A 60,948-nucleotide genomic window follows, 5' to 3' on the forward strand; every position below is an offset into this window, starting at 1 on the left:
GAGTTGCTGAAGACAGGCTGGGAGAATACCTCACCTCATCGGCCTGAAACGGCTGATTTGGCCAGAATGGGTTTTCTGCCTTCCCAGTACTGGGATTACAAGTGTGCACCACCAGTCCCATAATGTTTCCTTTGGGCACTGGGGACAGAACCAACGTCCTCACGTAAGCACACAGCAAACATTTTACCCACGGAGCCATCTCTTCAGCCTACCACTGCATTTTCATTTGCAGGTCTTTGGGGCCCAGGGCAGCAGCCTAGTCCAAAACAATAGCCTCTTTATTTGTTTAGGTTCTTTGTTAGTTGTCTCTTTAGCTGGTACTGAGGATGATATGGATCCCAGAGCCTTGTGCATGTTAAATGTTCAGCCTGTCATTGAGCTGTATTTATGAGCCCTGTTTTATTTATTTATTTATTTTTGGAAACAGAGGCTCCCTGTGTAGCCCAGGCTAGACTCTGTCAGTCCTCCTACCTCAGCCTCCCAAGTGCTTGGTTATGGTCATGCCCAGTTGTTATGTTTAGAGAATGAAATATACACCCGTATAGATGAATGTCAAGGGGAAAGAGGAGACAAGGTAGTACCGGCTCGGGGCACACAGATTGGAACCAGGAGGCTGTTGTTAACAGCTCCCACATGCCCACGGCTTCACCTTAGAATTGGGCTGCAGACTGGGCCTGGTGGTACACGACTGTAACCCCAGCAATCAGGAGGCAGAAGCAGGAGGATTGCAAGTTCCAAGTCAGCCTGCATATTGAGTTCCGGGACAGCCAGGGCTACATAGAAAGACCCTGCCTTTGTTGTTTTGTTTTGTTTTGTTTTCAGACAGGGTTTCTCTGTGTAGCCCTGGCTGTCCTGGAACTCACTCTGTAGACCAGGCTGGTCTCAAACTCAGAGACCCTTTTGCCTCTGCCTCCTGAGTGCTGGGATTAAAGGCGTGCGCCACTGCTCAGCTTGTTGTTTTAAAAAGAGAGGATGAGAAAGAAAAAAGGGGGCCAGCGAGATGATTCTGTGGGCAAAGGCGCTTGTCACCAAGCCTGAAGATGCTAGTTCAATCCCTAGGACTCACAGGGGACAGAAATGATTCCTTAAAGTTGTCCTCTGGCCTTTATCCATTGTGAGCACATGTACACACACACACACACACACACACACACACACACACACACACACACACACGTACACACTGTCCTCACAGAAAAATTAAAAATAAATTACTTCTCCCTCCTCTCATCAGGCTGTTTCAAAGGGTATAGGTTAGGTTCCACAGCAATCACAGTCAACTTCCTGTTGGGTTACGAAGACAAAGGGTTGGAGGAGGGAGAGACCGTTTCAGTTCCCAGCACTCACAACCTTCTGTAACTACAGTTCCAGGGGATCCGACGCCCTCTTCTGGCCTCTGAGTACGTCAGACATGCATGTGGCCCACAGACACACATGCTGGTGAAACACCCATCCATACTCATAAAATAATACAATTGAATAAAATACAACAGCAGAGGTTTGCTCGGGGATGTTACCTGTCCAGATTCTTTTTTTTTTTTTTAAATATGTGGAGCTGAGGATCGAACCCAGGGCCTTGCGCTTGCTAGGCAAGCACTCTACCACTGAGCTAAATCCCCAACCCCACCTATCCAGATTCTAATAGATTTGTCCCACCTGCCTCCTCCCTCACTTCTGCCCTTCTTCTCCTTCCCCATTCCTTGACTTTTTCCTTTACAGCATGTACAGTTAAATTCCTAAAAAGTTCATTATTGGTAAAAATGGGTCCCTTTTGATTCCACGTGTCAGCCTCATTTTTTCACTCCTTAGCTTCTGTTTGTTGCAGAATTCAAAAGCCCTGTCCGTATGCAAACTCACCTACAAATTCTGCAGGAACCTCATGTCTTCAGGGGCTTCCTGTCTCCCAGCAGGGGCTACTGACCTTGCTGAAATCACCTTCCAGGGATGAGGCCGGTTTGAAAGGCCAGAGGAAATGGATAATTTATGTAATTAACTCCCAGCTCCTGAGCCCCCGGGCAGCTGAAATGTGTAGTCCTGGATTTGGGTTTAATCTAATGAAGTAGAGGACTGAAATAAATACACAACAGGACGGACCTTGCAGTGAGGGCTTGCCTGTCTTACAAAGCTGGGAAAACATGGCTGCCGGAAAGACAACACAGGAACAGGGTGGCAGAGAAGGCTCAGAGAGTAAAGGGACTTGCTGCCAAGTCTGAAGACTTGAGTTCAATCCCCAGGACCCACATGGCAGAACAAGAGAAATTACTAATAATGCAAGGTGTCTGGCTTCAACACATTTATGAGCATGCACTCGCACACAGTAAATAATGAAATGCAATTTTAAAAACATTTTAATAATGAGAAGATGGTGTAGTATTTTCATCAAACCTATAGACATCCTCCATATACTTTTTTTATTTGAGATAGGGTGTCACAGTGTGACCCAGATTAGCCTGGCACTCACTACTGGTAGCCCAAGGTAGCTTCTTCAGAGTTACAGCAATCCTCCTGCCTCAGCCTCCCGAGTGCTGGGATTCCATTGGATGGCACCACCCTTCCGGAGCTGATATGGATGCCTCTACCTCCAACAAGCCCTCCCTGCCCTCTCTCTGTCTCTCAGGCTAGTCTTCCCCTCATGCCCATGTTTACTCCTAGTGTCACTGGCTGTGGCCAGGCTGGTCATGAACTTGGAATCCTCCCATAGTTAGGATTGCAGACCTGAACAAGAAGTGTGGGTGAGCTCCTACCCAGAAGGCTGGTGGAACAGACTGAGCCCTGAAGTGTCCTCTGTCCCTCCTACGGGCACACACCAGACTTGCTAGAAGAGCCGCCCCTCAGGGCATTTCCCAGGTGGTCCACAGAGCCCAGGCAGGCTTCCGTGGCTCAGCCCAGCCTCTCACTGCCCCGCTTTATCCTTCGGGAAGCCCTAGGCCTTTCTCCCACTGATGAAATCTGAAGGAATCCGGGTAGGAGGTTGGGTCACAGGGAAGAGAGCTAGCTGGAACCAGTTTGTGAGTTTCTTCTCTTACAAGGGGCAGGCAGTGGGCATAACACTTCCAGCCAATCCTAACCCCCACCCTTCAACCTCATTTTCCTGGCTGAGACTCACCCTCCACGTCCCCTGAGATTCTGTGTTCAGGAAACCTCTTTCCTCCCCCTTCTGAGTCTGTTGTTCTTACCCCTGGAAGAATGACATTGTCTAGACTAAAGAATGGACTTTGTGGCCAATAGGCCAATTTTTTAAAACATTGTTACATTTATTTGTGTGTGTGTGTGTGTGTGTGTGTGTGTGTGTGTGTGTGTGTGTCCACGCCCACGTGTCTGTTGCATCTGCCATGCACCTGTGGGGAGCACCCTATCTGTGACTGTCTAAGGAAACAGACTACAAAAGATCATTTTTCCTGGCTAGGGAGATGGTTTGCTGTTCGAGCATGATGACTGAGTTCAAATCCTCAATATTCATGTAAAAGCCTGGCACAACAGTGAATGCCTGTAACCTCAGCGCTAGCAGACACAGACTGGAGGACCTCAGGGTCTTACTAGCCTCAAGCCCAGCCAAAATGGATGCGCTCAGAGTCTGTGAAAGGGGAGAGCAATCGAGGATGACACCTGATGTCCACTTCCACACACCCACTTGAGGGCAGATGGACCTATTGGCACATAAATGGATTCCACACACACAAGGTCTTGTGTATCAGGGTGGTCTCAAACTTGCTGAAGTTGACCTTCCATTACTGTTCCTCCCCATGTCAACCTCCTGCCTCTGTCTCCTGAGTGCTGGGAATGAAAAATGCTCCAGCCCAGGCTCCCCAGAATTTAAAAAAGATTTATTTATTTGTTTGTTTGTTTGTTTGTTTTTTGAGACAGAGTTTTTCAGTGTAGCTTTGTGCCTTTCCTGGATCTTGCTCTGTAGACCAGGCTGGCCTCGAACTCACAGAGATCTGCCTGCCTCTGCCTCCCGAGTGCTGGGATTAAAGGTGTGCGCCACCACCGCCCGACTATTTTTATTTTATATGTATGTCTACATGTATGTATGCATGCTACATTCATGCAGTGCCTTCAGTAGCCAGAAAAGCGTGGAGCCCCTGGGAATGCAATTCCGGTCTTCTGCAAGAACAGCAAGTGCTCTTAATAGCTGAGCCACCTCTCAGTATAGCCTCCTGGAATTTTTTCCTTCCTTCCTCCTTTCTTCTTTTGTTTATTTTTCGAGACTAGGTTTCTCTGGGTAGCCTCGACTGTTTTGGAACTCACTGTGTAGACCAGGCTGGACTCAAACTCGAGTGATCTGCCTGCCTCTGCTTCCTGAATGCTGGACCTAAAGGCGTGAGCCATCCACCACCACCTGGACCTAAAGGCGTGAGCCATCCACCACCACCTGGTTTATCCTCCTGAAATACTTTTTAAATGAAGAGGAACATGATGGTCCAAGCCTGTAATCCCAGGATTTGGGAGGTTGAGGCAAGAACACTTCAAGGTCAGCCTGAGCTACGTGAACCCCTATCTCAAAACTAAAAATAAAAACAACGAAAAAGAAAACTAACCTTTCAATGCCTGCCTGCCCTTTCTAGAAGTCCTGCTGAGGTTAATCAACTACAACCCACAGCTAGATTCCCTTAGCAGGTCGGGGTGAGGTCCGGGTGGATGTATGTGGGTTGGTACAGTTTCCCAACGCCCCGCCCCTTTTGGACGCCTTTGCATGCTATCTGACCCCGCCCCTTTCCGGCCCCGCCCCAGTCCAGGCATTGTTATTCAGCCTTGGTTGGGTGACCAGCCCCTCTTTGATCTTGGTCCCACCCCTCGCTCACCACCTGGCGCCGAACGCTCTGTAACCAATCAGCGCTCGCGGGCTGGCCTCCGCCTTTTCAAGCCCCGCCCTCCGCCTTTAATCCTAATCGCTTCCGTCCAGCAGTCTCACAGCCACGCGGCGCGGCCTGGGAGGTGTTTTCTTTGCTTTTTGGCGCCACTTTCCACCTCCTCGGGCCTCTGCCTATTTGCATTTGGGAATCTAATTTCCTCTCCAGGACCCGCGATCCTCAGTCCACTCCTCCTAGGGCTCCAGTACCCAGGGTTCGAGAGCCAGGCGTCCTAGCCCTGGGGTCCCACATCCCGGTCTCCCGGAACGAGGCATCCCAGATCTACGCCACCTGCGTTGAGCTTCTTGAAGACCTCGGCCACTTGGGGGTCCTAAAGCCTTCCCGGAGTCAAAGATTCCCACGTCATAGTGTGAAGAGCTGCCTCCCCCACCCCAAACGAAGAAAACCTACTCAGGAAGGAGCTCTCAACTCCCAGTTTTTGGGGATCCTTCACCACTGGGAAAAGTAAAGGGGTCTCGGCGCACAGCCCAGGGAGTTTAGGACACTCCACCCTCCGAGAGCCTGTGGACACACAACTTCAAGGACCGCTGCAAAGTTCCAGCCTCGACTCTCCGTCCCAAGAACATTGCACCCAGTCTCTAGGCGCGCAAGGAACCCCCAATTGCGGCTCAGCATGGCAGTGGATCCCCCTAAGGCTGACCCCAAAGGGGTGGTGGCGGTGGATCCCACTGCGAACGGTGGCCCAGCGTTGGGCTCCAGAGAGGACCAAGGCGCGAAAGCAGGTGGCTGCTGCGGTTCCTGGGACCAGGTGCGCCGCTGTCTTCGCGCCAACCTGCTGGTGTTGCTCACGGTGGCGGCCGTGGTGGCCGGCGTGGTGATAGGGCTGGGGGTCTCGGCGGCGGGCGGTGCTGAAGCGCTGGGCCCCGCGCGCTTGACCGCCTTCGCCTTCCCGGGAGAGCTGCTGCTGCGTCTGCTGAAGATGATCATCCTGCCGCTGGTAGTGTGCAGCCTGATCGGAGGTGCAGCCAGCCTGGACCCTAGCGCGCTCGGCCGTGTAGGCGCCTGGGCGCTGCTCTTTTTCCTGGTTACCACACTGCTTGCTTCCGCGCTCGGCGTGGGCTTGGCTTTGGCGCTGAAGCCCGGCGCCGCCTTTACCGCTATCAACGGCTCGGTGGGAGACTCCTGTGACCACAATGTACCCACCAAGGAGGTGCTGGATTCCTTCCTGGATCTCGCGAGGTGTGTTCCCACCGGGGATTGGGGTGGGAAAGGCCCGGTACAAGCGACAATGATGGTTGGAGGGAGGAAGGACTCTGTTTTCTGAGGCTATGTTGCTCAGGATGGCCCTGAACTCATGGCAATCTTTCTGCTTCACCCTCTCAAGTGCAGGGATTACACATGTGTGCCACCGCTAGTGATGGGACTTTAGATCCCCCAGAGTAAGACACGCCTCCTAGAGTCTAGGAAAACCCAAGGCAATGTTAACAGGACCTCGAACTCTTTGGAAGGGTGAATTTTTACAGAAGTTCCCTAAATTTTGGGGCGGATCTAGATGTAGAGGGCTTATAGAGGAAGAAGGAGTACCTCTTCCTAGTCTTGTTTTGTTTTTGGAGACAGATTACATTTACGGGGTTTCATACAGCCACGCATGGTCTTGAACTTCTGATCTTCCTAACTTCATCTCCCAAGTGGCTGGGATAACAGAGCATCATTTTGCTTATTGAAAACAAGTCTGCTACGCCTCTCAGGAGTCCTAGCCGTCCTGCTTCAGCCTCTTTCCAAGGTTTGCAGGGGTGGGGTGTCCAAAGAGCTACAAGGTCTGATCTAAGGAAAAGAGCCAGAGCCAAGCGCCCCCTCAAAAATAAAAAAGTTTGCAGCTCCACAAAGAACAGCTGTGCAAACTGTTGGGAGGGAGTTTTTGGGTGGCGAAGGGCACAGAGAAGGGGCTCCTGGGTAAAGATTTGGACCCAAGGTCTAAGGCCTTTGTAGTCTGTCAGGAGCCGTTAGAGGTGCAGCGTGGATGTGAGGGGCTGGCTTCCTGATTCCCGGTGATAAGTGTCCTCGCATGCACGTCACCCAGACCCAGCTTCCCGCTCACTCTCTAACCCCAAGCAGCCAGTCAGCCTTCCGGTGGCTTCTCTCTGCCTTACCATCTCATTTCCTCCTGCGTGGTCCCCTTCAGTGCCTCCCCCAGCGTGGGGGAGTGGTACTTACCCTTCTCATACCCTCCCCACTTTGGAGGACTCCAGACTCTGGGTCCACGTGGCCTTGCCATGAGGCCCTCTGATTCAGTGTCTTCAGATTGGGGACTTCCTGGAAGGAAACGAGAAGGGGTGGAGGAAAAAGTGAGTCAGAAAACAGGGCATCTTCTGTTGCCGGGGCTGAGATGGAGGACTGGACTCTTCTTGTCCATACTGAGTACGCCTGCTGGCTGGTGGAGATTAGCTGGGTCTTGGGCCCTGCCCTGGGCTGTGAGCAGGCACACCCACCTTCAGGCTGTTTATGAACAGAGTCTTTCCCTCCCGCCCAAACTCAAACCAGCTGGAACTCACTCAGCTGGCCGGCTGGCCACCCACCCTCAGTCTCAGGCAGCACGCTTGATGGCCAGCTGGCACTCAGGTAAATACACAGACGCACACGTGGCCCTAAGCTAGCTGTGAGGTACACATACAGAGTTCTAGGCACTCGATCTACATTTTTATTATTCTTATGTGTATGAATGTCTTGCCTGCGTGTATGTCTGTGCACCACATGTGTGTCTGGTGCCCACAGATGCCAAGCGAAGTTATTGGATTCCCAGGGACTGTATTACAGGTGGTTGCCAGCTGCCACGTGTCTGCTGGAACCTTATTATCTACATTTCCCTCACCACCGGCACTCTTATGGAGCCACTTTCTTAGACCTTCAGGTGGCCTTGAACTCAGACACCCTCCTGACGGCCCAGCTTGGAGCCACTTTTAATGATGCCTCTAGCCATGTAGACGCTCGAAGCCCGTCTTCTAGAGGGCAGTACAAGTCAGACATGGGGTGGCCTACACCTCTAACTGAGACTCACCACTGGTGAGATGGAGGCAAGAGGATCAGGAGTTCTAGGCTGTCCTGGGCTGCAGGAGACTCTCACCTCCCCACCCCCAGCCCCAGAACAAGGACAAGCAAAAATCCTTGGGGAAGTTTCTTGCCTTTCTGTGCCTCGGTTTCCTCCCTCTCCCTCTCTCTCTCTCTGGATGTGTAAGACAGGGTCACCCTGTGTGTAGCCTTGTCTTTGAAGCAGTGCAGTCCCGGCACCTGCACCTGCACACCTGCGGTCCCCTTCGGTTAAAAAGGCGTTGGCCGTGTAAAGCAGTAACTGTGCCACCTGGCATATGGCAGACACCCACCACACACAAGTGACCTTGCAAGGACAGATGCATATTCATGACTGGAACAGCTGTCCCCTCTCACTGCCACGACTCCTCCCCGCTCCACACGCTCCTTCCCTCCTTCCGTGCTCTCCGACCCACCAACCTGCCCCTAGGGATCAATCACCCTGTCCTCACCCCTCCAGGAAGTAGCTGATGCAAGACACCCAGGGTATTAAATGGTTGTGGGGGTGGAGCTGAGGCCCGGTGTGACCCTGCCATTGCCTGCCTCTCAAAAGCCCAGCTTTTTGTTTATTTATTTTTTTATTTCTAACCCACAATCCCTTGGTTCTGAAACACCAGCTTCCTGGGGCCAGAAGAGGCCATTTGAGACTCCCACATCCTGGAAAGGTGCGCTGGCTTGGTGGTGTTGGACTAATTCCTCCAGCTATTCTGGGGACTGAAAGATCACGAGTCTGACACAAGCCCTGGACCCACGAAGCTTGAGGCCAGCCTGGGCAACTTAGCAAGACCCTGTCTCAAAAATAAAATGAGGGCTGAGGATGTAGTTCAGTGGTAGAGTGGGCAAGGTCCTTGGGTTCCGTCTCTAGTATGGCAAAATAAAAGGATGCTGGGAGTCCACCTCAAGGGCTTAAGGTACTTTCGCTGCCAAGCCTGATGACCTGGGTTTGATTTCTGAGACCCACACAACAGATGGAGAAAACTGACTTCTGCACACAAGAACAGCGGGGGCACACATGCCCAACCCCCCACCCCCAAATAAATGTTTATGGCCTGGCATGGTGGTGTACACCTTTAATCCCAGCACAATGACACTGGGAGTTGGATCTCTGTGAGTTCAAGGGCAGCCAGGGTTACATGATGAGATGCTATCTAAATCTCTGTGTGTGCGCACGCGTGCCTGCGTGCATGCATGCGTGCGTTATAAAGAGTGTGATTGTAATCCCAGTACTCAGGAGGTAGATGCAGGAGAAGCAGAAGGTTAAGGTCACCTGCAGCTGCATATTAGTTTGAGGCCAGCCTGAGCTACATGGAGACCCTTTCTTAAACAACCAAGAACAAGAAAGGAGAGATTCCCATCTCCCGTCTGCCCCCTGCCGCCCTCCCACGGCAGTACCTAACCACAATGTCTCTTTCTGCAGGAATGTTTTCCCCTCCAATCTGGTGTCCGCTGCATTCCGCTCTGTGAGTCTTCCCATGTGTGCTAAGGGACTGGGGGTGGGGTGGGCATGGGCAGAGAAAAGGAAAATGCTTGTAGCAACTTGCCAGTGGGGGCTTTTGGTTTGCCATGGAGACTCACCCATGCCTTTCCCGTTAAGAAATGAGACTGGGGGCCGGTGGGGTGGGGTGACGAGGGCGGCCAGATAGCAGGTAGAATGCTCCTGTGGGAGGTTGACAGCCTGATCCTCTGACCTCCAAACGTGTGGGGGGTGCACATGTTGGGTACACATATACACAATCACTTAAATTTTAAGAAGAAAGAAATGAGAATGTTGTGGAGGCTTGGTGGAGCCCGTAATACTAGCTCGGGAAGGCTGAGGTAAGAGAGTAGAGAGTTCAGGCTACACAAGGAGATTCCATCTTAATAAATGGATGGCCCTTACCTATAATCCCAGCACATGGGACATGGATGAGGAGGGATCGAGAGCTCGGGGTTATCCTTGGCTACATCGGGAGTTAGGAGTCAGCCTGGGCTACAAGAGGCCCTGTCTTTGAAAAGAGGAGGGAAGGGAGGAATGAGGGATGCTTGGCCGGTTTGTGGCTTTGTTCCCAGGATGGTGTGCAGCAGCTTTGGTGACGATTGACATTTTTTTCCCTACCCCATCTGCAGTATGCAACCTCGTATGCACCCAAAGACGCCAACACCTGTGCAGTACCGGTGAGCTGAAGGGAGGGGATCCTGCAGAGCCTGGCCACTGGCCCAGGGCCGCTTGTCCGTTTCGCCGCCTCCCTTCTTCTTTGCCTTTGGAATCTTCCAGAAGTTTAGTGTGATTTTAGATTTAAACTCCGAAATCCTTGCGACTGGCGGTGTGGTTCATTCGGCAGGGTGCCTACCTCGCATGTGTGAAGCCCTGGGTTTCCTTCCCCAGCACTGTGTAATGTGTAAGCCAAGCACGGTGGCACACACCCGTGAGCCCGGTAATAAATAGGAGTACAGAAATTTCAGGGTCATCCTTGGCTACATAGGGAACTCTAGGCCAGCCTGGGCTATGAGAGACTGTCTCAAAAGTGGGGTGGGGGGTGGGGGTAGTTTTTGGGCATTCTGTTCCCAGCACGGTAGTGGGGAGCCATGCTGACCGCTGACATGTCACTAATCCTTCCACCCCTGTCTACAGCCACCTGCCTGTACACAAAGAGAGATCAACGGAACCATGGTCCAGGTGAGCAGGGCAAGGGCTGAGGACGCTGAACCACAAGCCCACTGTGGCTGTTCAGGTCGCCTCCCACCTTTGCTGTTCGAGTCTCCCCCAAAAAATGTACAGTGTGAAATTTGATCTAAAGTCTGCAGTCCTTGGAGCGGGGGAGATATAGCTCAGCAGGTGGAGTGTTTGGTGTGAATGTGACCAACCCGGGTTCAGTCCCTAGCACCACGTAAACCAGGAGTGGTGGTGAGTGCTTGTGATCTCACATTAGGGATGTAGAGGCAGGAGGATCAAAAGTTCAAGGTTAGCCGGGCGGTGGTGGCGCACACCTTTAGTCCCAACACTTGGAGTCAGAGAGCCAGGCGGGTGTCTGTGAGTTCCAGGACAGCCTCCAAAACTACACAGAGAAAAACCTTTTGGTCTTAAAAAACAAAACAAAACAAAAAAAAAAACATCAAAGTTCAAGGTTATCTCTGGGTACATGCAGAGTTCAGAGGCCAGCCTGGGTTATAAGAGACCCTATGAAATTCCATAGTCCTTAATGTCTCCTGAGGCTCTGAGGATCAACCTCCAGCCCCTCCCAGTGGATTCAGTCCTTCCTCACCCTCCCACTACCTGATCCCATCATCTCCCCCACCTGTCCACAGTGCAGATCTAATCCTGTTCGCTGCCTAGAGTCCCCCTTCTCTCTAGAATGCGTACTTTCTCCACCCCCTCAGCCTCCTTGAAACTTCGTCTGCCTAGTTCATTTCCTGTTGGCCAGAGTGGGTAGGTTTCTTCTCGTTCTCTGAAAGCACAATTTATGCTCATTTCTAGGTCCTCTCTAGAACCTTCTATTGCTTTTGAAGATTGGGGGGGGGCAGGCGGCACATACTAGGGTGCTTAGGTGGAGGTCAGAGGACAACTTGTGGGGGTCGGTTCTCTCCTTCTGTCACGTAGGTCCTCCCTGGAATCAGGCTTGGTGGCAGCTGTCTTTACCCACTGAGCTATATCAGTGTTCCCTCTTTATTTTAAAGACGGATCGAGTAGTGTGTGTGGCTTTCAAGCACAGAGGCCAGCAGAAGGAGTTGATCCCTTGGGGCTGGGTTTAGAGATGTTTGCAGGACACCCGGCTTGTGGCATAAATGCTGGGATCCAAATTCCATTCCTGCCCCATCTCCTTCCGGCTGACACCTCCCCTCCGTCCCTGCCCGGTTTGGGCACTCTCTTAACTTGCTTTCTACTGCTGCGAGAAACATCGTGACCAAAGACAACCTGGGAAGGAAAGGGTTTGTGTTCCCTTGGCTCTGTGCATCTATGAAGGGACTCAGGGCCAGGAACCCGGAGGCAGGAACTGAAGCAGGGGTCAAGGAGGAATGCTGCTTACTGGCTTGCTCTCCATGGCTTGCTCAGCTGCTTTCTTAGAGAATCCAGAACCACCTGCCCAGGGGTGGCAGCACCTACCACAGTGGGCTGGGCCCTCCCCCATCAATTATTAATCAAGCAAATGCTGCACAGAGTTGCCTACAGGCCAGTCTGATAGACGAGGCTTTTTCTTTGTTGAGGTCGGTCCCTCTTCCCAGATGAGCCTGGCTTGTGTAAAGCTGATAAAAAAAATAACCAGGACTCATTAGTTCCAGTCTCGCTCTCTCTGGGTGACCCCTGATCTGGTTTCCTGGGCCTCGGCAGGGCCTAGGACAAGTGCAGTGTAGGTGGGTTAATGCTCTCTCTTCTCCACCCTGCTCTGTTCCTTTCCCAAAGCTGGGGTGTGAGGTAGAGGGCATGAACATCCTGGGCCTGGTGGTGTTCGCTATCGTCTTTGGTGTGGCCCTGAGGAAGCTGGGGCCTGACGGAGAGCTGCTCATTCGTTTCTTCAACTCCTTCAATGATGCCACCATGGTCCTGGTCTCCTGGATTATGTGGTAGGTGGTGGGGACAAGGGATGGGCGTGTTTGTTGTAGATAACGGGGAGCTTCCCAATGCGGCTCACTGGAGCCTGAGGGGGTCTTCATTAGAATCCAGTGTCCACCATCCCCTAGCAATGTGACCTTGGACAAGTGACTTACCTTCTCTGCGCCTGTTTCCCCACCTATAAAATGGTGACCATTCTGTATTCCACGGCTGCTAGGGTTGAAGCATTTGCCTTCTTGATCATACCAGAAGGTGATGGAAGACAGACAAACTGATGGACCACAGCTTCCAATGTAACAACATGGTTCCTTTTGAATTAAGGATCTGAAACAGTGCCTGGTGAATCATAGAAGCCAGGGTATGGCTCAGCTTGCCTCACGGGTGCCAAGAGCACCTGCGTTTCATCCCATGTGCCTGGCTCCTAACTAGTGAGCAGCTACAGATGTGAGTGCTGTCCTCTGGTTTTTGTTAAATGACTTCAGGAAATGAAAACAAAACCACACACAGATGCCTCTGGTTTCCCCCTTATCCATCTGGTCTCAAACTGACCCTGCCCGCCTGGCCTGGATCTAAAGATCAGAAACTGAGAAAAGACAGGATGACTGCTTTAAAAAAAAAAAAAAAAAAAAAAAAAAATCAACAACAACAAGCACACTCCAGAGGCAGAGACAGGAGGATCTCTGTGAGTTTGAGGCCAGCCAGGTCTACATAGTGAGTTCCAGGACAGCCAGGACTGTTACACAGAGAAACCCTGTCTCTAAAACACAAAACAAAACAAAAAGCAAAAAACCCCAGCTTTTCTGGGACAGGAGAGAGTGCTCAGTGGTTAAAAGCCCTGTCAGCTCTTCCAGAAGACCTGGATTGAGTACCCAGAATCCACAGGGTGGCCCGCAAGCATCTCTAACTCTGATTCCAGGGGAGACTGTGTTCTGTGTGGTGCACAGACAAGCAAAACCCCCATACGCATAAAATAAAAACAATAAATCTTTAAGAAAAGTAACTTTCCAGTGGCTGGAGAGACGGTTCAGGGATTAATAGCACTCAGTGCTCTTCCAGAGGACCCAGGTTTGATTCCCAGCACCCACGTTGTGGCTCATAACCATGTGTAACTCCAGCTCCAGGGGATAAGTCCCCCTCTACTGGCATTTTAGGCTACCAGGTATGCACATGGTGAATAGACATACATTCAGGCAAAACACTCATACATATAAAATCAAATGGAAAAATTTTAGCCAGGCATGGTGAAACATTCTTTTAATCTCAGTACTTGGAAGGCAGAGGCAAGCAGATGGATCTCGGTGGGTTCAAGGCCAGCCTGTTCTACATAGCTAGTACCAAGCCACTCAGGCAACACAGAGACACTGTCTTAAAAACAAAACAAGCCAGGCAGTGGTGGTGCACATCTTTAATCCCAGCACTCGGAGGCAGAAGCAGGTGGATCTCTTGTGTTCTAGGCCAGACTGGTTTACAAAGTGAGTTCCAGGACTGCCAGAGCTACATAGTGAAACTCTGTCTCCAAAAAAACAAAAACAAGCAAACCAGAAAAAAAGCCATACTCAGTGGGTTTGCCTTTTTGTTGTAGATTTTTGGAAAGAGTGTTTCACTGTGTAGCCCAGGCTTACCTCAAACTCAGTTCCCCTATTCTTGTACCCAAGTGATGATGGGACACAGGCATCCACCACCCCATTCAGTATAATTTGTGAGTGTGGTGCTGGGGATCTGAACCAGAGCCAAGTAACTTTCAAGTAAGTTCTCTTGGGTCGAGCCACGCCCCCAGCCCTTCACTTTGGGATGGCAGGGAGTTCTAGGCTCTACCACTGAGCCACAACCATACCCCTAGTATGTCTTGATCAGTAAGATCACTGTGCTGGAGTAGCCAAGTGAGTGAGAACAGCTGCCAAGACAGCCTGGTTTCCCACCCTGATGCTGCCCATTCCCAGCTATGCCTTCCACTCTCAACTTAGACTTAATTTCCTGTGCCTAGATTTTTGTCCGGGACACCGGGGCCCCGTGACTGCTGTTTCAGAGGTCACAAAAGAGTTAATGTGCGTACTGTTCTCAGGACAGTGCCTGGTCTGTCCCATGCTCAGAGTAAACAATGGCAAATATTTATTTAAGCATTTGCACTTATAAAGTTTCTGGGCAAGTCTGAGTGGCGAGGGCTCGGCCAACTGGCCCTCCCTAGTTACGCAGGTGGCTGGGAATTGGTGCCATACGTGTAAAGGAAATGCTGAGGAGACAATCAACCATGGCAGCTAGGCAGGAGGGTAGTGGGAAGCCTGGCTGTCAGCAAGTGCACCTTGGGGTCTTTGCTCCGGGAGACGGGGATGGGTGTTGGACCAGAAGTGGGACTGTGTACAATGCCTTGCAGCTAGTGTCTCACTTCATCCTGTAAGTTAGTAAGTATTGCCTTGCCTGTTGGGTGTGTTCTTTATTTTGTGAAGACTAAAAGCAGGGATTTGAGCTACCATTGAGCCACGCCCCCAGCCCCTCACTGGGGGATTCTAGGCAGGGACTCTATCATTGAGCCACACCCCCAGCCCCTCACTGGGGGATTCTAGGCAGGGTCTCTACCACTGAGCCACACCCCAGCCCCTCACTGGGGGATTCTAGGCAGGGACTCTATCATTGAGCCACACCCCCAGCCCCTCACTGGGGGATTCTAGGCAGGGTCTCTACCACTGAGCCACACCCCAGCCCCTCACTGGGGGATTCTAGGCAGGGGCTCTACCACTGAACCACACCCCAGCCCCTCACTGGGGGATTCTAGGCAGGGGCTCTACCACTGAACCACGCCCTAGCCCCTCACTGGGAGATTCGAGGCAGGGGCTCTACCACTGAGCCACACCCCCAGCCCCTCACTGGGGGATTCTAGGCAGGGGCTCTACCACTGAGCCACACTTGTCAGCCCTCTTTACTTTTTGAATCTTTTTTTTTTTTTTACTTTTATGATCTTAAACTTTTTTCATGTGTATTCAATGCCTGTGGAGGTCAGAAGAGAGCACCAGATTCCTTAGAGCTGGAGTTCCAGGCTGCTATGAGCCACCATGTGGGTTCTGGAAACCGAACCTGGATTCTGTGGGAGAGCACTCATAACTGCTGAGCCATCTCTCCATTCCTGGCCTTGGACTTTTGATCCTCACAACTTAACTAACGCCTGTGTGTCTGGAACGGCAGCAGCTTTGTAGTCCTTTTTATATCCATCTTCAGTGTTGGCTTCAGTGGCTGTGACTGACATGCTTGTGGTAGGAACTCTAGTGGGCTGTCAGTCAGCCACGATCAAAGGCTTAGGGCATGTTCCAAATGCCACAGACCTGGGAGTTAGCGTGTCCCCGTCACACCTTGTTCTTTTTTACTGAGAGTGTTCCTGACAGCAGCGGCTATAACAAGCAAACCCAGAAAGCAAATGACTCAGAGTGCCGGGTACTTCTTTCATTCATTGTCAAGTGTACATCTGAGGCTGCTGTTCTGGCGGGGATGGGGACTCGCAGGCTTTCATCTCGCAGCCAAGGCTGCCTTCAAAGGGAAGAAGCATGTCTACAGGTAGCTGAGTGTCCCATCGGTTAGTCTTGGGGTGGTACCCTGGGCAACCCCAGACTTCAGAGAGAGGCTGGGACGTGTGGTCAGCTGAAGTGCCGAGCACAGGGCCCGGCTGTGCCAGCCACATGGTCAGCAGCACTAACCTGTCTCTGTGATGATCAGGTACGCCCCTGTGGGCATCTTGTTCCTGGTGGCCAGCAAGATTGTGGAGATGAAAGACGTCAGCCAACTCTTCATCAGCCTTGGCAAATACATCCTGTGCTGCCTGCTGGGCCATGCCATCCACGGGCTCCTGGTTCTGCCCCTCATCTATTTCATCTTCACCCGCAAAAACCCCTATCGATTCCTGTGGGGTATCATGACGCCACTGGCCACAGCTTTTGGGACCTCTTCTAGGTGAGCCTGTTACCAGTTGTAACAAAGGGACCTGGGAGGTGGGCATGTTTGAAGACCTGTGAAATATTGTGTTTGGAGCCTTTTGTGGTGGTTTTGGTTTTTGTTTTTCGAGACAGGGTTTCTCTGTGTAGCTTTGCACCTTTCCTGGAACTCGCTTGGTAGCCCAGGCTGGCCTTGAACTCACAGAGATCCCCCTGCCTCTGCCTCCCGAGTGCTGGGATTAAAGGCGTGCGCCACCACTGCCTGGTGCCATTTGTGTTTCATGTATGAGTGTTCTATCTACATGTACACCTGCGTGCCTAAAGAGGGCATTGGGCATGACTACAGATGGTTGTGAGCCACCATGTGGGTGCTGGGAATTGAACTCAGGTCCTCTGGAAGAGCAGTCAGTGCTCTTAACCACTGAGCCATCTCTCCAGCCCCCCTAAATCAGTTTTTCTTCTTAACCTTTGTGTTTTGTGTGTATCAGCGTTTCACCTGCGTGTATGTCTGCAGTGGGTGTGGTGTGCAGAGGCAAGAGGAGAGTGTTTGATGCCCCTGGGGTTGTAGTTACAGCCATGAGCTGCTCTGTGGGTGCTGGCAACTGAACCCAGGTCTTCTGGAAGAGCAAGCACAGTTCTTAACCACTGTCCTATCTCTCCGGACCCTTTCATCAGCTGCTTGGGGTCCTGGGTTCCATTGCCCTTGAAAGAAACGAGAGAAACACTTCGTCTTTTTTGCTTTCTGTTGTATTTTTGTTCTTGTGTGTGTCGTATAGATGTGAACACTCAGTAAGTCAGAACATACCCTCTTTGTTTTTCCTCTGGGTGCTCGGGCTATCTGGCCTTCAAGTTTCCAGGACCCCTCCTCTCTCCGTAGGGCTTGACCACTGACCTACTTCCCGGCCCTCTTTATTTTGAGACAAGGTCTCATACGGCAACCCAGGCTGCTCTCAAACATGGAATCCTTGCTGGGTGTGGTGGTGCTTTGATCCCTGCACCTTGGAGTCAGTGGCTAGCCTGGTCTACAACAAGTTCCAGGCCAGCCCCAGCTGCAGAGTGAGAGACCGTGTCTCAGGAAGGGGGAAAACACACACAAACACACTCATGCATGCACGCATGCACACAGAAACTTGGTCCCTCCCTGGGATTGAGGTTATAGGTTGTGTCACTACATCCAGCTTTTTGTGGGTGTTTACAGACTTCCGGACACAGGAAGAAAGCGGAGACAGGTCTAGAGGGAGCATTTGAGACCTTAGTCCTCCTGCACATAGCATACTATACTCCAAGCACTGTTAAGGACCTCTCTCTGTTTCACAGGATCCTGGGTGCCTGCTTTGGGAAGGGAAGGACATCGGAGAGCTAGAAGATCCTCCGGATAGTGGGAGGAAAGGGAGTTTGGGCAGGTGGGCAGGGTCTCCGGCTGATGTGGGTTAGGGCTGAGTGGTAGATGACAACCTCAGCTTGGGAGTGGCCCCATTTGACTGTGGGCCAGGCCTTTGCGGTCCAGGAGTGCTCACCCTGGCTCACTCTGGTCCCCTCCATCAGCTCTGCCACGTTGCCCCTGATGATGAAGTACGTAGAGGAGAAGAACGGCGTGGCCAAGCACATCAGCCGGTTCATCCTGCCCATCGGCGCCACGGTCAACATGGACGGGGCGGCGCTGTTCCAGTGCGTGGCAGCGGTATTCATTGCGCAGCTAAATGGGGTGTCCCTGGACTTCGTGAAGATCATCACCGTCCTGTGAGTGCTGCAGAGCTGTGACCAGGAGCCCTGCCCCTACTTCCCTTCACGACCCACCATCTCACTGCTCTTCCCTCCCCAGGGTCACAGCTACCGCATCCAGTGTGGGGGCCGCAGGCATCCCTGCAGGAGGCGTCCTCACACTTGCCATCATCTTGGAAGCCATCAGCCTCCCTGTCAAGGACATCTCCTTGATCTTAGCTGTCGACTGGCTGGTGTGAGTGGGGCCTTGGGAGTCTGGGGGTGCTGAGGAGTCGCCTGGGAAAGGGCCTAAGGACTTCTGAGCACAGGAAGAAAGACAAGACAGGTCTGGAGGGAGCATGTGGAAAGAACCCTAAGCCTCCTTATGTTCTGGTGGTGGTGCACACCTTTAATCCCAGCACTTGGGAGGCAGAGGCAGGTGAATTTAAGAGTTTCGGGACAGCCAGGTCTACACAGAGAAACCCTGCCTTGAAAAACAAAACGAAAAGAATGATAATTTATGTATTTTTATTTGTGTGTGCATGATAGGGGATGGGGTATGCTTCATGATGTGGTTGGTTTTCTCTGTCCACGTTGGTGTGGATTCTAGAGATCAGGCTCAAGCCTCCAGTCTTGGACAACAAGCAGCTTTACCTGCTGGACCATCTTGCCATTTTTTGTTTGTTTGTTTGCTTTGGGGTATTTTTGTTTTGTTTGAGACTGGATCTCATTATGTAACCCTGGCTGCTCTGGCACTTGCTGTATAGTCCAAGTAAGCCTCGCACTCATGGTCCTTCTGACTCAGACTTCATGGTACTAGAAATACATGTGTGAGCCTCTGTGCTTGGCCAAATCTTTGGGGGTTTTGTAAGGACCCCAGAAAGGCAGTGAGCCGTGGTACTTTGGAACCATGAATCCTAGGAGAGGCAGCTTAATCTCAGTTCTGTCATAACCATGTGACCTGTGTCTTCCTATGTCTCAACTTCCCCATCTGTACAATGGGAAGAGTAAAGTATGTGCTACACAAGTAGAGGCCTGTTTGCATCCCTACCACCCATATAAAACCTGGGCCTGACAGAGACAGATGGGTCTGTAAGAGCTCATTGGCCAGCCCATCTCCCTGACTGATGTGATCGTGTTGGATTCAGTGAGAGATGCTGTCTCAAAAAGTAAGGATGTCGGGGGTGGGGATTTAGCTCAGTGGTAGAATGCTCGCCTAGCAAGCACAAGGCCCTGGGTTCGATCCTCAGCTCAAAAAAAAAAGTAAGGATGTCGTGTGTGGTGTGGGTGTGGGTGTGGTGGTGGTGGTGGTGGTGGTGGTGGTGGTGGTGGTGCACCTTTAAATCTCTGTGCATTTGAAGCCAGTCTGGCCTCTCTCCATGGTGAGTTCCAGGACAGTTCCGTAGAGAAGACCCTGTCCTACAGAACGTCTTTTCTAGCCTGGGCCCTGGCCTCCTCTCCTCTCCCTCTGACTTTGTCGTTGTTTGTGCCCTTTTAGGGACAGGTCCTGTACCATCCTCAATGTGGAAGGTGATGCATTTGGGGCCGGACTGCTTCAGAGTTACGTGGATCGTACCAAGATGCCGCCAAGCTCAGAGCCTGAACTGATCCAGGTGAAGCACGACATGCCTCTGAATCCACTGCCCCTCACCACAGAGGAGGGGAACCCCCTTCTCAAACAGTGCCGGGGACCCGCCGGGGATGCCGCCACATGTGAAAAGGAATCTGTTATGTGAATATCAGGAGGGACTTTCTGTGCCCTGGTGGCATCACACTGGATGTGGGGATCCTGCGGGCTGGAGATATGGACTGGTATGGACTCCAGAGGTGGGCTGTTGACACAGTCCGGGAAGCTAGGGGTCCCTATCTACTTCCTGGAAAGGAAATTGGGAGCCTCATTGCTGGGGTAATGTGCTTATATATGAATGTGTCCACAAATCTCCCCCCATCTTGGCTCCCACTCAAGGAGATGGCATTCTCTGTCACCCAGAACCACAACCTACCCATCTACCATGTAGAGTTCTCTATCCTTTGAAAGCAAAAGTATTGTGATGTGATGCTGTCTTAATGGCAGTAGCTCTGTGTGTGTGTGTGTGTGTGTGTGTGTACATGTGTGACTTTCCCAGTAGTCCCTCCATGATGACAAACACCCCCCCCCAAGTCACAGGGAAAGCCAAGGATAAATATTGTCACTCCAGAGCACATTTTTAACAATAAAATGGTGTCAATGCATGGGATGAAGCGTTCTGAACACGTGACTACACAAGGTGTGCAGGCACACATCTTTAATTTCAGCATTTTGAAGCAGTTTTGGGGTTTTTATCTGGGAAGAGGACACAGGGAGAAGAAGCAGGAGCTAAAGGCCAGCCTGGGCTACAACACTGTCTCAAATATTTTTAGCTAGGCATAGTGGCGCACACCTTGAATCCTAGTTCCCAAGGGCGGAGGCAGACGGCTCTGAGCTCAATGCCAGCCTGGTCTACATAGTGAATTTCGGGCCATCCAATGCTACATAGTGAGATCCTATCTTTAAAAAAAACAATATTTTGACTAAACAGGCCCTGGAGAGGTGACTCAGGTTAAGAGCACTGTCTGCTCTTCCAGAGGTCCCAAGTTCAATTCTAGCACCCACATGGCAGCTCACAACTGTAACTCCAGTTCCAGGGAATCCAATGCCCTTACAGACATATATGCAGGGAAAACACCAATGCACATTAAATAAATAAATAAATCTTGGGGGTTTATATTTTGACTAAGCATACTAAACATTTCAATGCCAAAGACAAGTTTAGGCTTTACTGAACTCAAATCATCAGGGATCACTGAGCTGGTAAGAAGGCTTAGGGGGTGCTAGAACCAGTTGCAAAGACAGAGTTCTATCCCTGGGACCCACCTGATGGAAAGACAGAACTGATTCCTGCCAGCTGTACACCACCCCAATGTGTATACACAAGCACACTGTAAAACACTTTAAAATATACATATTAAAGGGGCTGGAGAGATGGTTCAGGGCTTAAGAGCACTGGTTGCTCTTCAGAGGATAGGTTCCAAACTCAGCACCCATGTGGCCAGCCGCTCACAATTGTCTATAACTCCAATTCCAGGGGATGCCACACCCTCTTCTGACTTCTGTGGTCACCTACACATGTTTACACACTCACACAGACATATAAAGGGTAGAGAGACGGCTCAACAACTAAGAGCACTTGCAGAGGGCTGGGATTTGATGGCCAGCAGTCAACCATCCGTGGCTCCCTAGGGGATTGGGTGTCCTCTCCTGCCCTCCATGGGTACCAAGCACTTGTGGTGTGCATACATGCATGAAGGCAAAACACTTTACATTTTCACATTTATTACTTTACTACATATAAAATAGTGATATTTTGTTTGTATTGAAATGTGATTTTATTTGAATGTTAATAAAGTTGCCTTGGGGTCAGAGCAAGCCATAGCAGAAGCTGGGCAGTGGTGGCACATGCTTTTAACCCCAGCACTTGGGAGGCAGAGCAAGGCAGGATCTCTGTGTGTTCAAGGATACAGCCAGCATGAAGACACACGCCTTTAATCTCAATACCAACCATAGAAGACCTGGAGGTCTGTACAGACTGTCAGTGATGAGGAGGTCATGTGGCTGGGTTTACAACCAATGAGAAAGCAGAACAGAAAGTCTTTTATATAAAAAAGAAAAAACACACAGAAGTAGGTCTCTTACAGAGAGGAAAGACAGCAGCAGTGAAGGGTAAGGTTTTCCGCTCTCAGCTCTTGCTCTGACCTCTTGGCTTTTAACTCTGCAATTGGCTGTGTTTCTTATTTAACAAGACGGTTACGTCTACTTGGAGAGATGGTGAGGACTGGCTGCTGCTCTTTCAGAGGACCTGGGTTCCTTTTCTAGCACCATAAGGTCGTCCACAGCCATCTGTCAGACCATGTAAGCTTGGTCCCTGGATCCCAGTGAAGGTGGGAGAGAACTGACCTCACACAGTTGCCTTCTGATCTCCACACATCCACAGTAGTGGGTTTTTTTTGTTTTTTAATATTTTTTGGGACAAGGTCTCACTATGTACTCCTGACTGACCTTGACCTTGAGCTCACAGAGATCCATCTGCCTGTCTCCTGAACGATGGAATGAAAAGCAAGCACCACTACACTCAGCTCTACTTAAAGTTTTATTGTTAAAAGTCACCATTGATCCTGGCTTGGTGACATCTGTACTAGGGACTTTTGGATAAAATGAATAATGTATTACCTTTGGAAAAATTCATGAACCTGTGCTTGTAAAAATTAGTGCATTTTGTTCTCTCTATGCTGTACTTACAAATCCTGTACCAGGGCTGGGCGTGGTCAGTGGTCGGGCCTCTGCCTAGAATCCCCCAGTGAGGGGCTGGGGTGTGGCTCAGTGGCAGAGCCCCTGCCTAGAATCCCCCAGTGAGGGGCTGGGGTGTGGCTCAGTGGCAGAGCCCCTGCCTAGAATCCCCCAGTGAGGGGCTGGGGTGTGGCTCAGTGGCAGAGCCCCTGCCTAGAATCCCCCAGTGAGGGGCTGGGCGTGGTCAGTGGTCGGGCCTCTGCCTAGAATCCCCCAGTGAGGGGCTGGGGTGTGGCTCAGTGGTAGAGCCCCTGCCTAGAATCCCCCAGTGAGGGGCTGGGGCGTGGCTCAGTGGTAGAGCCCCTGCCTAGAATCCCCCAGTGAGGGACTGGGGCTGTGGCTCAGTGGTAGAGCCCCTGCCTAGAATCCCCCAGTGAGGGGCTGGGGTGTGGCTCAGTGGCAGAGCCCCTCTAATACAAGGTTGTTGGCTTCGTCCCCAGCAATGGGGGTGTGGGTCTTGTACAACTTCTAGAAAGCTCATATTCCACTGTGACTTCTGCCTACTCTCACTATCCAACTATTTCCCATACAATAAGTTGCTCTTTTTTCTTTTCTTTTCTTTTTTGTTTTTTAAGACGGGGGGTCTCTCTATGTAGCCCTAGCTGGTCTTGAACTAACAGAGACCTGCCCGCCTCTGCTTCCATGCGCAGCCTATGATTCATTTTTATGTGTATGTGTCTGTGTGAATGTATACCATGTGTGTTCATAACTGCAGAGGATATTCCAGAGCTGGAGTTACATATAGGTGTGTGTGAGCACTCTGATGTGGGTGCTGGAAACCAAACCCATGTCTTTTGTAAGCTCAGCAAATATTCTTTTTTGGGGGGGAGAGGGGAGGACTTGAGACTGTTTCTCTGAGAAGCAATCCAGGCTGTGCTGGAACTCCTTTTGTAGCCCAGGCTGGCCTCGAACCCTGCTCCTGAGTGCTGGGGTTAAAGGCGTGCGCCACCACTGCCTGAGTCTCGTCTCTCCAGCTCTCACATCTTTTGTGATTTTTCTTTTTTTGTATTTTTAGATTTATTTATTTTCTGTGCATGAATGTTCTGCCTGCGTGCACATATGTACACCATGTGCATGCCTGCTGCCCACAGAGGTCAGAAGAGGCATTGGGGCCCCTGGAACTGGAGCTTTGGATGGTTGTAAGTCACCATTTAGGTTCCGGGAGCTGAGCCTGGATCCTCTGCAAGAGCAACAAGTGTTTGTAACTGCTGAGCCACCTCTACACCCTCCATTTTAGGATTTTTGTTTTTGTTTTGTTTGTTTTTTCGAGACAGGGTTTCTCTGTGTAGTTTTGTGCCTTTCCTGGAACTCCAGGCTGGCCTCAAACTCACAGAGATCTGCTTGGCTCTGCCTCCTGAGTGCTGGGATTAAAGGCATGTGCCGCTACCACCAAGCTTTTTTTTTTTTTTTAAACTGAGGATCGAACCCAGGGCCTTGTGTTTGCTAGGCAAGTGCTCTACTACTGAGCTAAATCCCCAACCCTAGGATTTTTAAAGGTACGGTTTCCTATGTATCCCGGGCTGACCTCAAACAAAGCAATCCTCCTGCCTCAGCATCCCCCAGTGGTGGAATTAAGGTATCGACCAGTCACCTGGCTTTGATTTGCTCTTTTATTTTCTTTCTCTTGGAAACCTAAAATCTGCTATGTTACTCAGAGTCTTGCTGTTTTTCAGGGGCTGCTCCCCTATTTAGCCCATGCTGGCCAGAAGCTCCAGAGCCTATGGCTTCAGCCTCCCGAGTGCCTGGATTACAGGTGTGTGCCACATGCCCAGCTGTGCTGCTGTTAAGGCTTGTGTGTGTGCAGGCTGTGAGCTCGGCTGCAGTCCAGCACCTGTTTCAATGGGGTCCTGACCCCTGCATGTCTAGTGTGTTAGAGAGCTGCTGACCTCCCCATCCTAGGTCACTCTGTTGACTTATTCTGTTTTCCTGGATCTTTCACCGACCTGCGTAGTAGGATGGAGGAATCTTGAGTCTATTTGGCATGGTTTTGGACATTACTTCCCCGTGGTCATTATGGATACCTAACTCCATGCCCCAGGTTGATGTTGAAGTCATATGGAACTGGGCTTTTAAATGCTTTTTCTGTTAGGTCCTGATCCTTATTACGCTGTAATAAAAGCATAAGAACATTTTAACAGAGCTAGGTATGGCACATGTGCCTGTAATCCCAGCATGTGGGAGGCAGAGGTAGAAGGATCCCCAGTACATGGGTATCCTGGGCTACCAAGAGAAAGCAAGCTGCTGAAGAAGCTGGGCCAGGAGGATTGCTGTGAGTTTGAGGCCAGCCTTGGCTGTAGACTGAGACTCTGTTTCAAACACTGCAGGGGCGTGGGGCGTGGCTAGAGAGATGGCTCAGTGGTTAAGAACACTGGCAGCTCTTGTAGAGGACTTGAGTTTGGTTCCCAGCATCCACACAGCAGCTCACAGACATCAGTAAATCCGGTTCCAAGATATCTGGGCTCTATTCTGGCCTCTGTAGGCACCCCCCCCCCCACACACACAGTGCACGTATATACATGCACGAGCCAAACACTCAGACACATAAAATCTTTATAAAGCCCAAATAACAACCTAGGGCCAGTGAGCGACGCGGCTCAGTGGGTACAGGCACTTACTGCTAATGATCTGAGTTCCATTCCAAGGACCCACAGAATGAAGGGCAGGACCAATTCCTGCATATTGTCCTCTGATCGCACCCCCCCTCAACTGCATGCGTGTGTGCGAGAGTGTGTGTGTGCATGTGTGTGTATGCACAAGGTAGTATGTGCCTGTAATCTCAGTACTTGGGAGGCAGAGGCAGGAGGGTCAGGAGGGCTAGGCCTCACATAGTGAGTTCTAGGCCAACCCAAGCTCTATCAGACCTTGCCTTAGACGAGGAGCAGGCAGAGAGACAGCTCAGATGGCAGACACTGCTTGAGTAGCATGGGTTCAATCCCAAGACTGAATGCTGTGACATGTTGGACAATAACTTTACATCAGTGGTTTCAAACTGTTGTAGCATATAGTAAGCTGTCTTTTCTTTTCCTTTCTTCTCTCTCTCTCCTTCCTTCCTTCCTTTCTCTCTTTCCTTCTTTCTTTCTTCCTTCCTTCCTTCTTTCCTTCCTTCCTTCCTTCCTTCCTTCCTTCCTTTCTTTCTCTCTTTCTTTCGATAGGTTCCAGCCATGTATCCAGGTTGGTTTTGAACTTTCCATCCTCATGAGTGCCAGGGTTGCAGATGTCCACTGCCATGCTTGGCTCAGTGGGCTTCCTTCCTTCTTCCTTTTTAAATTTTTCCCTGGACGGAGCCCCATTTAACCCAAGCTTGCCTAGTTCTATGTAGCTGAGACTGACCTTGAACTTCTGCCAATCCTATTTCCACCTTCCGAGTGCTAGGATTACAGCCATGTGACACTGTGCCCAGTTTTATGTGGCACTGGGGACCAAACCCGGGGCATTGTATATTCTAGGCAACCCTCCACCAACTGAGCTGCAGCCCCGGCCCTCCATATCTCATACTCAAGCTACCAAACACCGCGTTTTCCTGCTCTCGAAAGAACTCCACACCCAGCTCCTGTCACCTCCTACACAGGCTGCTTCCCCGGCCCCCGCTGACCCTGGCTCCCTACCTCAGCGCTCTCCGGGGTAAGCTGTTCCCCGTGTGTCCGCAAGAGGGCATCAGTTCCCCCTTCTGGGAGCTCCCAGGCCCTGCTCAGATGTGTCAGGCGTTGCTGTTCGAAGCCCAGGAGGCCTCTGCAGCACCCCCTTCAGCAGCTTATTCCACCCCCCACCCCCCACACTCCAGCCGCACTGGTCTCTCTTTTTGCTGATTTGGATTTGTTTTCTTGAGACGAGGTCTCACTCCATAGTCCTAGCTGGCCTGAGTATCTATTACTTATTATTTGACAATTTCTTAAGGGTATACCATATATATTGACCATATCCATCCATCTTCGACTCCCATCACCACTCCCTCTGTTTTTTTTTCTTTGAGACACAGAGTTTCTCTATGTAGCCCTGGCTGTCCTGGAACTTGCTCTGTACAGATCAGGCTGGCCTATAGATGATCTGAGTTCAATCCCCAGGACCCACAGAATGTGGGTGTGTTGAATCTGTGAGTTTGAGGCTAGCTTGGTCTACAGAATGAGTTGCAGGAACAGCCAAGGTTGTTTATATAGAGAAACTCTATCTCCAAAAGCCAAAAAACAGGGTTGGGGATTTAGCTCAGTGGTAGAGCGCGCGCAAGGCCCCGGGTTCGACCCCTCAGCTAAAAAAACAACAAAAACGTGTGTGTGTGTGTGTGTGTGTGTGTGTGTGTGTGTGTGTGTGTGTACATATACATATATATTATATATGCTTGCATACATGTTTGTGGGCATGGGCATGCAGATATGTGTGCAATGTATGTGTGTGAACGTGTCAGTTTTCTCCCTACACTATGTGGGGTCTGGGGAGCGAACTCAGGTCTCAGGCTTGGTAGCAAGCCCCCTGACCTCGTCTTGCCTGCTAGTTATTTCTTGTTTATGCCAGGCTGCTCTTGCCCCAGAGCCCTTTCTCTGGCTGGTCCTTCCCCTAGACACCTTTGGCTCAAATCTCTACTTGGGCCTTCCCTCATCTCTTTCAAATCTTTGTTCAAATGTCATCTCAGCAAGGTCTTCTCTGAGGATCTTTAATCCAAGCCCCACCCCATCCCATGCATCCCTTACCCACCATCACCTATTCTAGAATTGTTTTACACTTATTTATTGACTTTTGTGCATGTGGCATGCATTCGGAGGGCAGAGGACAAATCTCAGTTCTCTGCTTCCGGTCCTGTTTGTTTGCTTTTTGGTTTTTGAGACAGGGTCTTGCTTTGTAGCCTAGACTAGCTGAGAACTCAACATGTAGCCCAGGCTGGCCTGGAATTTCTTATGTAGTCAAGGTTGCCCTTGAGCTCCTGCTTCTTCTGCCTCTACCTCCTTAAGTGCTGGGGGTTGTGCCTAAGTCCTTCTGCATGCTAAGCAAACACTCTGCCCTCAGCCACTGACTACAGTCCCAGCCAAAAGGCTAGTCATTTGTAATATGCAAATGTGCGCCCCCCCCCCCCCCACTTCTTGAAACCTCAGGCCTTGTCTGACACTGATATTCACTAAACTAGCAGCTCCAAATGTGTTGGAAGATGTGTAGAGGCTAATTGCCAAGTGCTGTGGGCAACAAGATTTTCTGATGTGATGGGCAGGCCCTGGCCAAGTTTCTGATGAAAGCAGACACAAGCTTCCCTCATTCTACATGGGTGTTGCACTTCCTGGAAAATTCAGAGGCAGTTAGAGCCTCACAGAGGGCCTTGTGTTTACAATGGAGACTTCAATGTGGGGTGTAGAGCAATAGTATTTTTGCCTGCATGGAAGGCTAACATTTACTTGGTCTGATCTGGATGTATAGATTATTCAAATGTAGAAATAATTTCTCTTCTGGCTGGTAATTAGTGGATGAAGTAGTAAATTTACATAGTCTTTATTAATTTACTGGGGAAGGGCATGCATGCTTCTTCACCATGTGGGGCCTGGGGCTCCAACTCAGGCTGTCCGGCTTGGTAACAAGTTGTTTTTACCTGCTGAGCCTTCTTACTGACATCATTGTTATTACTATTATTATTATTATTATTATTTTATCGTATGGGAGAGGGTTTGCTCAGTTGTGACCTCAGGATGTCCCTCAATAGTTTCTTTATCTAGCCGAGTGTGCTGGTGCACTCACAACACTTGGGAGGCAGAGGCAGGTGGATCTGAGTTCGAGGCCAGCCTGGTCTACACAGAGAAACCCTGACTCAGAAAAACAAAACAAATGAACAAAAAACCCTAACTTCATGACCACAAGCGGTTTGGGGAGGAAACCCCAACTCACAACTCTCACAGCTCTCAGGTCACAGTCTATCACTGAGGGAAGTCAGCTCGGGGACAGAGAGGCCATGGAGGAGTGCTGCTGACTGGCTTGCTCTCTATGGCGTGCTCAGCCTGCTTTCTTTCTTCTTCTTTTCCTTTTTGATGGAGACAGGGTTTCTCTATGTAGTCCTGGCTATCCTGGAGGTTGCTACATGGACCAGGCTGACCTCGAACTCACAGAGATCCTCCTGCCTCTGCCTCCTGAGTGCTGGGACTAAGGGAGTGCACCACTATGCGTGGCCTAATAGTTGGGTTTTTTTTTTTTTTTTTTTTTTTTTTAGACATGGTCACTTGTAGCCCAGGCTGGCCTGAAACTGTCCATGTAGTTGATGATGGCCTTGAAGTCCTGCTCCCCCTGCCCCCACCTCTCAAGGGCTGAGGTTGTAGGCAGACACTACCACTTCTGGGGGGGGGGGGTTCCTTTAGTTTGGTTGAGATGGGCTCTTGCTGTGTTGAAGGCTGGGCTGGAAATACTCCAGTCTCAGCCTCCTAAATAGCCGAGACCACAAATACATACAGCTGTGTTGGCGTCCTGTGCTTTAATAGTTAGCTAGTATTAGGTGGTACAGGTGATCAAGCCTGGGGCCTGTGCAGGCTAGGTAAAGCTGTGTGCTACATCTCTAGCCCTGTGTTGTTGAGTTGTGTGTGTGTGTGTGTGTGTGTGTATTTTTTTTTTTTTTTTTAATCAGGACCAGAGTGTAGGGGCACTTATCTATAATCCCAGCACTTGGGAGACTGAGGCAGGAGAATTACACATTGCAGGCCAGCCTGGGACCCACAACAAAGACAGACCTTGGATCAAGGGACAACAAAAATCCTTGGTTGGGCCAGACGTTTTGGTATACACCTGCCATCCCAGCACTCCAGAGTTGGAGGCAGGAGGATCCTAAGTTTGAAGCCAGACTAGGCTACAAAGTTAGACCCTGTCTCAAACCCCTGCTCCTCCCAATACAATAAATGGGGGGGAGGGAGCTCATACATCCAGGAAGTGTGTGGAACAAATCCTTGAAGCAAGAAAACAAAAGGCTTTGTTCATCTTGAATTTTTTAATTTTAAAGTAACATAATTTAAGCCTTATTTAACAATATATAGCCTGGTAATAGTGGTTTGAACATGATTTATATGCATAATCAAATAAGGAAAGTTGTTTATTTGTTTGTTTGCTTGTTTGTTTATTTATTTATTTATTTATTTTTGAGCCGAGGATCGAACCCAGGGCCTTGCGCTTGCCACTGAGCTAAATCCCCAACCCCAGGAAAGTTATTTTTAACCTGTTAAATGGCGCAATCACTGCAAGGCCCCACTTGGGCACTAGTTCCGGAGTGGGGCATAAGGAGGGCCTTGAAATGATGGACTGAATTAAAGTCTCCTATTGGCCACTTCCTAAATTCTCTGGTCATGGGCAAATAACTGCCATTTTGGCCTCAGTTATCCTCCCTGGAAAATGGACATATTAGCAGCTGTCATTTAAGGGGGTAGGAGTGAGGATAAATCCATTCGCGTGTATGCCTGGGCCCCAGTAAGCGCTCTGTAACTGTGAGCTATGGCAAAGGTTTACCCCTCCTGGCAAGTGGGGAAGCAGGTGCAGAGGACTGAAAGAGGTAATAAATACGTCAGCCAGGATCCCAAACCAGAGCCCTGCTGGTCTTCCAGGTGCACGAAGGGGTTAGAAGCAGCAGATACCTCACGCGGCGCTCTCAAAGAAAGTGCCCCATTCAAGGAGGCGAGGAGGTGGCCAGTGTGGTCCCACCACCCAGAGCCACTCCAGGAGAACCAGACCTGATGGCTCTGGAGCGAGAAGCCGGCAGCCGTCAAAGACGAAAAGGAGCGGACAGATGCGCCCTCCAGTGGAGGAAGCAAAACTACAGCCAAGGATCCTGAGGGTTCTAGACACAAAGGAGGTATTCAGTATCTGAGAGGAAACAGGCAGAAAGCAACTCTGGTCCAGGGCCTCCTAAGTTGTACGTGGTAGACTGAGGCTGGCTGGTCTGTCCTCTGGACCTCTCTTTCCAAGGGCCTAGGGCTCTTGGAATACAGGGCAGAGACTATGCGAAGGCCTGAGGATGGCCTCTAATCCCTGGGCCTGTCCATCAAAGGCCACCACTTTCCTCTGTTACTAGGATGGGCTAGGAGGTCTCCACACATAGCCCAGCTCATGGTTTAAGAGTATGTATGTTGCTTCAATCTTCGGCAGGGTTCCTGCCAAAGCTGGACTTTGCCTGTGGGCTCCCTCGAGTCTTCCTTGGCAAGTTCACCTCTTTTTCTCTCCAGTGCACAGCCTCACTGCCCAATCAAACAAGCTGTCCAGAGCCACACGACCTCCAAAGGCAAAGAACAGCTTCCTGTAACCTGCTGGACTCCAGCACCAGATACAAGCACCAGGGTTTCAGCCACCGGTCAAGCTTAAGAGTGCAGGGTTGGGGTACTCAGGGTTCTCGATGACGCCGGGGCCGAACTTGAGTTCCAGAAAGCGGCGGTAGTTGTTAGGGGCCTGTGCCATGAAGCCGGCAAACGGCAGGGAGATTAGCGGCTGCAGGAAGTGCTCCGGGAACTCCACATCCTGCCGGTGGTCCAGCCACGTGTCCTTGGTCATGACCCCATTGCGGGGGTAGAAGGGCCACAGGTCCACGTGCAGGTGGTTGCTCTCACTGTACTGCACTCGGAAGAAGTCGCCCTCCACCGCCTTCTCCCACACGAAGCCGCGTTCGTCCACTACTGAGCCAGCCTCGGCGCCCCGCAGCTGCTCGCAGTTGCCCACGTCCTCCAGGTAGATGCCCAGGTCTACGTCGTAGTCCCAAGGGATAATGTCGCCGTGGCGGGCTGCACCCAGCAACGAGCCGCCCTCCAGCCAGTAGCGCACGCCTGCCGCCTCCAGCACGCCCACCACGTAGCGGGCAGTCTCGCGCAGCGCGCGCAGGCAGCAGGGCGGCGTCCAGCGCCCCTCGTACAGGTAGGAGGGTGTGTCGCCCGCCACGGTCCCGAAGCAGCGCGCGCTCTCCTTACTGCAGCCGAACCACTCGAGCCGCCCGCCCTCCCAGCTCACCAGGCGGATGCCCAGTGTGCGCAGTAGCGCCGCCCTCCGCGAGCGCCCCTCGCGCTCCGCCTTCCAGCGCGCGTGGGCCGTGGTCAGCGGAGGTTGGCGCGCTGCGGCGAAGGTCAAGTCCAGCAGCTGCACTGTCCAGCCCCGTAGGGCGGTCTGCAGGAAGAGGCTGGTGGCCAGAGGCCGCGCCAGGGGCACCGAGAGGTTGAAGAGGTCTCGGGAGCGCAGCAGCAGCACAGCATCACCATCTAGGGCGTCGCAGCGGGGCGCGCTGGGCGCTGGACCGTAGCGCGCAGTCCACTCCCGCAGGCTGACGTTCAGTGCCAGGCACCGCGCAGGGTTGGCGGTGGCGACCGGGGCGGCTACTAGGCGCGAGCTGCTCCCGCGGAGCGCCTCCACCATACGCTCCAGGTGGCCTGGTGACTCGACCCGCGCTCCGTCAGGCACCAGGGCCACGAACTCGGTGGCCACGTATGTTTCTGGGCGCGAGGCCGCGGCTGGCCGGTCCAGGGCCGGCTGGAGCAGCGCCAGGCGAACGTTGGGGATGTGAGGCAAGGCCAGGGGTGGGTAAGGGAGCGTGTCCGCCGCCACCACTACGGGCTGGGCTGGGTCCTGCTGCAGGAAGGAATCCACCAGCTCCGGCACCGCGTTGTCAAAGGCCTCAAACTCCCGAATCAGGACGGTGACACGGGGACCAGTGGCAGGAGTACGGCGGAGGCCCCGTGCCCGGGAGTTTCTGGGTTGGTGTTGTAGCCACGACACATAAAAGAAGACCAGGAGGTTGAGGATGATGGCGGCTGCCAGGGCAGCCCAGCAGCGGGTGAGCCGCATGGGGCCCGATGTCAGACCCTAGTGGGGCCGTCCAAGGCATCCTGGGGAGATAGGATGAAAAGGGAGACTGGAGCAGGTTGTCGGCAGCCCCCTCCCTCAACCCTTCTTCCTGGATCTGATCTCAGGACTTGCCCTCCAGGACTACCGGGGTTGGACAGCTGATCTTTCTGCAGCTACCGCCCATTGTTGAGTTTATTGATGGGACACCACATAGTTGTAAATGTACCACTGAGCTGTGTGTGCAAGCCTGGTTAAGATGATATATTTGATGTCATGTGTATTTGATCACAATTTTTAAAAGCAGTAGTCCAAGCCGGGCGGTGGTGGCGCACGCCTGTAATCCCAGCACTCGGGAGGCAGAGGCAGGCGGATCTGTGAGTTCGAGGCCAGCCTGGTCTACAGAGTGAGTTCCAGGATGGGCACCAAGCTACAGAGAAACCCTGTCTCGAAAAACAAAACAAAACAAAACAGCCTTCAGAAAAGCAGAAGCAGGATGGGGAGTCCTAAGGAGAGCACTGGTTACATAGTAAGACTTTCTGCCTCAAGAGACAAAACAAAACAAAAACCCAAAAGCAGGAAGAGGAGGAGGAAAGAGGCAACAGCTGCTGTCCTTTAACCCCAGCACTCAGGAAGCAGAGGCAGGTGGATCTCCATAAGTTCAAAGCCAGTCTGGTCTACAGAGCAAATTCCAGGACAGCCAGGGTTACAGGCCCTGTTTTTATTTTTATTTTAAAGAGGGCCGGGGGCATGGCTTAGCAATAGAAGCCTAGCCTGGAATTCACCATCAAGGAGTCCCCCCAGGGCATGGCTTTTAGTGGCATAATTGCATAGCATTAACATGTTTCATCCCCAGTACAATAAGGAAGAGGGGGGAAATCCCAATCAAACAAACACAAAACAGCGCTGGAGAGATGGTTCAGCAGTGAGGAGCACTGGTTGCTCTTCCAGAGTCCTGGAATTCGATTCCTGGCACTCACAAGGCTGCTCACAACTGTCTGTAACTCCAGTTTCAGGGGCTCTGCTGCCTTCTTTGGGCTTCCATGGGCACCAGGCATGCATGTAGTTAGTACACAGATATACAGGCAGGCAAAACACTCATACACTTAAATAAAAATAAAGCCAGGAAGCTGAGGCACAGAGAGGTGAAGTCACTTGCTCAAAGTCACACAGCAGAGAAGAGGACATGGGACATGATGCAAGAAGCTAGTTCTGGAATCCTACTTCAAACCAGTAAACCAACAGGCACAGCAGCGGTACTCACTTATTTTTTTTTTTTTTTTATTTTTTTATTTTTTGGTTTTTTTGAGACAGGGTTTCTCTGTGTAGCTTTGTGCCTTTCCTGGATCTCAGTCTGTAGACTGGGCTGGCCTGGAACTCACAGAGATCTGCCTGCCTCTGCCTCCCGAGTGCTGGGATTAAAGGCGTACGCCACTACCGCCTGGCTGTGGTACCCACTTTTAATCCCAGTATTCTGGAGGCAGAAACAAGGGGATCTCTATGAGTTTGAGGCCAGCCTGGTGTACACAATGAGACCTTCTCTCTCCATCCCTCTCTCTCTCTCTCTCTCTCTCACACACACAGAGGCACACACAGGCACAACTAAAAAACCCTAGTAAATCACCTTGCTTTGTGAGATGGGATCTCACCGTGTATTGAAGGCTGGCTTTGAACTAAGAAACTCTTGCCCTTCAGACTGCTGGGATTACAGGCATATGCCACTATGTCCACCCAACTCTGGTTCTTTTTTTTTTTTTGCAATGAATCACATAGCCGAATTCTTTCACTCCATTTCTTCCAGAGCTAAGCTGACAGGTGCTTGAGGAGCTGAATATGCCACATGACTTATCCACTGAAGTCAGTATATCAAGTGGGTACTCACCAAGTGCTCTGTGCCAGGCTGTTCTTGAGACAGGGTCTCAATGTGGGCCAGGCTGACCTGAATTAGGTATATAGCTGAGGATGAGTCTACCTCCAAGGGCTGGGCTGGGATTACGGGCATGCACCACCATCTTCCACCAGCACTCGACCAGCTAAACTATGTCCTCAGCCCCAACCCCAACCCCAGCCCCAACCCCAACCCCAGCCCCTGTGCTCAGAGATCAGTGTTCAGTGGTCCTGAGAAGACAGGGAAACAAAAACAACTTAGGTAGGAGACCAGCAGGGGGCGTCAGTGAGTGACACAGGGACCAGGGAGAATGGTCAGGGAAGGGAGCCTGAAGCTGAGATCTTATTGGCTTTTCATCCACCACCACCCCAAATTTTATATGCTAGAAGTGGTGTGTAATCACAGCTCTTGGGAGGTGAAGGCAGGAGGATTAAAAATTCAAGGTCATCCTTGGCCACTGCTTGAGTTTGAGGCCAGCCTAGGCTACGTGAGACTGTCAGAAAAATTCCAAACCAACAAAAACCAACAAAACGGTGCATAAAGTCTGAGATGGCCCAGCAGGTAAAGTGACTGACACCAAGTCTGACCTGAATTTGATTTCCAGGACCCACACAATGGAAGGAATGAATCAACTCCTGGCCTCTTCTTACACATGTACATGGACACGATATAAATATGTGATATTTTTAAAGTGTATGTAAGTGTATCACTTGGATTTGGCCTGAGCCTCGTCACCCAGGTAGGTACTAAAAGGAGGTCTATTCAGGAAAGCCTTTAAAGACATAGAAAGGGCAGTATCTATGTGATTCTTGTGACATCAAGGGGACTTCTTACCTCCCTAGGTTTCAGGCTGAGGGTGATCAAGGAGGGTGGCTTCACCTTGAGTCATCTGCTCTGCTGAGGGAGGAACCAGAAAACATCAAATGAGCCAACTCCATGCAACAAAGCTCAATTTCATCCTACCCACAAAAGAAGTCGAGGACTCTTTTTTTTCTGTTTTTGAAGTCCATAAGCTGGGTTACCACTTCTATTGTCTCAGGAGTGGGGTGGATGGAGAGAAGGTGTATCAGTTATCAGAGCTAACTATCCTTCTTCCATGATGGTGTCCAAGGGCAGACGTGACAGCAGCTGTTACCATGACAACCTCTTCCCTAGACACATGCATCCTTTGGAGATAATCCTAAAACATCCCCTATCTTTCTGGATCACCAGAAGGTGGGAGATTGCCGTTATAGTAACCAGGGCATGGCTTTGACTGTTTCTCCTCTCCCTGGAAATGGTCCAGGCCCTGTAACCATAGCAACTGTCCCACAGCAGCACTTCTCCTCTAAATAAAAACACCTGGTTGGTTTGTCCACCGACCTCCCATATGGGAAGGGGAGATGGTTACCATGGTAATGCCAACTGGGTTGGCTGGGGGGAGGGGTCGGGCTGAGGCATTCTTCCTAGCGGAATGTCTTTGGGGCTGGGTTCTTTTCTACCTGAGCACTAGGTGAGGAGAGGTTGCCATAGTAACCGATGAGGCTAGGGTCAGAAGAACCACCAGGGACTTGGGTTACCTTAGCAACCTCCTCCTAGTGCAATGATAGTAGAGGATCGGGGCTCCACATATGCAAAATGGGAGGGGGGCCCGGAAGAGGCCTCCAGGTTGGAAAGGGTTGCTATGGCAACAGACTTAGGGCTCGGGACGGATCCCACTCCCCAAATCACCCCAGGTCGTCTATTTTTTTTTTTTTCTCTTTCCCTCGAAATGAGTGAAAGTGATGGGGGGTGGTATTTGCATCTGGAGGGGGACAGAAAGAAGTCCCGTTCCGCCTCACCCCTGCAAGGGGGACAATTGCGAGGGGCCCTCGGTCCTTCGCATAAGTTGAGGCGGCCTCTTCCCCCTCCCCTATCCGCGCCCGGGCGGGCGCGCACACAACCGTCGGGGGGTCGACCCCGGGTGGGCGAGGCGCGCGCCCAGCTCTGCGCTCGCCTCCGCTCCCCTCGCCCGCCCGGGGCGGGAGCGCGCGCGCGCGCACGCGAGGTGCGGGGTGGGGTGTGTGTGTGTGTGTGTGTGTGTGTGTGTGTGTATGGGAGAAGCGGCGCGTCCGCGCAGGCGCGCGAGGCACAGCGGGCGCGCGGGCCGGCCCCGGGGCCTCCATGATGGAGGAGCGAGCGGCCGCCGCGGTCGCCTCGGCCGCCTCCTCCTGCCGCCCTCTGGGCTCGGGCCCGGCTCCCAACCCGACAGCGGCGGCCCCGGCCTCCAGCCCTGCTCCTGGGCCCGGCCCGGTAGGAAAAGGAGGTGGCGGTGGAGGCAGCCCGGGCCCCACGGCGGGTCCGGAGCCCCTCAGCCTGCCTGGGATCCTGCACTTCATCCAACACGAGTGGGCACGCTTCGAAGCCGAGAAGGCCCGCTGGGAGGCCGAGCGCGCCGAGCTGCAGGTGAGCGCCGCCGCCGCCCTCCCGCGCCCCGCGCCCCCCGCCCCGGCCCGGCCTCGCCTCTCACCCGCCGCCGCCGCCGCCGCCATCTTGGAGCAATGGCCGCCGGGACGGCCGGGAGGGGGCGGGCGGGGCCGGCGACGGGCCGGCGACGGGGTCCCCGGGGCCTCGGGGCGGGACGCCGCGGGCCCGGACCGGCCGAAGGAGCCGAGCCGGGCGGAGCGGGCTGGGAGCAACCCCGAGTGGGAGTGACGGGCCCAAGCCGAGGGGTGCCCGAGCGGCGCGGGTCGGGGTCGTCGGGGACAGGGCGCTGGGAAAGTGCATGGGGTCTGGGTGACTAAAAACGCCTCGTCCCCGGATCCTCACCAGATGCGAGCTGTCAGGGCGGCACGGTCGGGGTGCCTTTCGGGGTGACACTGTCTTGACACTGCTGGATGCCAAGAGTGAGGCGAAGTCTTGAGAGAGCTGGCGTGGGTACCTCGGGGGAGTGTCTGGCCGGCCTGGAGGATGCGTGAGGACTAATGAGGGTGGGAGGGAGGGGTGTGGGAGGCGTCCCAGGATGAAGTCTCCAAGAAGGACACTTTGGGGACGTGGGTACCATGTAGGGAAGGCGCCGTTTGGGTGGAATCGCGGAGTGGGCAGAGGACATACTTTAGGAGCTTGAGGGTGGGGAGCGACGGCTCGGGGTCTCGGCGGCAGTAGGAAAGATGTAAGGATGTTAGGTAGGAAGCTCTGAACTGCAGGGGCATGTGTTGGATAGCGTGTCCAGCGTGAAGACAAGCGCACCTGTGATGGACACGGTGAAGAGGAACCGAGGTGCCTTAGGTGATGAGTTAGTGGGGAAGACAGCAGGAGGGGGACCTCCATGAGAGAAGTATTTGTGCAAGGTCCTGAAAGGGGGAGTTGATGGTTTGTGGAGAAGAAATGTGCCAGGTGTTGGTTCATGGAATAGGAGTTGGGCTGGGCTCTGTGACCTTGAACAAGGTACTGTTGGTGGATAGTGGTCTTTCAGATCTATGAATCCGAAAGGTGAGCACTTGAAGGCCTTCAGGGATGGGCCACCAGGAGTCAAATGGTTCCTACGCTGGGGTGTTATTAACAGAAATAGTCAGTACTTGGCTTCTGGCAGTCCATCTTTGTGTTTCCAGTGTGCTCATTCCTGTCTAATTGAAGTAGGGCCCCAAATAAGTGACTGATCGCAAATTCTGTCCATGGGATGGATGAAGAGAACATCTTGCTTTTCTCCCATCCCTTAGCTGGTGGTAGCTGAGGCTGTGGTGGGAGAGAAATCCTTATGTAAGTGCTCCTCGTGTTGTGCCCAACTCTTAACTAGGGCTCTTTCCCAGCATACACCTCATCAGATCTTCTCAATACCCCATTATGTAGGCGGGACCAATGTCATTACCTCACTCAGCAATAATGACAGCAGCTGCTGTTTGTTCAGGGCAGATGATGTGCTGGACACTGTATTGAGGACTATGATGCGAGCTATCACTTAGTTCTTGTAGCACTCTGAGAAGGGAGATGGGATCCCTTCCTCTCTGTTTTAACAAGCAGAGGAGGAGCCAGGTTTTGGGAAGGCGAATACTGCAAGTCACAGCAGTGAGTGGCAGTGCTGATCTTTCCCCTCTCCAATACTCAGCACAGGTGAGAAAAGTCTCCAGGGAAGCTTGGAGGCCTTGGCAGGTCACCCAAGCCCTCACAGCAGACTGAGGGCCGAATCTTGGCCTCTGGAACTTGACATGAGCACCACTGACAGCATCCACTGTGCCCCCCCCCCCACACACTTGCTGTACAGCCCATCTTCCTGCCTCAGCATTCCAAGTATTGGGATTACAGGTGTGTGCTACCTCTTATTGAGAGGTATGTGTCTGTCCCCTCACTTAGTAACCTTTTGTGGAACTCATGGAGTTCACTCTCCGTAAGAGGCTCCAGCATCATCATTTTGTACTTTTGTTACATTATAAGTCAAACAGCAGGGGTGTGCAAGTGTGTGTGTGTGTGTGTGTGTGTGTGTGTGTGTGTGTACGTGCACAATGAATGGGAATGTGCTAGAATAGACCACTTTGTGACTTTTCATTAAGTCTCCTTTTCCTATCAGTACAGAGAGCTCTTTTTTAATAACGGCGTAGTATTCCTGTGGGTATTTATACCATAGCTTATTTATTTTGACCCTTGTCAATGGATTTTTAGGATTGTTTCCACCTTTCCCAACCTGTCAGAAATGTCTTTGAGGCCTCAAGAAACAGCTCAGTTGGTGAAGTACTTGCTGGGCAAATCTGAGGACTTGAGTTTGATTCCCCCAGAACCCAGATAAAAGAGGCAGGCATGGTGGCACACACTTGTAATCTAGTATTGGAGAAGCAGAGATGGCAGGTTCCCGGGGCTCACTGGTTAGTCTGCCTACCCACTAAGAGCTCCAGGCTAAGGAGAGGTCCTGTCTCAAAAAACAAGGTAAGGATGCCTGAGGAATGGTGCTTCTGCATGCATGCGTTTATATACACACACAAGATATGGCTTTGATGACTGAGCTTATCCTGTGTGAGTGTGACACAGAGTGGGGAAGTAGATGTCTTTAAAAAGTGATTGATCTCTTTTGTAATCTCTTCTACATTTTTATTTTTATTTTATTTATTTTTGTTTCTTTGTTTTGTTTCAAGACAGGGTCTTACTATGTAGCTCTGGCTTTCTTGGAACTCACTATGTAGACCAGGCTGGCCTTGAACTCACAAAGATTCACCTGCCTCTGCTTCCCAAGTGCTGGGATTAAAGGTGTGCACCACCATACCCGGCTAGATTTTAATTTTAAAATTAAGTTTGTTTATTGTGGCGGTCAGATGACAAATTGCAGGAGTTGACTTTCTCTTTCCATCCATGTGGGTCCTGAGATGGAACTCAGGCAGCAGGCTTGGCAGCTGACATCTTTACTCACTGAATCATCTCCTTGGCCCATGTGCTTCTTTCCATTTACCTATCTGTCTGTCTGTCTATCTGTCTATCTATCTATCTATCTATCTATTTATCTATCTATCTGTCTATCTTTGAAGCAAGGTCTTGCTGTGTGGCTATGGCTGTACTGGAACTTCATCTGTAGATTAGGTTGGCCTTAAACTCACAGATCCCCCCGCCATATACCATACACACACACACACACACACACACACACACACACACACACACACACCTCTAGCTCCTGAGTGCTGGAATTAAAGGCACTTGTTACCATATTTGGTCCCTTTTTATTTTTGAGTCAGGTCTTACTCTGTAGCCCAGGACGGCCTCAAACTTGGAATCTTCATGCCTTAGCCTCTGGAGTGCTGGAATTACAGGTCTGCATCATTACAGGAATAATCCCATCGTTTGTAATGGGTGTGCATCAGCATGTCTGGCAAGCAGCATCCCTTCTCACTCACTTTCCTTCCATCCAGCATGCACACTTTCTGAAGGGTAACTTCCATGAGACCCTTCATGACAGGGCAGTGTTGGTACTGAGAAGCTGGCCTTGGCTGTTTATGATACAGTGCTCAGGACACGTGTGGGAAGAGGGCTGGCCAGGAGATTGCAGAGCTCAGAGCAGAGAAGTGGTGGAGGTGCACTTGGATAATAAGTAGAAATGTGCTGGGAGAGGTGGCTTCTCAGGAGCAGATGATGTGGCTCTTGCCCCTCAGAACTTTCTAGGCCAGCAGAAGAGGCTGCTTTATTCAGGAGACTGCAGAGAACTGACTGTGCTCATGCTTAAAGTCGATTGTGGGGCTCTGCTCCATGCTTCTGAGAAGGGAGCCCTTGGGGAGAGCTCTAACCTGATGTTCTTGCAATGGAGAGAGTAGATGAGGCTCCAGGGAGAAACCTCAGCCTCCTGGGCACTCTGGGACCAGTAGAAGCTCTCCCTACCAGGAGCTGTGTGAGCTGTAGGCTCCAGGTCACACACTGAGTGGGAGCTTGAGGATAGGAAGATCTGCAGCAGGAGCAGCTGTGTTCCATGAGGATGCTGCTGCCTTAGGGGAGCAGCCTGGGAGAGATGGCAGCCCCAAGGTGGAACTCAGGGTGTTGGGGCCCTGTGGCTGGAGGGTGTGGCACTTCTAGCTCCCAGCTCCCCTGCCGCCCCTGTGTAGGAGGCAGGCCAGTGCCAACACTTCCCCAATCCAAGACACTTCAGCCACATCTTCTTGGTTTTCCGTCCTCTCTTCTCTACCAGAGGAACTGGGAAGAGGACAGCAGACTGAGACCGCGCTCCTGGGGCCTCCCCTCAGCTAGTCTCAGTTCTTCTGGGTTTAAAGTAGTTTTTATTGGATTTATTTATTCATGTGTTTGCTGAGATTGCAGGCATCAGTGCTACCATGCCCAATTTGATGCGGTGCTGGAGAGAAATTTAGGGCTTCGTGTATGCTGGGCCAGCACTTTAATAGCCTCAGCCCAGTCCCAGGGTTCCGTGGTGGCTGCTTTTATTGGGGTGCCTCCTCTTTGAGCTTTGCTGAATTCACACTTGGTTCTCCACGTTGTGGTTGTAATGACCTTGGTACACACCTGGTTATAGCTTTCTCCTGTGGCTTCCCTGTGCTCTTCCTGTTCATCTCTGTGGCCCATGGCCCTTTCTCTCACTTTGTTCACTAGCCCTAGTTCACATTCTGATGCCGCCTTGCTGTACTTGTACGAGGACCTTTAGTCTGCCCTGCCCTGTTGTCTGTCTTCTGCCTGCAGCTCCCTTCCCTCCCTCCCCTAACTTCTGGTCAGTTTCAGTACTCTGTTAAACCTGGGTAAAAAGGGAGGTGAGAGATAGCAAGCCTGGGGCACAGGGGCAGGGCAGATAGGCCAGGGCCTTGCTAGCCCCAAGGAGGGGATGAACAGCATGAGTGGAAGAACCAGGTGGGTCAGCCTGTGAGCTTTTGGGGGAGCCCTGGAAGCACTTGAGACCTGTGGTAACGTGGGAAGCAGAGCCCCAGGAAGATAGCCAGCTAGCTGCAAGGGCCTGGCCTCCCAAGCCTATCTCCCTGATGGGTCTTGGTTCAAGGGTTAGGTCCCTTTGACTAGCTGGGATTTTGAATTAGTGGACAGGAAGAGAAAATGAAGAGAGGCAAAGGCAGGGGCTGGTATAGCAGCCCTCATTGCAGGTTGGAGCTGCACGTGAGAGATAGTGCCCCGGTGCTCTGTCCTCTTAGCAGAGGGGGGCCGGATGAGCCACTTAGTATCTGCAGCAGATCAGTGGCAGAGCCACACCTGGCTCTCAGGCTGCCTTGGGCTGGAACAGTGGAGCCATTCTGGGAAAGCCAGCAAGAGCCCCATGACCTGGGCTTTGGTAGAAGGGCTTCCAGAACATGCTTGGGGTGCCTTGAAGGCTGTTGGCCCAATGTCTCTAAATGGCCTGTTGACAGACTGGAGCTGACTAGGGCAGCCCAACTCGCAGACAAGAGAGCTTGGCAGGAACCGTTTGCCATGTCTGTGGCACATCTCCTCATGCCCTGGGCAGCATAAAGCTTCGAACAGCTTCTGCATTGTAGCGGGAGCTGAGCCCAGCCTCCTACTCTTGTCCCTGAGCTCCAGAAGTAGCTTCCTACGCCTTCCAGCAACAGATGCTCTGAAGAAATAGTGGGATACCACCTCCACCAGCAACCACAGGGACAGCAGCTGATGGGGGGAAGGTGGAGTCCAGGACTGTTAATGCTTAACACCCCCAACCCATCCCTGACCTAACTCCTCAGAAGGCCATAGCCAAGTCAGGCCATGCTGCCCCTGTTTGAACTTCTTGGGTTAAAAATGCCTCCTCAGCTTGCTTCCCTCCCTGCCTGCCCATCTTCCTTTTTTTTTTTTTTTAAGGTAGAGTCTTATCTTAGCTCACACTGAACTTGAACTCATAGCAATCCCTCTACTTCAGCCTCCCAAGTGCTGAGATTACAGACTGAGCTCTTTTATAGGTGATATATAGAGACCCTGGAGAGTGCCCAGCATATCCTCTCTCTTTGAACCCTGGCTTTGCTGTGGAGGAGGGGCTGAAGCTGTGTCTGAATGAAGAGGGAGACACAGCATCAGTGGCCCTGAGCCCTGTTGTCCTCCTTTCTCTTCTGTCCCAGGCTCAGGTGGCTTTCCTCCAGGGCGAGAGGAAAGGCCAAGAGAATCTCAAGACGGACCTGGTGCGGCGGATCAAGATGTTGGAGTATGCGTTGAAGCAGGAGAGGTGAGCCCTGCCCCGCCAGAGAGGTCACTGTTATGGGCAGGCTGCCAGGCTGCTAGCTACACTCTTCCAGCAAAGGAAGTTTATCTACCTTCCTCTTCCCATCATCCCTAGGAGTAGGGTGAAGCAGATTGTAGTGGGTGGGATTCAGATGCCAGCAGCAGCATTAGGGGCCATGGCAAACCTGTGTGCACCAATTCTGGACAGCTGCTACCTTGCTTATTCCTGCCATAGTCTGATGGTGTTGCTGGCCATGGTTCTGGGAAGGAACTGAGGCTTCAGGAGGAGAGTAACTGAGACTCTTAGAGCTGGTGCCTCTGGGGCAGGGAGTGAGTGAAAGAGGCCCTGGGACTTGGGCTTCCTAGGGTGGTCCCTTGCTCTGTCTACTCTTGTCTACTCATTTGTTATTTGCTCTTTTAGGGCCAAATATCATAAACTGAAGTTTGGGACAGACCTGAATCAGGGGGAGAAGAAAGCAGATCTGTCAGAACAAGGTACCTGCCCTTGCATCCTCCCTAGACCACCCCCAGCACTGCAGCTGCTTGGCATAGAGAAGTTGCAGATGGCCTACACGTCCTTACTTTGCTCTGTGAAAAGTGGCCATAGGGTAGAGTGGGTGGGGCTGCATCCTCAGTGTCTCTTCCCGTCATCGGTCCTGTGTCAGACTCGGTGCCCAGCACTACCTGTCCGCCATCCTGCTGTCCTCAGGGACATGGTGATGCCCCAGCAGCTCCTCCTCCTCCTCCTCCTCCTCCTCCTGTTAGGAAAGTTCATGGGACTATTTATAGCATGCTGTGGAAAGCACAGAAAAGGTATCACTGAAGAGGTGGTGTTTGCACTGGGCTGTCATTCAGTCATTTTCCCTCAAAAATTGGTATATGATGTGTTGGCTTCCTGTCACGTAACGGGCACGGCAGAGAGGAGAATAGATGTGATCCTGTTCTGTGGGCACTGGTGGCTTAGGCTTCTGGAAGGAGGGATCAGATGCCCATAGGAGTGAGGGGATGTTTTCAGGTGAGGCACTAGTATTGAGTCAGTAAAGGTAGACCCAGTGGCAAGGGCACCAGCATGCTTGGCTATGCTGGTGATGCTGGGAGCTTGGTCCAGGGCTCTATAAAGGCCTTGCCTGCAGGGATAAGGGAGGTCATCATTTCATTCCATGCTTCTCCTACCAAGATGTAAACTCTTGATTGGTGTGGCCCAGGCATCTAGCCCAGCCTTACAGATGCCCAGTGGATACCTGATGAGCAATGCACAGAGCAGGTTTCCCAGCCAGCCTCACCTCATGCCAAGAGGTGAGAGCTGCAGTGTGGGAGGCAGGCTTTCCTAGGCGCTCAGAGATGTTCCAGGAAGTGCAGCCAGACTGCCTACTCCTTACACAAGAAAGCAACAGCCAGCCATGCGTGTGGAGGCAGCTCTGCTGTTATTGGGGGTGGTTGGCAGTGGCCAGTCAGGAGCCTAGCAGTGAGGAGAGCTTCCAAGACAGGAGTCACTTGGAGTGGGAGAGTGGGTGGAGCGCACTCAGGAAGTGGGGACAAGCCTGTGCTGGTGACAGATTCAGACTTGATGTCAGGATGCAGGGGTGACAGAAAGTATCCGTGCCCTGACTGAGCCAGCCTCCTCTTTCCTCTCTCTAGTCTCCAATGGCCCTGTGGAGTCGGTCACACTGGAGAACAGCCCGTTGGTGTGGAAGGAGGGGCGGCAGCTTCTGCGACAGTGAGTGAGGGGGGATGGGACAGGATGGGGCGTGAAACACACAGCATACTTGGCTCAGAAGATAAGCCCAAGGAATCTACAGTCCTTCCTGTCTCCACTGGGACATGAACTGTCAGGATCCTAACCCAGCCAAAGCTGGAATGACCCATCACCCCATGGGAACTAGAGGGAAGGCTTTGCAGCAGGGGGCACCCTCCCATACCCTGAACTTGACCCTGTATGCTTCTCTGACATTTCCTTTAAAAAGAATAATGTTGGGGGAAAATATTTTTTAAAGAGTGAAATTAAATTATAGCGGTAGTAGTAACTGGGTGCTGTGGGTTCAACCCAGGACCTCGGAGAAGGGGAGCCTTATTAGCTTGCCTTCTGAGTGGAGAGCTGTCTTGCCTCCTGAGAGGAGAGAGGCCCCAAACAGAATTGTTGGACCACCAGCCTCCAGCCAAATCAGGATTTGTGTTACTTTAAAGACTTTAGCATTTTAGATTATCCGAGAAGTAAATAAGCCCATTTCTGAGGAAATGTGACCCTGTCTGTACATGTTAGCATCTCCGCTATCAGCCTCAACACTTAGAGAGGTGCCTTGGGTCACCAATAGTGTGTTCTGTGCTCTGTTAAGATCCAGGGCTCACCTTTTACTGTGCTTAGGCTTTGTAATGCTTTGACTAAGTATTATCAAATCCTCCATATAAATTAGCTAGGTTACATAAGGTTAAGAATTTCATGGGTGGAGTGTGATTTAAGTGTTGAACCAGGCTCTGGGGTCCATCCCCAGCACCACAAAAATCACCACCATGGAATAGGCACCCTTCTGGAAAGCCAAAGATCTTGAGAGCCAATCCATCGTGAGGTGTTTCAGTGTTAGGACTCGTGACAGACCTCAGAAAGCTGACCTCGACTGTCTTCAGCTCAGTCTTTGCAAACCACTGCTAGCTTAAGTGGGCACAAATAACCCCAGAGGGCTGTGAAGCAGACAGAATGAGAGCCAGTCACAGTACCTGTACTGTGGAGCTGCTGGCTTGCCCCTGACTCTCACTGGTGCAGAGACCATTTGAGAAATTCATGGAGTGCCTACAGTCACCTCTAGAGCCCGCCTTTCAGATTGCCAGGCTTCTCTACCTCTCTTGTCCCCCGGGACTTATCAGAGATAAGGAGGGCCCAGGCAGCCAAAGGGGCCTCTAGCAGAGCAGCAAGGCAGTATTGTCCCTTAACTTTGAAAGCTGAAGACACCCATGATTGACTTTTTGATCTTTTTCTCTTCTTTTTCTTTTTCCTTTAGGCCAGTCTCAGCTGGCTTCAGTTTTTTAAGTTGCAGAAGTAATAAATGCTCAGGTGTAGAAGTAAGTAGAACGATCTGCAGCGCTCTCTTGCGGGCTGCGGATGGAGCGCAGCGGTGGAGCGCTTGCCTTGCATGCTCAAGGCCCTGGGGTCCATCCCCAGTACTGCAGAAAAAAAAGTGTACTCTTGTGTCCTGGAGCCTCCCCTGCAGAGGTCACTGTTGCCCAGTTTATGTCTGTCTTCTAGGCATCCGGGAGGCAAGCACAAGTGTGTGTCTGTGTGTGATGAAAACATACACACCCCTTCACACTCTTTTTTCCATTTTTATAAAACCTGAGTCACATGGAACATGGAACTATACCATGTTGGCTGTGCTGCTAATCATAGCCGTCTCTGTGGCACTCTGCCTTTGCCACCTTCTGCCTAGCGTCCATCAGCGGACATCTGGCTTTTCCTGCACGTGGGCTCTCCCCTACATGTCGGGGACACCGTGCCATAGCAGCGTGCATGGGGACCAGGGCTTCCATTGAGAAGTATCAGAAGCCAAGCTGCTGCTCAGGGGTTGCTTCTGAAAAATTGCCGTCTGCTCTTTGGTGGCCCCTCAGAAGGCTGCTGGGTTTTTCGTGGCCCCAGCAGCCAGAGTAGCTCAATTCATGTGTTACCTGACCTGACTCTGCTCCCACAGGTACCTGGAAGAGGTGGGCTACACAGATACCATCCTGGACATGCGGTCCAAGCGTGTGCGTTCTCTTCTGGGCCGCTCAATGGAGCTCAACGGGGCCACTGAGCCTATTGAGGGGGCTCCCAGGGCTTCACCAGGCCCTGGGGGACTTAGTGGTGGCGAGTCTCTGCTGGTGAAACAGATCGAGGAACAGATCAAGAGGTGAGCCCCTGAGCAGGGTGCTGGTCTTCCTGAGGAAGACTGGGCAGTAAGCCCTTCCAGATTGTGTTGCGGGCTCCACCACAGCTAGGCTTCCCCTTTAGGTTGTTGCACGGCCTCTTTTCCTAGCTGAGGCTAGACCTCGGGTGGTTTGGTTGCAGAGGGAAACGTGAGGCCTCTACTCTTGTCTTAGGGGCCTCATTTTGTTCATCTTCCCATCAGTAGTTGGTATTCATCAGAAGCAGTAACGTCATCATTAGGTGATGCTAAGTGCTATGAAGAATGGGAAGAGAGTGACAGGAGATTGCCAGGTACTGTGGCACGTCCCTGTGGTCCCAGCTACTCAGGAGGCAGAGGCAGGAGATTGCTTGAGCCTAGGGGTTGGAGACCAGCCTGGCCAAAGAAGTAGTGCCCCTCTTGGTGGCTGAGAGGGAGGAGCTCTTTGTGGGGTAGCATTTGGACAGAGAGCAGCAGGAAAGAGTGCTCTCTAGGCAGGGGAGTGTGGAGGGCCAGACTCTGAGACAGAAAGGCTGGATACGTATGGGATCAGGAGACCTGTGTGGCTGCTGCAGTAAACACAGGAGCCTTGTGGCTTGTGGTCTGTGGTGAGGCCAGGTCTCAGGAGGCAGACCACGGACTGCCTCCCAGGCCACGAGAAATGGTGGATACTTAGCCGCAGGACTGTGGGAAGCCAGTGGTTTTTAGCAGAGGTATATCATCTGACATCTTAGTCTGCTTCCGGGAGATATTGCGGAAGCAGGGAGGCTGGGCTGGGGGGCTTACTGTGGGCTCCAGGCCAGGGCTGATTTGCTAGTTTCTTAGCAAAAGACAGGTAAAAAAATGGGCTCTTGTAGAGGACTTAGGGGGAGAGAGGGAAAGAAGTCCAAGGAATGGATTGATACCCTTTGAAATCGGGAATTTGAGGGGAACGGTGGGAGTTGATGAATCTGTGTTGAGGGTAAGGTTCCTGTATGTCCTACATCAAGAGGCCACATGTCGTAGCTTGGAGCCCTGAACATCTCCCCAGTTGACAGCACTGATGTTTGGGGAGGGATCCAACTGTGGACCCCGAGGGCTCCTAGGTCTAGAGATTGGCAAGGAGAGCTGAAGGAGGAAGCAGGAGCCAGGGAGGAAGCAGAGGTAGGTGTGGAAGGAGGAAGTCCTCAAAGGAGAGTGGTCCAGGATGGCCAGAGAGGATGCTCTGTATTGATCTCCATAGAAAGTAGTAACTGGGTCCTGGCAGTTGACAGCTCTGCTGTGGCAGTGGACAGCAGGAAGCAGGGTGGGTGTCTGTAAGGAAGGGAAGGAGGCATCTGAGTCTGTCTGTGCCGTTGCACTTGGTGTTGGGAGCCAGGAGGCAGAAGAGGAGTGCTGCCTATGTGATGGGACATGCTAGTTGACAGTGAGGCATAGGGTGACTGGGTGTTGCGGAGTGGCCACTGCTCAGGCTGATTAGGGCGGGGCGCTGGGCAGGGGCGCTGGGCAGCGATGTCTTCTTACCTAGCTCATGTCTCACTTGGCCAGCAAGATGTGGGGCAGACATATTCAGGGGTACTCTTGTCCCCTTGGTTGGAATTCAGTGGGTGGGAGGCACATCCATAGGTCTGTACAAGGGTCCCAGGGATGATGGTACATGGCAGAGGCTGAATAAGAGGTGGTGCATGCTCAAAGCCAAGGCTCCTTGGGGCTTGGGAGCTCAGCTATATCTGGGGTGTCTCCCTCTCTTTCCTCTTGTCACCTGGCAGCACTGACATCCCTCTGTCTGCTTCCTTGTCTCTGCAGAAATGCAGCAGGCAAAGATGGCAAGGAGCGCCTGGGTGGCTCGGTACTGGAGCAGATCCCCTTCCTGCAGAACTGTGAGGACGAGGACAGCGATGAGGACGATGAGCTAGACAGTGTTCAACACAAGAAGCAGCGTGTGAGAGTGAGTCTTCTTCACTGCTGCCTACCCTCTGCCCTGGGCCTTCCCTGACCCATGTAGGGCTGCTCCCCTTCAGCTAGCCTGCCCCCACCTGAGTTGAATGTTTTTACCTGTGACTCTTGCTTTCTGTCCTCATGTCCTGAAAAGGGTGTGAAGCACAGGCTCTCGGCAAAGATTTGTGCATGGTGTAAACATGCCTGGGCCCAGGCCTGGGTGAGGTCTGGGGAGTCAGTGTGAACTGCGGGGTTCCAGTCTGCTAGTGTGGTCAGGACCCTTGCTTGTGGACACTGACCTTATCAGCATGTCCTCCCATCTGGCTCCCAGCACCCAGTATGGTCCTGCCTCCATGGTCCTGTGCTGTTTCCAGGATCCTGTCCTTGGTTATGGTGTGGCCTTCGTTGCCCATTAAGCATCTGCTGAACCCCTCCCAGCCCAGCTCTGAGCAGGCCATGGGACCAGACCACAGTAGAGCACTAGTGGACTCGTAGATGGCCACCTGCAGGATGTGCTGAGGTGGAGGCACTTCCCAGGTGTGCCTCTTTCCCACTCAGTCCAGGCACCCCTTCTCTGTCTAGCCCTGGGTCTTCTGGGCTACAGGGTATGTGTTTTGTCAGCGTCCAGAGCTCCTGGGTTTCCTTCTCTAGACCCTGACAAACCCTTGAGGTGGTGGTGGGAGGGCTTGACCTCCACTCGGTCCCTAGCGTGACTTAGCACAGGGTCTTGTCCAGATGGGCTTCTGATGGGAGCAGAATGACAGACCTGGAACTCTGAAAGAGGCAGAGCGCTAAAGGGTGTCTTTGATGTGGGCACTCTAACTTGGCTTCCTGGTGCCTTGGTTCAGATGCTGGAGTCTTCTGTTCCTCCCCATCCCCACTCAGGACTGTCCCGGATCTCCCTCTCTAGACCAGGCTGGCCTCAATGTGCACGCGTACACGCACACACACACGCACACGCACACGCACACGCCCCGTCTTTTCTTTTGTATATGTATGGGAGGGAGGGAGAAGGGAGGGGGAGGAGAGAGGATGAATATGTATGCAGGTGCTACTTCATGTGGAGGCCAAAGATCTGCTTCCTCAAGAGCTATCTACCTTGTGGTTTCTTGGGTTGGTTGGTTTGTTTTCATTTTTGGTGTTTTACTTTATTTATTATTTGTGTATTAGAGTTCTCTAGAGGAACAGAACTGATAGAATAAATCTATAGGGGCTGGAGAGATGACTCAGCGGTTAAGAGCACTGGCTGTTATCCCAGAGGTCCTGAGTTCAAGTCCCAACACCCACACGTGGTGGCTCACAACCACCTGTAATGAGATCTGGTGCTCTCTTCTGGCATGCAAGCATGAATGCAGGCAGAACACTGTGTACATAATAAATAAATAAATCTTTAAAAAAAAAAAAAGAATAAATCTATAGCCAGCTAGATAAATATAAATCTATAGATAGCTAGATAGAAAGAAGAATGGCTTACAGGCAGTGGTCCAGCCTGCCCAACAATGACTATCTACCAATGGAAGGTTCAAGAATCCAGTAGTACCAGGGTTATGGGGTGGTGGCACATGCTTTAATCCCAGCTCTCAGGAGGCAGAGACAGGTGGATCTCTGAGTTTGAGGCCAGCCTTGGCTACATGACAAATTCTAGGACAGCAACAGTGGTTACACAGAGAAACTGTCTCTTGAGAAACTAAAAAAGAATAGAATCCAGTAGTTTCTCTGTCCACTAGGCTGGGTGTCTCAGCTGGTCTTCAGTATACACCAGAATTAGAAGTAGACTCTAAAGCCAGTGAAGGAACGGACTTGCAGTGAGGGCAGACAGGCAGAGAGCAAGTTTCTTCTTCCATGTCCGTGTTTGTTATAGGTGCCAGCAGGTGTGGCCTAGATTTAAAGGTGGATCTTTTCACCTCAAAAGATTCAGATGCTAAGTGGGTCTTCCCACTTCAGATGATTTAATTAAGAAAATCCCGCTGGGCAGTGGTGGCGCACGCCTGTAATCCCAGCACTCAGGAGGCAGAGGCAGGTGGATCTCTGTGAGTTTGAGGCCAGCCTGGGCTACCAAGTGAGTTCCAGGAAAGGTGCAAAACTACACAGAGAAACCCTGTCTTGAAAAACCAAAAAGAAAAAGAAAAAGGAAAAGAAAATCTCACAGGTGTGCCCATCTATTTGGGTTTTAGTTAATTCCAGATGTAGTCAGTTGACAACCAAGAAGAGCCATCACAGTTTGTTTCTGTGTTTTTGACACAGAGTTTCCCTGTGTGGTCCTGGCCATCCTGGAGCTTGATATGATAATCCCCCTGCCTCTGCCTCCCAAGTGCTGTGAGTGCTGTGATTAAAGGCTTGTACCACCATGTCTGGCTTACCTTGTGTTATTGAGGCAGGTTTCTCACTGGGCCTGGACTTGCTGATAAGCCTCCAGGCTGGCTGATTAGCAGGCCTCAGAGTGCTGCCTCCCTCTCCTCAGCACTGCATTGCAAGGACACACTGCCATACCTGTCTTTTCGCCTGGTTGATGGGGAGTGACCTGAAGCTTGTTAGGCAAGCCTCTCAGGACTTGTCTTCTGAGTCTGGATGATGCTTCCTCTGGGAATTGGCCCTCTTAGCTCCTCACAGCAGAAATGATTCATCTTCACTTTACTTGCTTTTGTGTTCTGTGGTACTGATGCTCAAACTTAGGGCTTCACACATGCCAGGCAAGCACTGTCTCTGAGCCCATTTGGTTGCTTTTGAGACAGTTTCACAGTGTAACTGAGGCTAGCCCAGAACTCTTGGCCATCCTTTTGCCTCAGCCTCCTGTGCACTAGTTCAGGCGTGAGCCGTCACACCCATCTTCCCTATGACTGTTGTACTCCAAGAGGCCTGTGCATTTCACTGTTCTTGTCCCCCATGCCCTGTAGCTCACTTGTATACATACATACAGCTGCACACAAGCATACAGCTGAGTGTCAAGTGCGTGTCGTCACAGTTAGCTTTATGCCCAGGGTGGAAATAGTGGGTTCTGATCATTTCCCCTGCAATTGTATGTCTTTGTATACCCCCAGGGCTTGTATCGTATGACTTCCTGAGAGCCATGTGTTAGGGAGGGGCCCAGCAAAGCTGTGAGGAGGGATGAGAGTGCCCAGTGCTGGTGGTAGAGGAGGGCCCACTGCAGTCTCCAGATCTAGGCTTTGGGAAATGAGCTGCGGACTGGTCTTTCCCGGGAAGCGGCTGGGTTTGATCTCTGAGCTCCAGCCCTTTTCCCACCCTAGCTCCCTTCCAAGGCCCTAGTGCCTGAAATGGAGGATGAGGATGAGGAAGATGACTCAGAAGATGCCATCAATGAGTTTGATTTCCTGGGCTCAGGAGAAGATGGAGAGGGGTCTCCAGATCCTCGACGTTGTGCTGCAGAGGGGAACCCCCATGAGCTGGGTGAGTTGGTGACTGATTGACAGGCCTGGCTAAGACAGGATCTGACCCCACATGGCTTCAGCTGCTTCCTGTCTGGGGCTCTGCCTAGGCGGATGTACTTCCTGAGATGGCTCAAGGATAGCTTAAGCCCAGGCCAGGTCCAGGCCCTTCCCCTTCCCTGGAAAGTCCCTCCAAGCTGTATTCAAGTGGCTCTGCCAGAAGTCAGGCTCCAGTCCTCACAGCAAGTGTACAGTGCCTGGCCAGCTCAAGCAGGGGCAGGATGAGAACTGATGGTGGAGAAGGGGGATGGGACTGTGTCTTCCTGTCTGTGACTCTTGGCCAAAAGGTCCTTGCGGGTCCCCTGGGCCTAGGGTAGAACCGGGATTTGCCTGCCACCTCTCACTGGGTCCCTGCCAGTCTGCTTCCTCAGCCTCTCTCTCCCTGGGGTCAGTGCTTTACAGCTCCCACTATTGCAGGAAGGCCAGCAGCAGTGGGGTGGGCTTCCCTGAAAGACTGGGTAGAGCTGGTGGGCGATTCTTGCTCATGCTTCATCCATGCAGAAAGCCGGCGAGTCAAACTCCAGGGAATTCTTGCTGACCTCCGGGATGTGGATGGGCTGCCCCCCAAAGTGACTGTCCCACCTCCTGGCACACCCCAGCCCCGGCCTCATGAAGGTAATCTCCAGCCCCATATTCCAGTACCAGTACCATGACAGAGGGGGGGGCTGCAGAGATAAGTCCGGGATTTCTGTGTCCTCAGAGGTAAGGCCTAGTCTCCAGTCTGCAGCTCCCTGTCCCAAAAGGTCGTCTGTCTGTCTGTTTCCCTCTCTTTTTGTCTGTCCTCCCGTCTGTCTGTCGTCCCTGTCTTCCTTTCCAGCTGCAATTCTTGATCCTGTCTTCCTGCCTCTCTTCCCTTGCTCCTCATCCTTTCTGCCTCTCTCTGCCTTTCTCTCTCTCTCCCTGGCCCTGTCTGCCCCACCCACCCCTCCCCCCTACCAGGTTCCTTTGGCTTCTCCTCAGACGTCTTCATCATGGACACTATCGGGGGCGGGGAGGTGAGCCTGGGGGACTTGGCAGATCTCACCGTCACCAATGACAACGACCTCAGCTGTGATGTAAGTTCTTGGGGTGCCCCATCAGTTCTTAGCTCAGCTGTGACCATGTTGCAGGTCTGGGTCCTGCCCCTTTCATGTGAGGACTGTGAGAAGTCATTCCATAGCCCCAGCAAGAGGCGTCAACACACCATGCCTTAGAGAGGGGTGCCTGGCAAACACCTCGTGAGGTGCAGGCTCTGAAAAGCACAGGAGTTTCTTCGTCCCATGCTTTCTTTGGGGATGTGGCACGATGATTGCCAGCCATGCTTCTCTCACTCAGGGCCTCTCTTGTGAGTGGAATAGGGGCTGGAATGAAGGGGCCTTGTGGCTGGCATTCGGGGCTGTGCACCTTGGACAGGTCACTGGGACTTTCTGGGGTGGGTTTGGATGCATTTTCCAGGGCAGAAGATGATGAGGTTACTGACCCCAGTCAGGTTGGAGGCTAGTGTAGAATGCAGAACTGAGGCTAGGTAGGGTCTATTGGGAGTGTACTGCAGGGTTCCTCAACCTGCCCCATGGGTCTTCAGGGAGTGGGGCACCCACTTGAGCACAGATCCTCCAGTTCCTAAGAATCATGAAAGAAATGCCAGCCGAGCCCAGGTGAAGGGGTCTGAAGGTGCTAAGGCTGCCCTGACAGCTCTTGGTGTCTCCCCAACCTGGCAGTCCCCTGCAGTGAGCAGCTTCTCCTTGCAGGACACATCCTCTCACAGCATGTCTCCTGGCCTCCACTGTCTCAGACTCCAGTCAAGGCTTGTTTCCTAGGGCTTTGTAGCTTGAGGACCTATCTGCAGTTACACTCACCTTCCCCCAATCCCAGCCTCCTTAGAGAAGCCAAGACCAGCTGTCATCCCACTGCTCTGCAGCCTCGTGTGGCTTCCCATTTGTCTGGGGCTTTGGCTTAGAATGAACGAAGTGCAGGTTTCCGAGTGGGACCCACTGTTCTGCCTGCGATTGGCCTTTCTGGCTTCCTTTTGTGTGGTACGACTCTGAATGGTGTGTGTCCCGGCCTTGCTGCTCCTTTCCAGGGCCTGTAACATGCAGCTTCTTTCTGCAGTCCCTTTCTCCTTGCTTGGTGCTGGTTAAGTCCTGCTTACTTGTCACTGCCTATCAAGAGCCTCTTGGTCCCTAGAGGAGGGCAGGCTGCCTTAATGTCCCTCCTCATGCTCAGAGTTCCTGGTTCTGTGTATGTAGGACCTGTCTGTCCCTGAGGGGCCTGTGAACTGTGAGGCCCCAAAGAGTTAGGCTCCCCTGGCCCCTTCAGAACCTCCCATGCTGCTGAAACCTGCTGAGTGTGTGAAGGGCTCTTCTTGGCCTGCAGAAGGGCGGTCAGGCTGGGGCCAGTCAGTTCCAGTCTGAATGGGGTGGCATCAGTGTGTCCGTATGAGTGCTGGGATATACAAGAGGACACTGAGGCAGCTCCCCATCCCCAGCTGTCTGACAGCAAAGATGCCTTCAAGAAGACATGGAACCCCAAGTTTACTCTCCGCTCACACTACGATGGCATCCGCTCACTGGCCTTCCACCATAGCCAGTCAGCGCTGCTCACTGCCTCTGAGGATGGCACACTTAAACTGTGGAACCTGCAGAAGGCAGTTACAGCTAAGAAGTAAGGATGCCACCCTGGAGGGGTAGGGCCCTAGGACCTGGGGTCTCAGTGACGGAGTTCCTCTTTCCCACAGAAATGCTGCCCTAGACGTGGAGCCGATTCATGCTTTCCGTGCTCACAGGTAGGCCTGAGCCTGTTCTAGTCTGGGATCCCAGCAGCATGGGCTAAGCTGCCGCCTGCTGCCCTGGAGACCTGGAGCAGCAGCCTCCGTTCTGGGCCTCTATAGAGAGAACCTCAGTTGATGCCCATTGTGGTTTCACTGAGGCCCTTCTGAGCAGTAAAGGCAGAGGATAGGAGACAGGCAGCTTTCCCAGGTGGCCTTGCCAGAGGATAGAGGCCAAATTCCCTTTGGCCTCCTTAAAAACTACCTAGGAAAGGACACTGATGAGATGGCTCAGTGACAACCTAAGTTTGATCCTCAGGGTGGAAAAATTGTTCTGACCTCCACGTGCACATTGTGATATGTGACAACAAATAAATTTAAACTATTTTTAAAAATAGCTAGGAGAGCTGGGCATGGCAGTGCATGCCTTTCACCCTAGCACTCAGGAGGCAGAGGCAGGCAGATCTCTGTGAGTTCAAGGCCAACCTGGTCTACAGAGTGAGTTCCAGGACACCTAGGGCTACACGAGAGACCCTGTCTTGAAAAACAACCAAACAGCTAGGAGAGATCCTCCAGCTCCTATGAGCAAGGAAGGCCTGAGCCTCAGCTGCCCTCCATCACCTGCCCTTGCACTCTGCAGGGGACCTGTGCTGGCAGTCACCATGGGCAGCAACAGCGAGTACTGTTACAGCGGTGGGGCTGATGCCCGCATCCACAGCTGGAAGGTTCCGGACCTCAACATGGACCCCTACGATGGCTACGGTGAGGACAAACCCTGCCACGCCCACCTCGTGTCGCAGCCCTGGGAAGTAGCTCTGTAGGGCTCCCCGTCTGATTTAGCTCTAGTGGGTGGGGCAGAGGGAGATAGGCAGGAAGAGCAGTGGTGAGGAAGGCTTGTGCAGCATCTGAGAATCAGCATGAGCTGGCCTTTTGGGGAGCCAGAGACAGGAGAGCCTAAGTCAGGGCCACAGTGGGCTTTGGCAGCTTGGTGGACTCTGTACTTGGGGACTGGCCAAGGTCTTATCGTGGGTCAGTGGAGGGGTTTATTACAAGCATAGGAAGTGGGCTTAGAGGGGGCATCAGGACACTACATGGCAGAGAGTTTAGGCTTTGTCTTTGATCCTTTTAAGAGTTAAGTGGAGCAGCCTGGCGGTGGTGGTGCACGCCTTTAATCCCAGCACTCTGGAGGCAGAGCCAGGTGGATCTCTGAGTTCCAGGCCAGCCTGGTCTAGAGGGAGTTCCAGGACAGCCAGGACTGTTATGCAGAGAAACCCTGTCTGAAAAACAAACAAACAAAAATGTCTTTCACTAGAAGTGGACACCAAGTCCCATTCCTAACTAAGAAGCTATTTGCGATTGATTCCTGCTGAGAAAGGGAGTCAGTCTCTTTGATCAGTATCCCTGGGTGTAGCAGTCACACTCCAGGGCTGGCCCCATACCCAGGAATAGTTGGACAACATAAAATAGACTCCATGTTGTTGGGGTTGATTTTTTTTTTTTAATTTTGTTTATTTTTGGCATTTTTTTTTTATCCTCTGTCTTTAGTTTGTCTATTTTGATTTTTGTTTTTCTTTTTTGAGAGAAAAAGAGCATGAAGTTGGGTGGGTAAGGAGGTGGGAGAATCTTGGAAGAGTTGGGGAGGGAAAGAATATGATCACAATATATTTTATGAAAAAAATTATTTGAATACATTTTTTAAAAAGTGTAGGTTGAGTGTGGTAGTGCACAATCTCTAATTCTAGCACTCTGGAGGCAGAGGCAGGCAGAGCTTAGTGAGTTCAAGGCCAGCCTGGTCTACACAGTGTGAGTTTTAGGCCAGCTGGGACTACAAAAAGAATATCTTTTTAATAAACTCTAGCTCTGAGGGGTTGTAGAGATGGCTCAGTGGTTAAGAGTGCTGGCTGCTTTTCCAGAGAATTCCCAGCACCCACATGACAGTTCACAACTCCAGTTCCAGGGGATCTGACACCCTTGTACAGACATACACTTAAGCAAAACACCAATAATAAATCACTAAAAATAAAAAGAAAGAAACTCAAGGTCTGCTTAAATAAAAATGTTTCATTTGTCTGGTTTGGTTTCTCTGTGTAGACCAGGCTGGCCTAGAACTCAGAGGCTCACCTGCCTCTGCCTCCTGAAGTGCTGGGGTTAAAGGCATGGGCCACCAGCACCCGGCCATTTTTCACTCCTTTTACGTGCATTTGTGTGTGTGTTACAGATGGCTATGGGCCACCATTTGAGTGTTGGGAACCAAACCTGGCATGACCAGCCCCACTTCCATCCTGTTTTTTATTGTTGGTTTGTTTTGGTTTTGGTTTTTTTGAGACAGGATTTCTATGTGTAACAGCCCTAGTTGTCCTGGAACTGGCTTTGTAGACCAGGCTGGCCTTGAACTCACAGAGATCTGCCTGTCTCTGCCTTCCCAGTGCTGTTTTCCTCTTGAATATGGCCTTGTGCTAAATTTGTTGTGGCCGAGTACAGAGTTGTATTTACTGTCAAGGTACCAGTTATCTGGGAAGGTCAAGGGTCAGTCCTAAGTGAACTGCCGTACTTCAGGTGTTAGATGGACTTGACCCAGAACTGTGTGGAGTCTTTTTTTTTTTTTTAAGATTTATTTATTATGTACACAGTGCTCTGCCTGCATGTCTGCCTGCATGCCAGAAGAGGGCTCCAGATCTCATTACAGATGGTTGGGAGCCACCGTGTGGGTGCTGGGGATTGAACTCAGGACCTCTGGAAGAGCAGTCGGTGCTCTTACCTCTGAGCCATCTCTCCAGCCTCTGTGTGGAGTCTTAGCCGACAGAGAGGCCACAGAAGGTCCTTTGAGCAGCAGAGGCTGTGAGAAACTAGCAAGAAAGGACACTCTAGGGCTACAGGGCTGCCCTTGGTCAACAGAGACAACACTGCTCCTGCTGCTCCCCGGTGCCCTGAGCTGCTGACCTTGGCCCTGGGGAGACAGTGAACTCAGAAGCCTCATCTTCTAAGCTACCGAGCTGCTTCTTGTGCCCTAGAATCTACCCAGAGGAGCTCATGGGCAGTGGGCAGCCACCCACGTCCCAGCAGAGCAGCAGCCCCTGGGCCTTCACTAACATCCTATTTCCTCCTGGCCTGCCCAGACCCAAGTGTGCTGAGCCACGTCCTGGAAGGCCATGGGGATGCTGTGTGGGGGCTGGCTTTCAGTCCCACCTCCCAGCGTCTGGCATCCTGCTCCGCTGATGGCACCGTCCGCATCTGGGACCCCAGCAGCAGTGGTCCAAGCTGCCTCTGTACCTTCCCCATGTCTGGAGGTGAGTAGTGACCCCACTGTCTCAAAAGTAGGATGCAGAGCCCAGGGCTCAGGTGGCTCCTGAAGAGGACCTCCAGCCACAGGGTAAGACTGGCTCTTTGAGTAGCCTTTTCTTCTCTGTGCTCTCAGAACACGGGATCCCCACCTCAGTGGCCTTCACCAGCACCGAGCCTGCTCATGTTGTGGCCTCCTTTCGTTCTGGTGACACCGTTCTTTATGACTTGGAAGCTGGCAGCGCCCTCCTCACACTGGAGTCCCGAGGGAGCAGTGGTGAGCAGGCAGGCCAGTGGGAATAGGGTTTGAACACCCATAGGACCCCAGTTCCTTCTGAGTGAGATCAGAATGTTACCCATGTGCCCTCAGGGGCCACAGGCAGGAAGGAAACAAGGCTCAGTGGTGGCCAGCCAGCTTGACAGGATGGGCTGGGTAGTATGTCCCCAATTGCAGAAGTGGCCTGCCCTCCTCCCGCTGTTCCAGGCCTCCTGTTCCCTCCTCAGTCCCCTCCCCTCCCCACTTACCTTGCAGGCCCAGCACAGATCAACCAGGTGGTGAGTCACCCAAACCAGCCCCTCACCATCACTGCGCACGATGATAGGGGCATCCGGTTCCTGGACAATCGGACGGGTGAGCCCAGCCTTTGTCCTTCGCCCTTCACTGCGTTCTGGGGGTGGGAGGGGGAGAGCACGTTCAGACTGCCACATCCTGATGTCAGCCTTACAGGCTCTCAGCCCTGACTCTACCTCACCTTCCCAGACAAGGCCTGTAGAGGGAGGCCACTGCCAGCCACTCTGTCCCTCCCTCAGGTAAATCCGTGCATTCCATGGTCGCCCACCTGGACGCAGTCACCTGCCTAGCCGTGGACCCCAATGGCGTGTTCTTGATGTCAGGAAGTGAGTTGGGCCCCTCTTGCTGCCCCTTCCCCGGGAGGGTTGGAGGCAGAGGAGGGCTGCAGCCATGGCAGGCAACTCTCTACTCTTGAACATGCAGAAGTTCTGCTTCATTCTCATCGACCGGCCTTGGTGCCCTCCCTGCCTAGGGGTTGTCCTTGTGTTGCAGGCGTGAGGTGATGGACCCAGGTCCCCTCCGTTTGGACACTTGGTCCCTCTGCTCTCAGACACAGGCTCAGCAGCTGTCTACTCTAGAATGGGTAGACAGGTCCTCAGACCAGTGTCCGCTGCAGTGAGTGTGTGCACGTGTGTGTGCAGATGTGCAAGCAGTGGTGGTGGAGGCTGTAAGCAGATCCCAGCTTGTTCTGCCTGATATTGTCATGTACTAACTGAGCAGCTACACCCCAGGCCTCCTGTTCCCTGCCCAGTGGCTTCAGACTCAGCCCTGATACAGACAAACTTCAGATCTGAGGCCCTGGAGCTGGGCTAACTTGAGAAGCAAAGCTTCAGGCTCATCATGCTCTCTCACGCCCAGCAAAGACCCTCGCCCAGGCAGTCTGCTGGCTCCACTTCCACCCTCAGTTCCCTGCAGTTCTCAGCCCTCACTGGCTGCTTGCCCCAGCCCCTCCTTGGCCATCCCTCTACCTGGAAGGCTTCACTCCCTTAAGCCATGTCTTTTCGCCTATCACCTAGAGCTAGTGTCTGCTGGTTTCTTTCTCCCCTGCTGTGTTTGGGATAGAACCCAGGGCCTTGGGCTGGCTAGACCAGTTTACAGCCCCAGAACCACACCCTACCGCTTTTCAGCTGTTGATGCTCATAGTCACCCTGCAGTCTGAGAGCTTCCCATTTGTGTGCATCGGGCCTCCAGCGGTCCTTACATGTGCTTGGTGGATAGCAAAATGGTTAACAGGATGGGGACAGAAGGGCTTAGGGCGGAGCCATGGGAGGAGGAGAGCTAAGCTGCCTCCGTCTCAGGCCTTTCCATGAGGCCAGGGGAAGGATTCAACCCAGATCTGAGCTGAGGCTTGGTAACAGACCCTTCTGCTCCACACCTGTGCAGGTCATGACTGCTCTCTGCGCTTGTGGAGCCTAGACAACAAGACGTGTGTGCAGGAGATCACAGCCCACCGCAAGAAGCATGAGGAGGCCATCCATGCAGTGGCCTGCCATCCCAGCAAGGCACTTATCGCCAGTGCTGGTGCTGATGCCCTAGCCAAGGTCTTCGTATGATCCCACCTGGCCTCGCCCTGGCTACACAGTGGCAGGGAGCGGGGCCAGGCCAGTGGGGCTGAGGTAAGGGCCAGAGGCCATTTGTGTTCTAGGTAGGAATGCAGAAACCCAGTGTCCTTGCCCCAGAAGATACCCCCTCCTCTGTGACCCACACTGCCTTTCAGTTTGAATTGGGTTAAAGCCCACAGTCCTATGAGAATGAGGCTTCTCTGAGAAGATGGGAGGGGTTGGGGCTAGAGTAGGACTCTATCCTAACCAGCTGCCTTCCCTCTGTCTCTGCAGGCAGCCCCCAGCCTCCCTTGAGAGGCTCAGAGTCTCGGCCTCTTTCATCTTCCTGGAGCCTGGTGGTGCTAATGGCCCTTTCCCCAGGAATTAACCCTTGAGGATGGCCTCTGGGGTTTCTGCTCATGCCCCAGCCCTAACTCCTGATATAGCTGTCTCCTGAGTTTGGCACAGCCAGGGATGGGTGTCCTTGGGGATCTGTTTTTTCCAAGACAATAGAAGGTGCCAGGCTCTACCCTAGAGTGCCACCCCAGGCTATCCTCTTGGACCTCAGTCCCTTCCTCCTGCTTTCAAACACTAACCAAGCCTCTGGGGCCAGGCCTTCCTGGGGAGGGCCTCCACTCCTCTGGGGCACTCTCCCAGTCACAGACCCTCCTTGAGATGTAGAGGGTAGAGTGGGCTCCGGGCCCACAGCTTTCTGTCTCTCTGTATAAATGAATGGCATTTTAATGGCATCCACCCCACGTTATCACTGTGTGATAGTCTTGTCAGTCTTGTCCCAGCTCCACATCTTGCCTCTATTTATTTCACTCTTTATTTGGGTTCCACCTTGTGCCCTTGGTTCCCCCTTCAGGTTCCTGTTTATAAGCCCCATTCCTTTTGCCCCCAACTTATATGTGAAAAAAAACTGTCTCAATAAATCTTTTT

At 52.1% G+C, this 60,948-nt stretch overlaps 3 protein-coding genes across 8 annotated transcripts; 2 read left to right on the forward strand and 1 right to left on the reverse strand.

The window, feature by feature from the left end:
* The first annotated feature begins 4,909 nt into the window (after positions 1-4,909).
* Positions 4,910-20,324, forward strand: Slc1a5 (solute carrier family 1 member 5). The gene is made up of 9 exons (XM_036179600.1): positions 4,910-6,050; positions 9,313-9,355; positions 10,002-10,049; positions 10,507-10,551; positions 12,274-12,434; positions 16,126-16,359; positions 17,886-18,080; positions 18,163-18,297; positions 19,540-20,324. Exons 1-9 carry the CDS (start codon positions 5,485-5,487, stop codon positions 19,775-19,777), a joined length of 1,665 nt encoding a protein of 554 aa, XP_036035493.1. The 5' UTR covers positions 4,910-5,484; the 3' UTR covers positions 19,778-20,324.
* Positions 20,325-29,508: 9,184 nt separating this feature from the next.
* LOC118575786 (fukutin related protein) lies at positions 29,509-36,977 on the reverse strand. Of its 3 annotated transcripts, none has more exons than XM_036176199.1 (3): positions 36,845-36,977; positions 34,892-34,954; positions 29,509-32,213 (listed from the first exon to the last, which is right to left on the reverse strand). In XM_036176199.1, the coding sequence occupies exon 3, from the start codon at positions 32,170-32,172 to the stop codon at positions 30,688-30,690; it is 1,485 nt and encodes a 494-aa protein (XP_036032092.1). In that variant the 5' UTR covers positions 32,173-32,213; positions 34,892-34,954; positions 36,845-36,977; the 3' UTR covers positions 29,509-30,687. The 3 variants fall into 3 exon arrangements, with proteins under 3 accessions (XP_036032092.1, XP_036032088.1, XP_036032097.1); XM_036176195.1 differs by lacking the exon at positions 36,845-36,977 and adding an exon at positions 36,546-36,587; XM_036176204.1 differs by lacking the exon at positions 36,845-36,977 and adding an exon at positions 36,546-36,567 and having other exon boundaries at positions 34,892-34,951.
* Positions 36,144-60,686, forward strand: Strn4 (striatin 4). Of its 4 annotated transcripts, none has more exons than XM_036176170.1 (18): positions 36,144-36,481; positions 42,544-42,647; positions 43,065-43,138; positions 44,282-44,360; positions 46,321-46,518; positions 48,298-48,439; positions 51,675-51,834; positions 52,374-52,487; positions 52,812-52,927; positions 54,337-54,512; positions 54,586-54,633; positions 55,256-55,377; positions 57,732-57,902; positions 58,031-58,171; positions 58,427-58,525; positions 58,705-58,791; positions 59,849-60,081; positions 60,301-60,686. In XM_036176170.1, exons 1-17 carry the CDS (start codon positions 36,200-36,202, stop codon positions 60,016-60,018), a joined length of 2,283 nt encoding a protein of 760 aa, XP_036032063.1. In that variant the 5' UTR covers positions 36,144-36,199; the 3' UTR covers positions 60,019-60,081; positions 60,301-60,686. The 4 variants fall into 4 exon arrangements, with proteins under 4 accessions (XP_036032063.1, XP_036032065.1, XP_036032079.1 ...); XM_036176172.1 differs by having other exon boundaries at positions 52,833-52,927; XM_036176186.1 differs by lacking the exon at positions 36,144-36,481 and adding an exon at positions 36,647-36,948.
* Positions 60,687-60,948: the final 262 nt, after the last annotated feature.

Source organism: Onychomys torridus, chromosome 1 (genome assembly GCF_903995425.1).
Source record: "Onychomys torridus chromosome 1, mOncTor1.1, whole genome shotgun sequence".
NCBI lineage: Eukaryota > Metazoa > Chordata > Mammalia > Rodentia > Cricetidae > Onychomys > Onychomys torridus.

Excerpts from the sequence above, each read along its gene's own strand:
- Slc1a5 (XM_036179600.1), top strand. The coding sequence starts at position 5,485 with ATGGCAGTGGATCCCCCTAAGGCTGACCCCAAAGGGGTGGTGGCGGTG. Across the intron at positions 9,356-10,001 it reads TGTCCGCTGCATTCCGCTCT|TATGCAACCTCGTATGCACC; the intron begins GTGAGTCTTCCC and ends CCCCATCTGCAG. Across the intron at positions 10,552-12,273 it reads TCAACGGAACCATGGTCCAG|CTGGGGTGTGAGGTAGAGGG; the intron begins GTGAGCAGGGCA and ends CCTTTCCCAAAG.
- LOC118575786 (XM_036176199.1), bottom strand. The coding sequence starts at position 32,172 with ATGCGGCTCACCCGCTGCTGGGCTGCCCTGGCAGCCGCCATCATCCTC.
- Strn4 (XM_036176170.1), top strand. The coding sequence starts at position 36,200 with ATGATGGAGGAGCGAGCGGCCGCCGCGGTCGCCTCGGCCGCCTCCTCC. Across the intron at positions 51,835-52,373 it reads GGGGAACCCCCATGAGCTGG|AAAGCCGGCGAGTCAAACTC; the intron begins GTGAGTTGGTGA and ends TCATCCATGCAG. Across the intron at positions 52,928-54,336 it reads ACAACGACCTCAGCTGTGAT|CTGTCTGACAGCAAAGATGC; the intron begins GTAAGTTCTTGG and ends CCCCATCCCCAG.